Below are 72089 nucleotides of genomic sequence, written 5' to 3'. Positions count from 1 at the left end.
GATGAATACTTTCGCAGCACCAATGATCGAGATCAGATTGTAGTTCATGATGCTACTCCCATACATTAAAAATTAGTTTACGAGAAAATTTATAGGATTCGGTCTAACATATATAGCCCCCATCGAAAATACCTTAAACAAAACTATAAACTACTCAGACATGATTAAAGAAAGCAAAAACATTGTATTGAAAATCTGAATAGAAATCGATATGGTAAAGGAGCAAAAAGAGTTCAAGAGATAGATTTCAATCTCCCTAAAACTAGAACAACTCTAAAGAAAGAAAAGTATCAAAAACCTAAAAAGTATTCTTAAGCATACGACTTAGGGTTCCTAAAACATGTATTTATAGTGTTCAAGTCATTTATGGGCGTCACGTAGGGTTTCTCTAAATGGGGAATCATTTTGGACCTGAAAATGGGCTTCTAGGCCGGACAAACCAATCTCCGCAGTCGGGAAAGAAGGGACCGGTGCGAAATGGCTGTTGAACGCGGGTAGGAATGCTTGTCGGCTGGTCTACGGGACATCTTTCTCTTCGTGTAACCTTTCATTGAACCGTCTGATTGCCATGCGGTAAAGTGTGCTGGAAAGCTGATACTTCCATATTTAAGGTCTCAAAATTGAGCTGGATCAGACGGTGATAAGGTCTTCATTTGAGGGTTAACTTCTGACGGTTTCATTATGAGCTAAAATCTGGTCTTCTATCCATTTTGTTAAGCTTTTACCTAAGTTTCCTGAATGAGTCTTGAAACTACAAGTACTAGAAAAACATAATAAAAACACTTGAAAGCAATAAAAAACATAGAAAAATTATTTCAAAACGATCCATAAAAGTGGGCAAAATACGGTGCTATCAACTCCCCTAGACTTGAACCTTTGTTTGTCCCAGCAAAAATCTAATCTGGTGAAGTGAAAACAAAAACAGGAAATGTATATATCTCAGAGACATGTACTCCTAAACTAGGACCTTAGATCGTAAATCAATCCACAACCTAGTATATAAAATTCTCACCAAGACACAAAAGATACTAGTCTACTTTTTCCGTCATGCAAAACTTAAACAATCTAAATTTTGATTCGAGTCTACTAGTTCTCTACATTCATTAAGTGCAGTAGTGAATTCTCATCAAAGACATCATCCAGGGTAGATGGCGTTTGGCACTTAAGGGTTGTTTAAGTGGTGGAGTTTAAGTGTTTCGGGTTACCTGATGAATCTGGAGAATGCAATATATTATGCAAAACCGCAAGAGAGTGAATGGACCTGTTGATGTCCGCAATTTTCAGTCACTTCTTCTTGCCAAATGTTATTGCATAATCCTTCCTCCTTTTCTTGGGAACAGCTACTTCCCCCAGGCTTAGATCTTTTTCGGGAATCGGTAAGATGATCTCCAAAACTCCATATAATCAGACTCTAGTTTGCCTAAAGGATAGAATTCGATCCTTTTAGACTATCTAAGGCTTTTATTTCCCTTCCTTTCTTATTTTCAGATTTTTTTTTTTAAAGGGGAAATGCCTTTTTCAGAGAAAGAGTCTAAGGGACGAAATTGTACCAAGCTTTTTAAGTTTTTCCAAGGCAACCTGAGTTTTGTTCATGTGTTGAATCCTTCTTGTAAAGTTTCCGGCAAAATTGCAGGTCTTCATCTTTGGTGACTGAAAACTACGTTGTTCCTCTTTCTCTCTGACGTTTTTGCACATATCAGCATATAGGAAAATGAAAAACAAAAAATGCATGTGGTTTGAAAGAGGTTGGGTTAAGGTGGGGAACTAGCTAAAGAGGAATAAAGAAAAAAGGGTTTTACAAGTACCTGATAACACCTGATTTTGGCCACTTTTATGGATCACTTTCAGTATCTTATGCAGGTGTTTTTACTCAGTTTTAAAGGTTTTATAAGTGTTTTCCATGTTTTGGAGACTTTGGAGTGCATTTTGGAGCAAAAGTACATTTTTGGATAAATTCAGACCGTCAGAATTTTGGCAACCAATGAAGACCTTCTCACCGTCTGATCATACCTAAATTTGGAGACATTATAGAGGAGATAAGTAACTTTCCAAAACACTTGGAATCAAAGCAATCCAACGGTTAGACCTCCAGATATCATCAATGCACTGAAGGCCGATCAACACAAGTCCAGTCAAGCACAGGTGCTTTCACCCGCGGCCAGCCTTCTTCCCACCGCGGCCCAAGAGGTTTCACCCCCGGCCCAAGACAGTTCCTGCACCCACTTTACAAGCCCTAGATGCCCGAGAGTTGTAGAAACACTATAAATACTCATTTTTAGGTCTTTTGTAAGGGAGCCTCTTTTTTCTCTTTGAGAGAGAACTCATTTGTAGTTTTAGGTTTTATTTTTATGCATTTGTAGAAGCTCTCCATCGCCACTCTGTCTTCAATAGGAGAAGTTTTTCTGCAACTTTTGTTTCTTAACTTTTCTTCTTCTTAGTTCTAAACCGATGATGATGTCTACCTCGGCCATATATGAGTAGTCGCCTAGTTAGGTGAAAGGGTAATCCAAAGGGACCCCATGTTCGAATGACATCTAGGTTTTTAGGAAAAAGGATTTCGATTTTTAACATGATTCTCCCATTCCTCCAAATCTCAAAGAGGTAATTCTGGATTGATCACTCAGAATCCGATCCTAGGTTAAATCCGAGCCACGAGAGTGATGTATTTGGGTTGCCTGAACTGGATCTTATGGATGTCACCATCGTAGGAGACGAAAGCTACCTACGGAGGATACGTAAGCCGAGATGGATTCCGATCTACAAAGCATGATCTTGTTCTGGCATGGGAGCGAGAGTTAATTCCGATTTTTATTTTAAGCTTTTAAATTCTCTGCATAATTAGATTAGGTGACAAACCAAAACCCCTTTTTATTTGATTAGGTTTACGATTGTTTTTAACATCAGTTAGATGTCCTTAACATACAAATCCCTGTGGATTCGATCCCTAAGTACTATTGCGTTTGCTGTGCACTTGTGGCTTGTCTAGGGTAAAACTTGTGTTGCCCACTGCACTCACATCAAGTTTTTGGTGCCGTTCCTGGGGATTTGTCGCTGTTGATTTGATTTCTTAATCTAATCTCAATCCTAAACCTCAAGATTTTCGAGTTCTTCTGGAGATTTTCTAACTCCTCTTTTTATCTTTGCTTTCTTTGCTCACAGGTGCATGAAAACTAGGAGAAATCCTGACGACATTGTATTGCCCTTATACGAGAATGACGAACACGAAAGAGCACTTAGGAAACTCAGACGAAGAACGCTCAAGATGGCCAATCTGGATGCCCATCGGGAAGATCTTTTAAACCGTGATCAGAATGATAACATTGGAGATGATGACCGTGATTCTATTCATGGATGACCTAGATGCTGCCCATGAAGAAGATGGCCAGCCAAAACTCAATGAAGAGGGAAACCGAGTCCCTCTGAATCCTGCTCAAGCCGCTGATAACCGAAGGAGACAAGACCAGGTTGATCCTGAAGAAAGAAGGAATGATGAAAACATTGTTCCACCTAATGATAGAGAAGCCAATCGACCCATACAGCTTGCCAATCCTGCGAGAAGACAGCCTCGGAATAAACTCATTGTCGATTTCGATGCACCTCACCAACACTTCCAAAATCGATCAGCTATTCAAATTCCTATTCCAAGAGGAGATCATGAGATAAAACTGATGTGGTGTGTGTTGAGGGTTGTCAAGTTTTACCCTAAATGAAACCAATAGCCGCAAGTGCACAGCTGATCGATTGTAGTACTTAGGGATCGAATCCACAGGGAAGGAGGATCTTTCTTGCAAAAGCCTTCGAAAGAAATATAAAGTAAGGAAGTCTAGAACCAGGCGATTTTTGTGAGGGTTTTGGTGGTGTCTTTAAAACGTAAAAACTAATCTTAAAGAGAAAATACGGGAATTAAAATGACCTAATAGCTAAACTTAATGAAAACGACTAAAAAAGAGAAAACGGCTAAACCTAATTGCTTAAGTGAGAATCGATTAAGAGAATGAAAATACTAGACTAAAGCTTGAATAAAAATCGGTGTAAATCTATAGGAAAGAAGGCGCTGGGTTTCAGGGAAGTTTTCTAAGGGGTATGAACGATTTAAAACATTGCTAGAGAGTAAATTTGATAAGATCTTAGCTTAAACTTTTCGAACTAGAGTCACGGACGTATGAATACGCCACTATCGTGATCATAGACAACTATCTCTCTCAACCCTGACGAGTAGGTTTCCACTCTGGCCCTGGAAAAGAAGAGATGCACTATGTTTAAGAATCGTCAGCATTCACAAATCACCCATAGGTAGGTTTCCACTCCTATGTGTGTTTTGCTCTCCCAAACTAGATCTGACACCGGATGAACACTTTCGTGTTACCAAGCATCTGGATCAGATTGTAGTTCATGACGCTACTCTCATGCAGTAAATATAAATTCAGAAGAAAAAGTTCTAAGATTCGGCTTCAATAACTCAGGGATGAAACTACTCAGACATGATAAACGAAATCAAAAACATAGTATTAAAAAGTAGAACAGAAACCAAAATTGAAAAAGAAAGAACAAGGGTTCAAGAGACAGAAACAAGATGGTGTAAAAGGTGATTCTGCGAATTAGGGTTCCTAAGACATGTATTTATAGTGCTTAAGACATCTCTGGGCGTCACTTAGGGTTTCTCCAAATGAGGGAATCATTTTGGGTTTCAGAAATGGGCCTTCGGATTCGTAGTTGGCTGGCTGCGGTCGGGATGTGCGTGACCGCGGGGAATGGATGGCTGGCCGCAGTCAAGATGTGCGTGACCGCGGGGAATGGGCTGTTGGCCACGGGTGGAAACACTTGCCGGCTGGTTTACGGGACATCTTGCTCTTCGCGTATCTTTTAATTGAACCGTTGGATTGCCAAGCTGTAAAATGTGGTGGAAAGCTGATACTTCCATCTTTGAGATCTCCAAATTTGGGCTGGATCGGACGGTGAGAAGGCCTTCAATCGGGGGTGAACTTCTGACGGTTTGACTCTGAGCTAAAAATCTGGTCTTCTATCCATTTTGTTAAGCTTTTGCCTAAGTTTCCTGAAAAGAGTCTTGGAACTACAAATACTGGAAAAACGTAATTAAAGTACTTGAAAGCAATAAAAAACATAAAAAAAAGTATTTTAAAACGATCCACAAATGTGGTCAAAATCCGGGTTTATCAAAAACCTCAGATTGTCTCTTTGGTAAAGCAGAACCAATTCCATGGAATCTCTACTGAGAATTCAATGGACCACATTGATCTTTTTGAAGAAATCTCTGGAATGGTGAGAACAACTCCAGAAACTGTGGACTATGTGAAGTGTAAGCTCTTTCCTTTCTCTCTAAGTGATAAAGCTTTTAGATAGTTAAAATCTATGTCATCTGGTTCTATTACTTCATGGGAAGAATGCAATTCTGCTTTCCTAAACCACTTCTACACCAAGTCAAGATCGAACCAGCTGAGGAACAAGATACAAAGTTTCCAACAAGGCCCAATAGAATCATTCTATGAAGCATGGGAGCGATTCAAAGAGTATGAGAGAGACTGCCCTCGTCATGGTTTCTCTGGAGCAAACCTGCTAAGCACCTTCTACAAAGGACTACAGCAGAATTATCAACTTTCTCTTGACACTGCCAGCAATGGAAATTTCAGTTCGAAAACCATACTACAAGGGAGAGCACTCATCGAAAATCTAGTTGTAGCTAACAGCAACAACAACCCTGAGTATGACATATCAAAGAAGGCTATCACTAGTCATGAATCAAGGGAGATTGCTCAGCTAAAAATCATGGTAAGTCAACTTCTTAAGTCTTAAAATAAGAATATACATGCTTGTGATACTGCTGCAGGAAATGAAGAAGATCGAAGATATGAAGAAGATGGCATGTACCAAGAGGATGATATCAATTTCATGGGAGCTCAAGCATACCATAACCGATTTAGTCCAGCTTTCAACAACAACTTCAGGAATTCTGGTGCCAACTTCAACAATCTCTCATACAAAAATCAAGGAGGAGGAAACTTCCAACAAAGACCACTTTTCAACCCTCAACAAGCACAGACCAGCTCATTAGAAGCAACCCTTTCCCAGCTAACTAACCAGGTAAAATCGCTTGAACAAACTATGATGCAGACGACTCAAGGCAATGAGAAGTCAATCAGGGAAATGGGAGTGAAGATCGATTGTATGTACAATGACTTGATTGGGAAGTTTGAATCTCTTGCGACCCATGTCAAGAAGTTGGAACATCAGATATGTCAGACTATCATCTAAGGTCTTGCTATAAATCAAAATATCATCAAAGTAAACTACAACGAAAACACCTATGAAAGACCTAAGGACATGGTTCATCAAGCGCATGAAAGTACTAGGTGCATTGGTAAGTCCAAAGGGCATAACAACCACTCATAAAGTCCATGCTTAGTTTTGAAATCTGTTTTCCATTCATCACCTTCCTTCATTCATATTTGGTGATATCCACTTTTCAAATCAATCTTAGAAAATATGCAAGATCCATACAGTTCGTCTAACATATCATCTAACCTAGGAATGGGATGGCGATACTTAACCGTAATTTTGTTGATGGCTCTGCAGTCCACGCACATCCTCCAGTTTCCATCTTTCTTTGGCACCAGTAACACGGGTACGGCCCATGGGCTCATACTCTCCCAGATATAACCCTTGGAATTGAGCTTGTCTACTTGCCTTTGCAGCTCCTTAGTCTCCACCGGATTGGTTCGATAAGCAGGACGGTTCGGTAATGAGGCACCAGGCACGAAGTTGATCTGGTGTTCAATCCCTCGGATCGGTGGTAAGCCGCCTGGCTCGTTCTCCGGAAAGACATCGGTGAATTCCTGTAAAACAGAAGAAATTCTGCTCGGGAGTACCGGCTCAGGGTTAGTAATCTAGCCAAAGCTTCCTTAAAAACAAGTAAGACAAAAGGCTGTCTCAAAAGCATAGCATGCTTGATCTCACTCGACCTCACAAATAAAGAAGTGATTGACATCCCTGATTCACTCTCAAAGGCCATTTTCTGGGTTCTCATTTTCCCACTCTCACTTTTAGTGGAAGTAGTGTTTGAGGGGTCACTCATAACGTTTTTACCTTTGCTGTTTTGCTCAAGCTTGAGCTGATCAAGATCGACTTCCCGCAGTGATAAAGGAGCAAGTGTGATCTTCCGGCCTTTATGCTCAAAAGTGTGCTTGTTAGTGTAGCCGTCATGGACCGTCGTGTGGTCAAACTGCCATGGTCTACCAAGCAAAATATAGCCGGCCTCCATAGGCAACACGCCGCATAAGACCTCGTCCTCATAGCGGCCAATGGAAAAAGGAGCCGATACCTGCTTAGTCACCTTTAGTTGTCTTTGGTTATTCAACCACGGCAAACTGTAAGGCTGTGGGTGATTCTTGGTCTCTAGACCCAGATTCACAACCATGGTTTGGCTCGCCACATTGGTACAGCTTCCACCATCGATCACCAAACTACAAACCTTGCCCATGACCATGCATCGGATATGGAACAGGTTCTCCCGCCGCTACTCGTCTCTAACCGGTACCTGAGAAATAAGAACACGCCTGGAAACACGTAACTCACCCTCAGCTGCATGTTCCTCCTTGTCATCATAGACCGGTCATGTGTCCTCTTCATCGTCGGTGATGATCTCTCCGGAATCAAGGAGTAGCATAGCTCGCTGGTTCAGACACTTGTTGGCATAGTGTCCCTTGCCTCTGCACTTGAAGCATTCAATGTCTCTGTTCCTGACCGGTGTAGCCTCGGTCTTGCCTTTGTAATCAGCTGTGGATGAAGCCGGCATAGATTCACTCTTGGGCTTGGCATCGGATCTGGACCGATAGCTCGGTTTGTCATTGGGTCATGAGCTGGATCCATACAGAACAGTGCTCTTCCTCCTTAACTGTTCCACAAGTATGACCTTAAGGTACATGTCGGACAGACTCCGGTAACTCTCCATCTCCATACGATCCTGAACGTCCCTGTTCATACCGCTGAGGAACCACACCATAGTAGCATCTTCCGGCTCTTCTACATCAGCCTTGAGCATCAGCCGCTCCATCTCCTAGTAATAATCCTTGATGTTCTTGGTTCCCTGAGTCAATCGCTGAAGTTTGTTGTGTAGTTCCCGGTTGTAGTAGCTCGGAACAAACCGTCGTCGCATCAGACCCACCATTTTTTCTCTTTTCTCAATGAGTCGATCCCCATTCCATCTCTGGTTCGTAACGATCTGATCCCACCAATCCACAGCACAACCGTGGAACTCTGTAGCTGCTAGGTTGATTTTCTTCCTCTCTGTGAAATTCTGACAGCCAAACACGATCCCGATCTCTTTCTCCCACTCCAGATAAGTATCAGGGTCGTTCTTCCCGTAAAAAGACAATATTCGCAACTTCAGCCCGCCAAGGTTGTTATCAGGTCGGCCTCGGGCTGCATCTGGTTCATGCCACTCTCATCCGTGGTACAGTTCTTGGTATGGGTCAACTGGTTCACGATCTCGGGCCGCATTTTATCGCCCATGGTATTGCTCCTCTCGACCGCGGTCTAACCCATGGTTCAGCCCACGTCGGTCTGCTCGATCACGTCGAACGCCTCGGTTGTATCACTGTCGGTATGGCATCCTCCAGTTGTGTGGCCGTCTGCGTAGAATGGATTGTCTAGTACGTCCTCCTTGTTGCGATTTCTCCTCAGATGGTCTGGTTCTTCTCGGTTCCGGTCGCTACCTCCTTCCCCATCTGATTGCCTTGGCTGTATTTCAAGCCGATCCAACCGCTGACTCATGCGCTTTTCGTTTAGTTGGTCTGATCCTCAGATGGTCTGATCCCCATCATTTCGGTTAGTTGGTTTCGTTTAGCGTCCATCTCCTTAGGACTAACCCACCGAATGTGATTACCGTCACGGAACGTGTAGTATTCCCAGTCGCCTTCAGAAAGGTCACATGACATACAAAGTACCTCGCAAAATTCAGCAAACCTGTTAGTAAAAATTCCTCACTTTAGTGTTTCACTCAGTGTTTCTCTCAGCACTCTTAATATTCTCACACACACAATAGACTCTCCTCGGTTCTAAAGGAATTAAATCGAGACCGATGTAGACCCCAAAACCAAATCGGAAAATCTTCAAGTGTGTGGCTCTGATACCACTTGAAACGATCTCCCAAAGGACGTCACACACTTGGTCATTATCGGATGGATAGATCATTGACTCCAACTGGTTCTCGGAGCAGATACTAAGGCGTGAGAATAAATCCCGAAAATTCTTAGGCCCAAACTCGCGGAGAACAACTTGAAACAAGGGGGTGGAACAAAAAAAAAGAACTCATCGGTAAAAGGATGTTAGGGCGTGAGGAATGAATTCCCGAAGATCCCTAAGCCCCGATTACTACTAACGAAAACTTTAAAATTTGTAAGCGAAGGCTGTGTCAAGTTCGATGGAAAGAACTTGATAAACCGAAAAGAAATTCTGAGGCTAACCACCTAAGAATCGAAAAAGTTCACAAAAGAACAAAGGAGAAAAGTCTCAAAACTATTTGAATAGTGAATGAATGAAAATGAAAGGGGTTCATCGCCTGATATAGGGGTGGATCAGAACAAGAGTCATGCATAGGAAATTACAAAAGAAATAAATAACTTTGACTAAAACTTGGACTGACTCTTCGCCTAGCTTTGACTGACCTTTGAGCTGCTTTAGCGAAAATGACTCTTGAACTGCCGACCCATATACCAAGTCCGTAATGAACCGCAGCTGTGTGGTATAACCCTTAACCTCGTTAAAACCCCACCCGGTAAACCCATTGGGACAAACCCGAATGCAAGGAAAAAGAGTATCAAAAACTACACCAGGCCGAAGTTAGTAAGTACCTTGGTATGTGAGAAGAGTCACGACACTGGATGTAGCTGGTTCTATATTCTGGTTCCTGAGCTCCGTAAGTATTTTCTGAACGGCTCCCGCCAACCTCCTGATGCGTGATCTCGTCATCGGCCCGTACGGAATGACCAAAGCCGTGTCTGGTTCCTGCTCCTCGATCCGATCTTCGACCCGCGGTTCAGCCTCGTATTCCATATAGCATCAATCATCATGTCCTCATTCGCCTCTTTTGCGATGCATTATCAATACTTTCTTTGACTTAATACTCACCTTCTTATTCGTCATTCTTGTATTCAATTTCATAGCCTCTATCTTCGAATTCTTTCTTTCTACAAAGAAAACATATAAATATTTAAAATTTTAAAAAGCTCATAAATATATATTACTGAAATAGATTTACAGATAGATGCATGCAATACATTATGATGTATTCTTTTATTAGTTAGTTAACTGCATTTTTGAAATATACATATTCTTCTTCTTTTATTTTTGGTTGATCCACTTTTGATTTTTAGATACAATTTCATTCCAATTAGGGTTAAGCTATAAGAAACTAATCAGATAAACATGATTAGAAAGAGCAGTTGAGTTAATATTACACCTACCTAAAAATCGGGATGATGGACCTAGTGTTACATGCTCTATAAGTAGAATGGTTACAAATTAACAATAGGCACTAATCCCCAATGATGTTATCTCCACTCTTGCTTGGCAGCTACATGCCTTTTCTCTCCTGGAATGAGTCTACTCAGGGTTTGGGAATCACGAAAGATGATACTTGAGTTAGTTTATAATGTTTTTTTACTCGTATGGCGTTGAACTCATAAAAAAAGACTTAGCCACAAAAATTTGAACATTGAATAACACCTTCTACCATATCAAACAATGAAGTACTAATCTGAAACCTAAATCAAACTTTCAGGACCTATATCAAAAATTGTCTTAAAACCAGAATCCAAACTAAAACCATAAATTAATATATACCTGTCAAATTTTGTGTCAATGTGCATTGATATAATCCATCATGAGATTTTTTTTATCTATGCGCTTAGAGAGTACTGGGTTACTTTCTTCTTCTTATTATTACTCAAATCCTTATTCTCTTTGGTTTTCTTTTCGTTCTTCTCCTTCTTTTGTATGGAATTCTCTAGGGTTCACACGACTCCGCTCCACGCCAATGTAATATAAAGATCTCATTTCCTGACCTAAACCAACAAAAAATCATACTGAAACCCCAAAATGCAAAACAATACAAAACCAAAATGGCTAAATGGAGAGAGACAACAATATGTTACATCGAACAGAACTTATTGAAGGCTTCATTAAGAGGAGTTAAGCAATGCAGAAAAAATTACAGGCGTTTGTTCCTTATCTATTCAAGATAAAGAGTTGTTATAGACATATATGACGAAAATAGTCAAAAAAAAAGGGAGCTCAAGATTCATCCAACCTACAAATTTGATTTCCTCATTAAAAATGAGCACCTTCTTTAGACACCACAAATTTTTCGACCAAAAGATGTAACAGAAGATTTTCCATGATTGTATCTTGTCAACAAAGACCTTTAGGCAAAGGCTTCAACAGTTCCTATAAAATAGGTATACAACAACAAAAAATCTTACAAATCAATCAAAAACATAGTATTAAAAAGTAGAGCAATAATCGAAATTGAAAAAGAAAGAACAAGGGTTCAAGAGATAGATCTCTCTCCCTAAACCTAAAAACAAAAGCTTAAAGTAAAATCTCTTAAAAACGGCCTAAATGATAAGTATTTATAGTCTCCAATGCTCTCTGGTGTCTAGGATTCCGGAATTGAGGCTAGGAAAATAATTTGGGCTTCATAAATGGGCCTTTTAACTCGGAGTTGGCTGGTCGCGGTCGGGAAGTGTGTGGCCGCGAGGAATGGCTGTTGGCCGCGGGTGGAAATGCTTGCTGGCTGGTTTACGGGACATCTTGCTCTTCGCGTATCTTTTGATTGAACCGTTCGATTGCTAAGCTGTAAAGTGTGCTGGAAAGATGATAGTTCCATGTTTGAGATCTCCAAATTTGGGCTGGATCAGACGGTGAGAAGGCCTTTAATCGGGGGTGAACTTCTGACGGGTTGATACTGAGCTGAAAATCTGGTCTTCTATCCATTTTGTTAAGCTTTTCCCTAAGTTTCCTGAAAAGAGTATTGGAACTACAAATACTAGAAAAACGTAATAAAAGTACATGAAAGCAATAAAAAACATAGAAAAAGTATTTCAAAATGATCCATAAAAGTGGTCAAAATACGGTGTTATCAACTCCCCTAGACTTAAACCTTTGTTTGTCCCCAAACAAAGCAAAAGTCTAAACAGGTTAAGTGAAAACAAAAATAAGAAATGCACAAATCTCAGAGACATGAATTCCGAAACTAGGACCGAAGATTGTGCATCAATCCACAACTTAGTCTAGAATATTCTCACCAAGACACAAAAGATACTACTCAACTTTTTCCGTCATGGAAAACTTAAACAATCTAAATCTTGATTCCAGTCAACTAGCTCTCTACATTCATTAAGTGCAATAGTGAATTCTCATTAAAGACATCATCCAGGGTAGACGGCGTTTGGCATTAAAGAGCTGTTTAAAAGGTGGATTTAAAGTGTTTCGGGGTACCTGATGAATCTGGAGGATGCAAGATAATATGCAAAACCGCAAGATAGATATGGACCTGTTGATGACCGCAATTTTCAGTCACTTCTTCTTGTCCAATGTTGTTGCATAATCTTTCTTCATTTGTTGTGAACAGCTATTTGCCCCAGACTTAGATTCTTTCCAGGAATCATAAAATGACCTCCAAAACTCCATAAAATCGAACTCTAGCTTGCCTTGGGACTTAAAATTCGACCTGTCTAGACTCTCTAAGGCTTTTATTTCATTTCCTTTCCAATTTTTGGATTTTTTTTTTTTTAAGAGAGGGGAAATTCCTTTTAAAAAGAGAGAGATTAGAGGACGAGATTGTACCAAAATTTGAGATTTTTCAAAGGCAAACTGAGCTTCCTCATGTGTTGAATCCTTCCGGGAAGTTTTCTGGCAAAATCTCAGGTCTCTGTCTTTGGTGACTGAAAACTGCGTTGTTCCTCTTTCTCTCCAACGTTTTTACACATATCTGCATATAAGACAATAGAAAACAAGAGTGCATGTGGTTTGAAAGAGGCTTGGTTAAGGTGGAGAACTAGCTATGGATGAACTAGCCATTCAGGATCAACAGAGAGTGGTAAAAAGGTAAAAGAGTCCTTAATGTATGATTTGTTTCCCTGGTCTAATGATTTAATGAGAGAATTAAGTCCAAGTTAAGTCCAAATAAAACAGAGCTAGTATATTCCGTCATCTAAATCGAAATCATTCAAATTCCTCTGGGGTACTTCGTTTCAAATGTTCTTAGCTACTGCCTAGTCTAGTCTTAAATCATGAATGAGCATGTCACTACGAACAGTCTAAAAGCACACAGTCAACTATCACTGATTCATGTTCACCACTCCCTTTAAAACGTATGTCGTTTTGAAAACCGATTTTGAAAAACTTTAAGGTAAATGCAAAAAAGTGTAGATAATGCAAGAATCATGAAAGAAAAGTGTTTAGAAAGGGATGAAATCCTCCCCAGACTTAAATCACATTGTCCTCAGTGTGAAACAAGTCGAGATTGGATGTGAAAAATGCATAGATAATCGAATTTGGTAAGGCCAAAGAGAACTTACCTGGATCCGGGATGCTGGTGGAGATGGACCAGATTCATTCGTAAAGGTTTGGGAAGGTGATAGGTGGTGATGGAAGGTGGTGGGAGGTGATGAATGAGGTGGAATGAGGTGAAGTGGGTAGTTTGGGGTCGGGTATCATCTGAACGACCATTTACCACGGTCAGGGGTCACGCGACCGCGGTAAACTGGTGTTCGGCCGTGGTCAGAAAGACGCGGCTGCGGTCGAAGTTGTGTTTGCCGCGGTCCGAGCTCTCGTGACCGCGGGGGCTTAACTACGGCATGTTTCCTACTTCTCCTTGGTTCCTGCTAGGCCGAGCAGTCAGGGACCATCCTTCTTTTTGGTTTTTTCGTTTTTTTTTTATTTTTTTTGCATTTTTGATTTATGAGAAACACCTGAAACTAAGAAAAAGAAAAAGATCAATAGAAAAAGAAAGAAAAATCCTAAAGAAAACAATACCTAAATGGGTTGCCTCCCATTAAGCGCTTCTGTTTAAAGTCGTTTATCTCGACTTTGGTGTAGGACGTGTCTTTGTCCAATGAAGAAGATCTTGTCCTAAGACAAGTCTTTTTCGACATCTCCTTGCTTTGCCTAGCAGGTTCTTCGTCACTCCAAAGTTCTTCTTTAAACTCTTCTGTTGCATAATGTTTTCATGCTTTGCTGTTGTATGGGACAGCTTCTGTGAAGACATCTTTGTCGATATTAGCAAATGAAATCCTCCGGTTTGGCCAGTCCATTATAGCTCCAGAAGTTGCTAAAAAAATACCATCCAAGAATCACTGGGTGTGCTGCATCTCTTGTTTTGACAATGTAGAAGTCGACAGGCACAATGCAATCTCCTATTCTCAAAGGAATGTCATGAGCTATTCATTTAGGTGTTGCATTGGAATCATCAGCTAGACTAATCTTCGCTCTAGTCCTGCGCATGTGTTTAATACCAAGTCTCAAAGCAATTGCTTTGGACATCATGTTCAGACAAGCTCCAGAATCATAAAGTATGTCTTTAAACATTTCACCTCTAATAGAACAAGAGTTAAGAATCTGACCTGCACCTTCGATTTTGTGAAGTGTTCGAACAGTTTTACCTCTTCTGGCATGATTGAACAAGTATTCTATTTCAGGAATTGATTCCTTGCTCTCACAGAAGTAGTGGTCTAACATGAAGTCCTTGCAAGCTCTGGCAAAGGAGATTCCTTCAGGCAAATTTCGAACTACATCGTTGAACTCATCAAGCTTTTCTTTGCTGATATTGTTGGTGTAGTGGCTGCACTCTTCAGGTTTTTGAAGATGAATTGCATAGACAGATGCTTCTGGTGATGTTAGGTATCGAGCTCGCATAAAGTACTTATGGATGTCTTCTTTAAACTCCTTGCAGTACCTGAAAAAGACTTGTAGGCAACCAAATTTCCAAATATCATCAAAGCTGAGGTGAGCAGGGAATGTCTTGACCAGATTGTTAAACTCTATCAGCTTCTCTCTACTGATGTTGTTAGTGATCCATTGACTTTCCCCCGTACTTTTTTCTGAGGAATATCCTACGTCTGGATCCTTTACGAACAATCCATACTCTTTGTCTTCAGAGTATTGTTCTTCGTACTTATCTTCACAAGACAAGGCCGTGTTGCAGGGCAGTGGCTTTTCTTCGTCTTCAGATTCTTAGGTGCTGATGGAGAAAATTAGTTGTTGATGGACGGGTTTAGCCATTCCAGAAGGTGCATCAGTCGAGCAACTGCTTGTATGAACCGAACGGGGCTGTTTTGGAACGTTTTTTCGGCTGGCCTTGACTGCAAGAGACGTGACCGCGGGAAAACGGGTATGGGCCACGGGTAGGCCGAGCTCGACTGCGGGAAAGTGCTTCTTTGCCGCGGTCCCAGGTGATGCGACTGCGGGAGAATGTCTCAGAGTTGAGTGTCTAGAATTGCTTGCTCCTTTGCTTCCTGAATGATCTCCTGGGTTTTCTAGCTTGGTGTACTCCCTCTCTCGACTTAAGTCTTTAGTTTTGGCTGCTGGAATCTGCTTTCCAAGTCCTTGCATGATCTTCTCAACCTTTTCTTCAACTTCATCAAGAGCATAGACTACTTTGTCCATGGTTGAATCAAGCTCTTCGGTTTTGTCAATGACTTTGTATACCTTCTCCGAAACTTCGACTGTGAAATCGTAAGACTCGTTCTTAGCTTCGTTGAGGGCTTTGTCCACATCATCGAGTTTGAAATCTAGGTCCATGACCTTGTTCTTAGTGTTGCGAAGCTCGTAGGTGTGCTTTGCTTGCTCTTCCTCCATGCTGTCAAACTTATTAGCGATCATGGCTGCGTGTTTTGTTGCTTGTTCCTCTATTGATTTGACTTGTGAAGCTAGGTTCTCGATCTTCTCGTTGAAAAGTTTCGATATTCCGTCAATCCTTTCATTTATAGCAGCTGTAGTGACTGCTTGAGCTTCTATGAACTGCTTGATTACGGCTTCGAGCTGACTCAATCGGTTACTTAGCTGGACGTTCTCATCTTGCTGGAGGATCTGGTGAGGTAGGCGATGCATAGGTGATCTAGGGTTTACCATTGGAGGCGTGTAGGGCTCCTTCAGGAATGTTCGGTAGTTTGAGGTTCAAACTTCGTCGTAGAGATCGCGTATGTATTGCTCTTCTCTGCGTCTGGTGGCTTGAGGAGTGTTTTAAAAACCTCCCTCGTAGTAGGAATTTTGATTTATAGGTTCCATTGCTTCGGGAATGGAAACAAAATAACAAAAAATGAAAATATGCAGAAAAAGGGTTCTAGAGTCGATTTACCAACCTTTCTTAGGGTTTTGCGGAAAAGAGTATGCGTGCTTTCCTCGGCAACGGCGCTAAAAACTTGATATGTTGTGTGGTGAGGGTGTCAAGTTTTACCCTAAATGAAATCAATAGCCACAAGTGCACAGCTAATCGATTATAGTACTTAGGGATCGAATCCACAGGGAAGGAGGATCTTTCCTGCAAAAGCCTTCGAAAGAAATATAAAGTAAGGAAGTCTAGAACCAGGAGATTTTTGTGAGGGTTATGGTGGTGTCTTTAAAACGTAAAAACTAATCTTAACGGGAAAATACGAGAATTAAAATGACCTAATAACTAAACTTAATGAAATCGACTAAAAACGAGAAAACGGCTAAACCTAATTGCTTAAATGAAAATCGATTAAGAGAATGAAAATGATGAACTAAAGCTTGAAATAAAATCGATGTAAATCTATAGAAAAGAAGGTGCTTGGGTTTCAGAGAAGTTTTCTCCAGGGTGTGAACGATTCAAAACATTGCTAAAGAGTAAATTTGATAAGATCTTAGCTAAAACTTTTCGAACTAGTGTCATGGACGTATGAATATGCCACTGTCAAGATCATAGACAACTATCTCTCTCAACCCTGACCAGTGGTTTCCACTCTGGCCCTGGAAGAGAAAAGATGCATTATGTTTAAGACTCGTCAGCATTCACAAATCTCCCATAGGTAGGTTTTCACTCCTATGTTTGTTTTGCTCTCCCAAAATAGATTTCACACCGGATGAACACTTTCATGTCACCAAGCATCTGGATCAGATTGTAGTTCATGACGCTATTCTCATGCAGTAAAAGTAAATTCAGAAGAAAAAGTTCTAAGATTCGGCTTCAATAGCTAATGGAATCTTCATCGAACATATATATCCCCATTAAAAATCCCCTTGACCCAACAATAAAACTACTCAGACATGATGAACGAAATCAAAAGCATAGTATTAAAAAGTAAAGCAATAATCGAAATTGAAAAAGAAAGAACAAGGGTTCAAGAGATAGATCTCTCTCTCCCTAAACCTAAAAACAAAAGCTTAAAGTAAAATTTCTTCTAAAGTATTTCGTCTCTCTTAAAAACAACTTAAATGATAAGTATTTATAGTCTCCAATACTCTCTGGTGTCTAGGGTTCCAGAATTGAGGCTGAGAAAATGATTTGGGCTTCAGAAATGGGCATTCTAACTCGGAGTTGGCTGGCCGCGGTTGGGAAGTGTGTGGCCAAGGGGAATGGATGCTTGGCCGCGGTCGGGTAGCCTCTGACCGTAGTGAAATGGCTGTTGGCGCGGGTGGAAATGTTTGTTGGCTGGTTTACGGGACATCTTGCTCTTTGCATATCTTTTGATTGAACCGTTGGATTGCCAAGCTGTAAAGTGTGCTGGAAAGCTGATAGTTCTATCTTTGAGATCTCCAAATTTGAGCTGGATCAGACAGTGAGAAGGCCTTCAATCGGGGGTGAACTTCTAACGGTTTGACTCTGAGCTGAAAATCTGGTCTTCTATCTATTTTGTTAAGCTTTTCCCTAAGTTTCTTGAAAAAAGTCTTGGAACTACAAATACTAAAAAATGTAATAAAAGTACTTAAAAGCAATAAAAAACGTAGAAAAAGTATTTCAAATCGATCCATAAAAGTGGTCAAAATACGGTGTTATCAAAGAGTCATATTATTCGAATCTGCTATCAGTAGATAAGAAATTTAGGTCACAAACCAACGGAGACAATGTTTTTTTGGGCAAACAATGAGCTCTTAAGTATATCTTATATTATCAATAAAAAAACAGGTTTGGGCCAACTATATCCAGTTCCTCATCGTACTATAACTATAACTAAATCCAAACTTGGTGATAATTAAGAAAATGTATAAAATCAATTTATGGGATTCAAACTTAGGGGTTGCTTGGCGTAGAATGTGGGAATTGTGGAACCCATTTTACAATTTTAAAAAGTTTTTTCTTTTGCCAAAGAAACTTTTTAAATTTTTCTAATTTTAAAGTCTTAAAAGCCAGATTTTTTCTTTTAGTCACGGATTCTAAAAGCTAAATAAGAGGAGCTTTTACACAAAAACAAATTAATAAAAATAAATACATTTAATTTCTTTTTCTATTTCTTCTTTCCTCACAATCATTTGAAAGATTTTGTACATTTATATATAATTAATTACGAACTAAATTTAATTGATTAAATTTTATTTTTTCAGCTTTTTGTTAGACCCATTTATCTAAAAAAACAATTATGTTGTATTTTTATTTTTTATGTATTGATTACATATGTGAATATAAGTATTTTAAATTTTATTAATGTTATCAACAAGATTTAAATCTAGCGTAAATTATATGTTTGACTAATAAAAAATTATTTGTAATTTAAAACATAACAGTTAATTTCAACAGCTTTTATAGTAAAAGTTTTTAAAGCCAAAAATCTACAAACTAGAGTAAAAGCTAAAACTAAAAGAATTACCAAGCAAGCCCATAGTAGGGATTGCTTGGCGTAAACTATGGGTACTGTGGAACCCATTTTGCTGTTTTAAAAGTCTTTTTTTTTTGCCAAACAGACTTTTTTAATTTTTTAAATTTTAAAGTCATAAAAGCCAAACATTCTTTTTTTAGTCATGGATTCTAAAAGCTACGTAATAGGAGATTTTACACAAAAAATAAATAAAAATGAATACATTTAATTTCTTTTTCTATTTCTTCTTTTCTCATAATCATTTAAAAGATTTTGTACATTTATATATAAGTAATTACAAACTAAATTTAATGAATTAAATTTTATTTTTTTCAGCTTTTTTAGATTTTTTTTTTCTAAAAACAATTTCAATTATGTTGTATCTTTTTGTATTGATTACATATGTGAATATAAGTATTTTAATAATTTATTAATGTTATTAAGAAGATTTAAATCTGGCTTAAGTTTGACTAGTAAAAAAATTATTTGTAATTTGAAACATAACAGTTAATTTCTACAGTTTTTACAGTAAAATTTTTTAAAGCCAAAAGTTTACGGTAAAAGCTAAAAGTAAAAGTGATTACCAATCAAACTCTATAATAGGGTTGTTTGGCGAAGACAGTGGGGACTGTGGAACGTATTTCATAGTTTGAAAAGTCTTTTTTTGCCAAACAGACTTTTTGAATTTTTTAATTTTAAAGTTATAAAAGCCACACTTTTCTTTTTAGTCATGAATTCTAAAAACTACATAAGAAAGGCTTTTACACAAAAAATTGATAAAAATAAATACATTTAATTTCTTTTTCTATTTCTTCTTTCCTCAATATCATTTAAAAGACTTTGTACATTTGTATAAGTAATTACGAATTAAATTTATTTTGTTCAGCTTTTTTTGAGATCCATTTTCTAAAAAATATTTCAATTATGTTGTATTTTTATTTTTTTGTATTGATTACATGTGTGAATATAAGTATTTTAATAATTTTTTAATGTTATCAACAAGATTTAAATCTGGCATAAACTATAAAAAATTATTTTTAATTTAAAAGATAACAATTAATTTCTACTGTAAAATTTTTTTAAGCCAAATGTCTACAGTAAAAGCTTAAAATAAAAGTGATTACCAAGCAAGCCCTTAATACCTCTGAGATAATGATTTGGGTCACTAACCAATTGATGCGAGCTAGGGTTGCTGTCGTAAAATAGTTTTAAATTTATAAACCCTAGTGTCTGCAAGTGCACAACCGTGCGTTGTAGTACTTAGGGTGCCGATCCACAGGAAGAGTTGTCTTTTCTGCAGAAACTTCAAATTGGATTAGTAATCGAAGTCAAAGACCAATGGGATTTTTTGTGGGGTTTTGGTGTCACCGTTTTACTAAGCTAAACAAGAAAAAAAATAGATCAAAACAAATATGAAAAAAGTGCTGGGCATTAGGGTTCATCTCTAGGGTTCATGATCTATGACACAAGGAATCTAGGTAAGGATTTTCTATGACTCTGAAATTAGGATAGACACTTGTAAGATTAGCCAACTCTAGTCACCCTAATCATCTAATCACTTATCCTTGGCAATTAACTCTCGCTCTTATGCCAGAATAAGATCAAGCATTTTAGCTCGGAATCCATCTCGGCTTACGTATCCTCCGTAGGTAGCTTTCGTCTCCTACTACGGTGACATCCATAAGATCCAGTTCAGGCAATCCAGATACAATACTCTCATGGCTCAGATTTAACCTAGGATCGGACACTGGTTAACTACTTCAGCGTTACCGCATTGAGATTTGGATGAATGGGATAATCATTTAAAATCTAAATCCTTTAACCTACAAAAGTTGGGTGCCTCCCTATCAAGGGAAAGGAGAACACACGAAATTAGGTCTTCTAAAATACATATTTATAGGTCTCCAAGTGTTTCTGGTCGTCCTTAGGGCTTCTTTTGCAGAGAGAATGAGTTGGGCTTGAAAACAGGCCATTGGGCCGTTTATGGGCTTGTCGCAGAATTGGGCTCTCCAAGGCTGTAAATATGGGTCCACCATGGCTGCAGGCTCTGAGGCGTAGCCAGGATGTTCTTCACCGCGGTCGCGAGCGCCTGGACCGCGGTGGTTGGCCTATGATCTCCAAACTTCATTCCTTTTCTTGCTTCTTTCGCGAGACTACAGAACATGTCTTCAGTAAATTGGAAATAACCTATGATCCAACCGTTAGATTGCTTTGATTCAACTTTCATTGGAACGCTGGTTGTATCCTCTATTTGGTTACCAAAGTTGAGCTTGATCAGACGGTGAGAAAATCTTCATCTGAAGTGAAACTTCTGACAGTCTGAAATTTTCCAAAAGTGGATTTTTCTCCAGTTTACATTGCTTTTGCCTAAATAACCTGAAAAGTCTTTTAAAACTCCAAAACATGGAAAATACTTATAAAACTTTCAAAACCGATTGAAAACACCTGCATAAGATACTGAAAGTGATCCATAAATATGGTCAAAATCAGTTGTTATCACCAATGCAGTTGATCCGTCATGCAAAAATGATCCATAAATATGGTCAAAATCAGTTGTCTAGAAAATTCTCTCCAAAATACAGGCATAACTAGTCCGTTGATCCGTCATGCAAAAGTCTAGACACTTAAACCTATCTTCCAGTCAACTAGCTCTTAACATTCATTCAAAATTCAAGTGGTTCTCATCAAAAGGACTTTAGTAAAGCAATAAAGGCTAGGTATTCAAAATGGCTGTTTAAGGGGTGAGGTTCTCAGTGTTTAGGGTTACTTTTTTCTGGAGACACAAGACATTATGCAAAACAGCAAGAGAGGATGGAACTGTTGATGCCCCCACAGTTTCCAGTCACATTCTTCTTGCTTTAAGATTCTTCATCTGCTTTCTTCAGGTTCTCCTCATGATTCCCCCATACTTAGATTTTTATCCAGGTTTTAAAACCAATGATTAGAAATGAATACTTGTAGCCTTATCCATATAATTTCGGCTATCCTATACTTTTAGGCTTTTGGTTTCCTTTCCTTTCTTTCTCTTTTTTTTTTCTTTCTCTTTTTTTCGATTTTTTTTTTGTTGAAGGGGAAACCGCCTTTTGACATAGAGTCTTAGGGAGCATGAAATTTACCTTTGAGTTCAAGCTTTTTGAGGCACCATTAAGCTTTGATAGATTCTTGATGCTCCACTTTCCCAAATTTCTTCAGTCATTCTCTTGAGTGACTGAAAACTATGTTATTCCTCCGTCTCTGGCGTTTTTGCACATATCTGTCGATATAAACTAAAGAGAGAATGCATGAGGTTTGAACATAAAGGATTGGTAAAGGGTGTGGTACCAGCTAAAGATGAACTGGCATCCTAGGACAACAAAGAGTGGTAACAATAAGGTGAAGATGTCCTAGATGTATATCATGATGCCTGCTAAAACCAATGATGAGAAAATTATGTCAAGATTATGTCAAGATTATGTTCAAGTAGAATGAGCTAGTATATCCTGGCGGAAAAGATCTTCATGAATAGAAATCCTCTGGTGGGAGTTCGTAGTGCAAGTACTCTAGCTACCGCCTAGTCTAGTACTAACCACAAAAAGAAACTATCATTAGAAGCACATGGGTCTTATTCATCACAGTTTTGTTTTTGGTGTTCCTGTTTTGAAATCAGTGTTCCTGTTTTTTAAAAACTTTTGAAAACCTTTTGAAAACCTTTTATGAAAGACCTTTTATGAAAAACAAAATCGAAACAAACCAAATTTTATTAGTAAAGGATGAACATCCTCCCCCAGACTTAAATCACACTGTCCCCAGTGTGAAAAAAGTTGGTGAGAAGAAGGTAAATAAAAACAAAAGAGTCTAAAGGAAAGAAAAGAAAATGATGTAGAACCGTGGGTATGATGAGGTGATGTTTGGGTGCCTATGTCTCATGGCTGCTGTCTGTCTCTGTGGCAGAGAAATCATCATCACACCTGTGGTTCTTTGCATGAGTTTCTTCAACATAGTGCTCATGCGAAGTGCTCAGGTAAGTTCCATGACCTGCAAAACAGAATTCTCGAGACCAAGAGTGAATGAGGCTGTATTTTGAATCAATTTTATGAGCAAAGATGTTCATACAGATATCACAAACACATTCAAATGACAAACAAACTGGTATTGTATCAAACATTGCAAAATCTGAGAATTTATGGACAAGTTCGATAAATTGATGTCCAACACATGAGATTTCTGAATTAAGATGATGTTAATGCTCACTCATATGTAATCTAATCTGGTTTTCTATCAACAAGGACCAAACAATCCAGATTTGCAAGGCTGAATTAAACAGTTCTTCAAATTTCGATTTGCTCAAAGTCTCAAATCTCAGATTTTCGAAAATTTCAAATCTACATGGTCTAGGTGTTTAAGCATGCAATTAAACTACCCAGAAGTCTAGTCTTGAGTTCAAAGACAATTTCCAATCATCTTAAGGTAAATTTCTACTTATTCTAAGAAAACCTTAAATTTGAGTTCATAAGATAAAGTGAAAAATTTGGATCCATACCTTGATGAAAGTGTGATGTGATGATAGATTTGGAATCTTCTTTGAAAAAGAGTGAGAAAGGTGCGAAAATTTGAAAGAGATTTTTCAAGTTTGAAATCTGATATTTTCTCAAAATCTCCAAGCTTGTTGGAGAAGATGATGAAAAAGACATTTTTGATCTTTGAAATCCTCTTTTTCTTTTAAAAAGTTGTTTTTCCTAAGAAAAATGTATTTGAAAAGTTTTTAAGGACTTACCTGGATGCATATGGATTGTAGAATTGTTATGGAGTTGTTATGATGGAAAAAATTCTTGACAAGAAGAGATGCCATTGTTGGTTTTTGTGGATCTCCTTGAAGAGATACCAGTACAAACCACTTGCACCAAAACTTGCATAACTTCTTGCTGAGTGGTCCAATACCTGATTTCCAACTCCATGAGGTTGGTGACTAAAGCAGCTTCAACTTTGATGAAGAGTCCGACTGCATCCGGGAAGAGAAAGGCTTCCGTCTCGCCGGTTCTTTGATGTGCATCTGATTGGTCTAGCTGCGAGACAAGTCCATCTTCAAACGGTCATACCTTTCAGCTCACGGCTCTAAATCTTATGATTAATTTCTCCTCTATAAACTTTGTGAAGATGGCAAAGTCTGTATCGAAGTGTAAGACCTCCATCTCAGGCAATCTTTGAAACGTGTCGTCAGGTGAAGGTTAGGCTGGCCACGGGTGGGAAGATGGGTCGGCTGCGGGTCAAGAGGTCGTGGCCGCGGTACAGGTGAGGCTGGCCGCGGGTCAGGTCCTCCAGGCCGCGGTAAAACACTCTTTTTTGTTTTAGTTTTTGTGTTTTTGTGTTTTTTGAAAACCTGAAACTAAGAAACAGAAAACATTATTGGAAAAAGAAAGAAAAACTAAAAGAAAACATACCTAGAAAGGAATTGTCTCCTCCAGGATCAAAGACTAGTCTTGGAACTTCTATGGGATATGAATCTTCAATACTTTCCCCTTGTGACAAGTCTTGAGGAAAGAGTCTTGAGGGCCATCTATGCTTCACTTTGGCTCCATTTGAGTCTTGATCACGTCCCATATGAGCAAAGATCAAGTGTGCACCAAAAGAAATCTTGTTGCACATTGAACTTCTTTGGTTGATGTTTTGATGAAGTGAAGGGTGGACCTTCTTCTAGGACATTTTCAGGGATCTTTGTCGCTTCTCCAGGATCAAAAACTGGTCTTTCTCCACTGCTTATGGCCAGGCAAAGAGAGTTCGTTGAATCCTTTCTCATCTCCATAGCATGGAAATCATTAGGAACAAGAAAATCTTCCACTTGAAGAGGAAAACTGGGTGTGAAACCTAATAGAGCTGCAGAAGAAAGATACCCAACGTGAATACAAATCCCAGATGAATCAGTTTTCGAAATACCTGTTCCCTCTGTAGTAGGCTTTGGTATTTGAATCACATCAGATTTGATATCACAAAGAGAATTATGAACTTCTATTCCTTGCTCTTCTTCAAGAGCTTCAGTTCTTTCTTCTAGAATTGCAAAAGTCTTAAGATGTTGCTATTCTACAGACTTCACACGCTCAGAAAGATCATTAAACTTCTGGTTGAGTTCAATGTAGGTGGAATCAAGCTTCATACCAATGGCAGCAATAGTGTTAGCATGAGATCTATGCATCTGATTCATCATAGCATCAACTCGGTTAAGCTGGAGACTTAATTGACTAAGTTGATTACTTAATCGATGAGTCTCATCATCCTGGTCCAGAATTTGATGAGGAGAAATGTGAGATGGTCAGTGGTTCACCAAAGGAGGCGGATACACTTCATCTCGACAGTTTGATCCGCCAAAGGTGTGAGAGTTCTGAGCAACACGCAGATTATAGGGGTTACGGTGGTTGTTATCTCCTTGACTCACGCCCTTCTTGAGTTTGTTAGACAAATTACATCAACGTTACAGGAAAGTGTTCTAACAAAACACTTAACTTTGTCTAGTAACTCAGACTTTGATTTCTCGCAGAAACTGGGCCAAAGAGGGTTGATAATGAGCAGCACACGGGTTGTGATACCCTCGCCCAATCATATCCTCTGCTCCATGGGTGAATGCATGTCCCAGAAACCTGAAACAAAGAAAAACAAAAAGAAAATTTAAAAGAAAAAGGGTGTCTAAGAGTCGGATTAACTAACCTATGAAGTTTGGCAGAAGCAAGAACGATGCTCTCCCCGGCAACGGCACCAAAAACTTGATGCGAGCTAGGGTTGCTGTTCATAAAATAGTTTTAAATTTATAAACTCTAGTGTCTGCAAGTGCACAGCCGTGCGTTATAGTACTTAGGGTGTCGATCCACAGGGAGAGTTGTCTTTCCTGCAGAAACTTCAAACTGGATTAGTAATCAAAGTCAAAGACTAATGGGTTTTTTTGTGGGGTTTTGGTGTCACGATTTTACTAAGCTAAACAAGAAATAAAAATAGATCAAAACAAAGATGAAAAACGTGTTGGGCATTAGGGTTCATGATCTATGACACAAGGAATCTAGGTAAAGATTTTCTATGACTCTGAAACTAGGATAGACACTTGTTAGATTAGCCAACTCTCATCACCTTAATCATCTAATTACTTATCCTTGGCAATTAACTCTCGCTCTCATGCCAGAATAAGATCATGCATTTTAGCTCGGAATCCATCTCGGCTTATGTATCCTCCGTAGGTAGCTTTCGTCTCCTACGACGGTGACGTCCATAAGATCCAGTTCAGGCAATCAAGATACAACACTCTCGTTGCTCGGATTTAACCTAGGATCGGACACTGGTTAGCTACTCCAGCATTACCGCATTGAGATTTGGATGAATGGGAGAATCATTTAAAATCGAAATCCTTTAACCAAAAAAACCTAGATGTCATCGGTCATGGGGTCCCTTTCGATGGCCCTCTTCACCCAGCAAGGTGACTACTCATACATGGCTGAGCTTGACAACATCATCATTGGTTTTGAAATAGAAAAACAGTAAAGTAAAAGGGATTGCATAAACTGAATAGATATATGAAAAGAAATAACAAAGGTTCAAGAGAAAAATCTCTATCTCCCTAATCTAAACCTAAGAAACAAAAGTTGGGTGTCTCCCTATCAAGGGGAAAGGAGCACACACGAAATTAGGTATTATAGGTCTCCAAGTGTTTCTTGTCGTCCTTAGGACTTCTTTTGCAGAGAGAAAGAGTTGGGCTTGAAAACAGGTCATTAGGCCGTTTATGGGCTTGTCGCAGAATTGGACTCTCCAAGGCTGGTAAATATGGGTCCACCATGGCTGAAGGCTCTGAGGCGTGGCCAGGATGTTGTTCACCACGGTCACGAGCTCCTGGACCGCGGTGGTTGGCCTATGATCTCCAAACTTCATTCCTTCTCTTGGTTCTTTCGCGAGACTGCAGAACATGTCTTCAATAAATTGGAAATAACTTATGATCCAACCGTTAGATTACTTTGATTCTACTTGCATTGGAAAACTGGTTGTGAACTCTATCTGGTGTCTAAATGTGAGCATGATCGGACAGTAAGAAAGTCTTCATCAGGTGAAATTTCTGACGGTCCGAAATTGCCCAAAAGTGAATTTTTCTCTAATTTACATTGATTTTGCCTAAATAACCTGAAAAGTCTTTTAAAACTCTAAAAAATGGAAAACACTTATAAAACCTTCAAAACTGATTGAAAACACATGCATAAGATACTGAAAGTGATCCATAAATATGGTCAAAATCAGGTGTTATCACCAATGCAGTTTGTGTAATTTTGTTGTTTACCAATAAGTAGCTATGTAGATATTTCATTGTTGACCAAAAAATCTGTATTGTGCCGTTTTTCAATTATGAGCTCTGATCTACATTTTGTTGGGTTTTATTTACAAAATAATTTTTTTAATCACAAATTTATTAAATAAAATAGACCAATCAGAAAAGGTTATTTTATTAATGGCATAAGTGTAATTTAACACCGTATATCAAAACGACATCAAAAAGTGATATTTGAACTACAACTCAAATCAACTGGAAAATAATATAATGATCAAGAGAGAGAAATAATGATTGTTAAATATCTAATTAATGATAAGTATTACTCCCTCTGTATTTTATTACCTGACGTTTTAAGATTTTTTTTGTACCAAAATAATTGACGTTCTCGTCAATCTAGAGAGTTACTAGTAGAAAATGACTTTATATACCCTTTTTTAATAAGCTGTGTAATAATTCGTATTAGGTGACTTTAATAATAAATAAGGTCATAATAGGTATTTTAAAACTTATCTTAATCTGCGCGAGTTTTCTACATGTATAAAAAAACGGAGGGAGTATTTAATATTTGATCAATTAAACAGAATATGCTTCTATCATTGTACTTTCTTTTCAAGGTATATCTTTATTTTATCAGAATTTGTTTTTCCTAAATTTATGAATTATATATTTTTATGGATAATTTATTTTTTTAATTTTTTACAGAATAAATTCCAAACCCGCATATATGTGGATACTTATCTAATATATATATATATATATATATATATATATATATTATAAATGAGAATGATTCAAAGTTGCTAACTTACCTGATTATGACATGCGTCAAGTTTATTGATCAAATTTTGACATATGTAAGAAATATATAATTAAATTTTGACATATAATACTAAGGATAAAAAAACAAAATTGATATATATTTTTATTTTTATAAGGTAAAGTTATTGAACAAAAAAAGAAAAAACAAAACATGTTAATCGTTCTTTAAGCAAATATTAATTCGAAATATATATAAACCTAAATTTAAAATCAATTTATCATATAAATATGTAATGTTATTAAACAAAATAAAAATATAAATATAAATTTATCATAAAAATCACAGTTAATGAAAATACAAAAAAAAAAATATTAATAATGAAAATAAAAAGAATTTTAAAACTGATTAGTATACGAAAGAAAAAATAAAAGTTGGAAAACAAAGAAAAAAAAATAAAATTTTAGAAAAATTAATAACCAGATCTTAATCATAAAATTTAAAATTACTAAATAAAAAAATTACAGAATTTAATTTTATAATTTATCATAAATTTTATTTTTACGGATATTTTTCATTCATCATAAAAATAAAAAATGTAATTTATCATAATAGCAGAACTAATAAAATAAAATAATAATAAATATCATAAAAAAAGAAATAAAAGACGTAAGACAAAATTTAATTGAAAACTATATAATAGAAAAAAATGATTTAAAATAAATAAATAGTGATTCCTGTTTTAGAGTTCTATATCGTAGGATGATTTCGTGTTGTTGTTCTCAGTTTTATTTCATTTACTTCCACATTTCATTTTACTTATTTGTTATAGATATTTTTTACACAAGTTATAAATTTTAAATTATAAAAGCAGAACCTTATCTAGTATATACATAAAACAAAAGAAATAAATTATTTTTATATATAAAGAAAAATAAATAAAAATTACCCAATCCACTACTTATATATAAAGAAAAATAATTTTAATTTCATTGTGAACAGATAATCAATCAAACCACATTATTTATAATCATTTTTTTTATTGAATCCCATTATATATAATCGGTCCATTTATTGTAAGAAAGTTATCTACATTTTTTTTATTTAGAGAGATTAAATATAGAAATCAATCTTGAATTGTATTTTCAGAATTTGCTTACATCTTATAATATTAAAGGAGAAGTACATTCAGAATTTAACCTCAGTGTTACATGATATATTACAATGAATGCTATTGTATAAAAATGTATTTTACGAACAAAAAAAAAACAAAACCAAAGAGGATCATCATCTTTTTAAAATGACCCGTTTAGAAGGACGCGGATCCTAAATCTTAGCCCGTTTTGCATTTTCGGCAATTTTTAATTTTTATATGTATAACGTAAATGAAACAAAATATCCTTCAGTGTTCAGCTCCTCTAAGAGCTCATCAGCAAGCTCATCCATAGTTTCCACATAGAAGACTTGTCCTTTTATGGTGGACTTTTTCATCATCTCTTTCACATCAAAGTTGAGTCTCTCTGATCCAAGCTGAAGTTCAATCATGCCGCCCCTTACATCTATGATGGCACCAGCAGTGGTAAGGAAGGGTCTGCTTAAGATAAGATGGTCAGTGGGTTCCTCATCCATTTCCAAGACCACAAAGTCTGTTGGAATTCAAAGCCGCCTATCTTGACTGGTAGATCTTCAAGCATTCCAACTGGTAGTCTAACAGACCTATCAGCCAAAACTAGAGAGATCCTTACTGGCTTGAACACTCGGTATCCCAGCTTCTTTGCTACTGAAAACGGCATCAAGCTTACTGATGCTCCTAAGTCACATAAACAACCAGCAAACATCAAAGGACCAATGGCACAACGAAGTGTGAAGCTCCCTGGATCTGATAGCTTTCTAGGGATTGCCCTTCTTTGTATGATTGCACTACACTCATGACTCAACACAACCATCCCCTGTTAGCTCATTTGTCTTGTTGAGGATGGCATCTTTTAAAAAATTTCCAAGATTTGGCATCATGAGGAAAGCTTCTATGAGAGGCATGGTGAATGGGGTCTCATTAAGCTGCTTTTCAGAAACTTCTCTAGCCTTTTCTAAGAGTTGCTTCTTAAACCTTCCAGGGAATGGAAGTTTCAGCTGATAAGGAGGTGGTGAAACATAAGGCTTCTCAGGTTCTGATTCCTTCTCCACCTCTTTAGCTTTTCCTTTCTTTGAAGCTTCATCCTCTTGCTCATCCCTTGGGGCTGTCTCCCCACCAACTTGCTCATTGTCCTCAAGGAGCACTCTGTTTTTTTCTAGACCTGGTAGCTCTTTGCCACTTCTCATGGTGATGGCATTAGCATACTCCTTTGGATTGGGATCTGGTTTACCAGGTAGAACTCCTTGGTTTCTTGAAGTAGAGGCTTGATTCTGCTTAAGCTCCCTTATCTCTTGTTGCATGGATGCATACTTTGAACCCAGATCAGAAAACCCACTCTCAACCCTTTGCTGTCCTTGTAACAACTGCTGTAGCACTCCACACAGGTCCGGATCCATCTGCTGCTGTTGTTGAACCGCTTGAGTTTGCTGAAACTGCTGCTGACTGAACCCTGGTGGTGCTTTGCTTTGTTGCAGCTGAGAACTGAAGTTTGTACCCTGATGCTGCTGCTGTTGCTGACCAAACTGCTGTTGTGGCTGCACAAACTGTTGCTTTAATTGAAAAGAACTTTGAAACTGAGGCCTAAGGGCAAAGCTTTGCTGGTTCTGCTAAGAAGGATACACTTGATCTTGTGGGTTTGCCACATTAGTGCTCCTATAAGACAAGTTGTTGTTGGCATTGAAGTTGTTGAACCTTTGGTATCGGTTCTAGTTCCCAATGTAGTTCAACTCTTCTTGGGTTAACCCTTCTTCATTGATGTTCTCAAAGCTTGGAGACTCATCAAATTCACCAATATAATGGATTGGTTTTTGAGAAACCATCTTCAGCTTGTCAAGTTCATTTCTCATCTCTTTAACTTCTCTAGTAAGCTTTTGCTATAAGCTTGAACCATCAGATCTGTTTGTTCTGTCATAATCCTCACCATATGTGTGATTAGACATTGCCAGGTTCTCTACAAGTTCCTTAGCAGCTGTAATCTCTTTTGCCAAGAAGTTACCATTGGAAGCTGTATCCAATTGGTTTCTGATTTGAGGTAGTGCCCCTCTATAGAGTGTGGAGAGTAGAGAAGCTTCAGAAAACCCATGGTGTAGACACTGATTGATGTATGTCCTGAACCGCTCCCATGCTTCTCCAAAAGTTTCATTTGAGTGCTGTGTAAAATTAGAGATCTGGTTTCTAAGCTTGGCTGTCCGGCTTGTGTAGAAGAACTTGGTGAGGAAAGCTTTTTTACATTGTTCCCAAGTCTGAATGCTCCCAACTGGTAGATTCCTCTCCCAATGTCTTGCTTTGTCTCCCAAGCTGAAGGGAAACAACCACAGCTTAAAACCATCTTCTAAGACTCCATTTATCTTGGTCAAGTTGCAGACCCTATCAAACTGATCAATATGGTCCAATGGGTCTTCCATTGGCATGAAACTTAGAGTTTTGGACCATATTAATCAGTGATGCTTTGACTTCGAAGTTATTGTTTTCCACTGGTGGACAAACAATACCAGCTCTGTTCTGGTGAGCATTGGATGTATCATTGGCTACCACATAGATTGGTTGGTGTCCTTGGCATCTTTGAGCCCTTTGGTATTGCTGCGCATTGGCCTGGTGCCTTTTCTGGTTCTGCGGATGCTGTGCCTGATTCTGATGGCCCTGAACTTGTCCCTGGTGGACATTGGCTTGCTGATTCGGCACATGAACCTGCTGAAATCCTATACCAGCTCCCTGGCCGTGTGCTTGAGCGTGTTGCTCTTTCTGAACCGGCTGTTCAATATCAACGACGTGATGCTCCATATCAACAGCTTGTTCTTCTTCCCTTCGCTGTTTATTCCTTCTTCGGACCAAGAGGTTTATGTTGTCGTTGAGGGGAAATGGTGGACCACAACTTCTAGAATTTGATCTGGTGTTCATACACCTGGAAACAAAGACAGAACTTGCAAAGTATTTAGTAAAACAAAAGGAAAAGGCTTGATCTCAAGAAAGTATCAAAAACTAATGCTAAACCACACTTTGGCAACGGCACCAATTGATAACTAGAGGATTTTAGGCTTTAGATGGGGTTATCAATCCCTTGTCAATGTGATACAAAGGGTTATCAATCCAAATATGTGGGTAGACACTAGTTCATGATGATAGTTTCTTAATCCAAGCAAAATGATGAGTTTGGTTTGTGACAAGTGCTTAAAATGAAACTAAAACAAGTATTAAACAAGTGATCAATGGAAATGAAACAAACAAGACAAGCAATGACAAATACGCAAGATGATAATGATATGATATGATGAAGGAAAGGCTTTAGACAAGATAGATGGTAAGGGTTCTTTGATGATAAACTAGTGAGCTAAATGAGCAAACAATCAAGAAAAACCATTTAACATAAACTCTTGAGCAAGCTAATCCTCTCATGAAGGAATTAAACTTCTATGCTAATCCTCTTTCATACCAAATTTCCATTTGAGAAGCATTAATCAACAAGCATTAAGAATCAGTATAATAAGTCATTTAAGTATTAAACAATCACTCTCAAGATGAAAAATACTTAAACCTGTAACAAGCTTGGTTCAGGCATTTTCACAAACACCTTTTGGGTGAGGAAAAGCCTAAGATCTAGACCAGAATGATGTGCAAAGATCTAGCTTTGAGAACAGCTTGTTAGAGAATGGATGATGCAAGATCTAACTCCTAAACTCTCTAATCTAATATCTTAGCATCCTAACCTACTCATCTAAGACCTTAAGATGGATCTACTCATTAATCATAGTTAACACACTTGATCTTTTGCAAGGAGTGATGTTAAGCATGATTAGAAGCTTTGAATGAGAAGGAGAAATGATTTGATGCAAAGAAATACTCTTAAATCGATTAAGAAAGGAGAGATATCTCTTAGAATCAAAGTCTTTACACTAAAGAGGCAAAAGAAACGAAAATGGCATAAAAGATACTTAGGGTTTTTGCGAAAATGGTATTTATAGTTTTTAAAAGGGAACCGGGTCAGCCCGAAACAAACCGGGCACTGAACCGGTCTTGCTGGGTATTTGGATCACACCCTCGGCTTGGAAAAGTCTTGTGTCGAGGTCTTTATGGCGAGGGTGTCTTGCATCTGGGCTGAAAATGCATGAACATTTCAACAACATGCACGGGTCCTTGTCTTTGATCTTCACGTGAAAAGATTGTGACGAGAGAGATGTTTGTGAGCTGAACCATGTATGACAAAGCCTCGGTATGAGCTGTGCCGAGGTCTTTGATCGAGTTTTGGCCAAGTTCATTCGTAAGTACCCTCGGCTTAACCTTGTACTGAGGGTCTTGAGCCAAGGTGTTTTATACTTAGTCAAATTCGTGCTCTTGAACTTCCTTCCATGCATTTCCTCAGTACAGCTTTAGGCGAGGTAAATGACCGAGGTTTGACCAAAATTTTTTTGTAAAAATAGCCTCGGTATAGCCATACCGAGGCTCTTTGGTCGGGGGTGTTTTTCAACACTTAGCAGAATTTCTTGACTTTGAAGATCACAGCCTTGATACTTAGTCGTTTCAGGAGAAGCTTGTGACGATAAAATGCCTCGACTTGGGTTATGGCGAGGCTTATGGTCGAGGTAGAGACCAAACCTTTTGTGAATATGACCATCAGTATAGGTTTCCCGAGGTGTCCAAGCCAAGGTTCTTGTGAAACACTTAGCACAGATTTGCTCCTTGAAACCAGAACTGATATGCGTGTCTTCTGCTTCTTGTAACTTCCAGCTCACAAATTTAAATGATATGAAACCACCTACACGTGAAAGATCATTCCAGTAGCTCAAACTTTAGTGAAGAACTTATTTGCATCCGAGGAATTGAGGGTCTCCCGGACAGCCGATCTTTACAGTACATCAGAACGACTAGAAAGAGACTTCTAGACCCACGTCGATTACAGAAGCGTTATCTTCCAGTTCAGAGCTCCAAATTGTGTGATCTTAAGTGTTCTGGAAAAAAGACTCCATACTCTTGAGTTTTAATGAAGGCCCCGGAAACTAAATCGGAGAGGAAAGGCATCGTCCAGCGTAACATTTGAAGCACATCGGATTGGTCTAAAATGGAAGCGAAACCGGCTCGTCTTCTGATGGCTGTAACTCTCATTTCACTGATCCGAATCAACTGATTCCAACTGCTATGGAACTAAAACTCAATCTTCTCCAACTTTCATGAAGACCCTGGAAGCTTAATCGGACGTTAAGACTCCCCAAACCGTTGATCTTTGATGTGTGTTGGGAACTGGAGATTTATGCCGAGTCTTTTGGCTTTTTGGCCGAGAATCTATTCTGCGGTAAGCGTTTTATCCGAGAAAATTCAACCCGTCTCGGCATAAAACTCAGCCGATGCAGCACTTGATCCGACACAGCCTTTATCCGACTAAAACTCCACCCCGTAAGCAATTTGGTTGATACTTCTACGAACCAGGCACATACATCATCCGATAAAACCTCCTCCACCGGTACATGTTTTGATCGATGGGAACCTTCCCGGTAAGCAATTTTAGCCAGTAAAATGCTTCTTTTGGTACATGCCTTAGCCGATAAACTCCAAAATCTTGATTTCACCATTTTTGAACCTCCAAACTCTATTTAAACACCTGGTCTCAACTCTTCTGCTCCAAACAGACTCCAAAGTACCTGTTTAAGACTCCAAACCATGCAAAGACTCCTTTGGACCTAATGCAACTCTTAAGTCCTAAAACAATGCCTAAAGACCTAAAATGCATGAAATAAGACATGATTTGCAATGAAATATGTAAGCTAAATGATGCAATTTATGAACATATCAGTAAAGTTGAACCTGTTTGGAATGTTTAATCGATTTCTACCAATAAGAGACGATTATCTGTTGAATCCATCTCCGAAACACAAGGTTAGTGCATTGGCATTATTTGTATTTACCAAGATGATATTGACATGTTGAATATTTATAATTGTGTGCAGAAATGTTGTCATTAAGTGTGTTGTGTTTAACAACATGACAACTAGCTTTGTGAAAAAATAGAATGTTAGAACAACTGATCTGGTCTTTTGTATTCTTAGTGAATGGAGAATCGATAATTATAAAGGTTAGTATAGTTGCAATTAAGTCAAATAGTTATACATAGTTACAGTTTTATATCTATAGATTACATATTTTATACATATAGTTTTCGCATTTGATAGGAGAGATCGTTGTTAGAGACTGTGGTGATATATCGTGATTCGTTTTCAACCCGGATATAACTGAGGTTGAGAATTCTATGTTCATGTAAGTTTCCAATCGTTTTTATATTTTCGTTCGCAATATAATGTATTAGTTATATTAACATGACATGCATTTATATAATTATTTAGGTTTGGACTTACCGATGTGTACTCGAAGATCAAAGCTGCTAAGGGTAACTGTAACATCCCCGATCCGCAATACGATCGTCAGGACGGACCATGGTCGTGAAGTGGGGAAGAATGGTCGAGAGCCTAAGGGAAAAACTCGGTTCATGGTCCAAAGTAATCGGCTAAGTTCGTTGGTCTAAGACTTAGCCAGGAAAAAGGAAGGAAAGACCGGAAAGATGGACGGAAGAAGCTCAATAAGCTGTGCGAAGCTAAAACGAGCTGGACAGCTGAGCTAAGCTAGCTGGATCATGTGCCGGGAAGCTCAGTTCAGCTAGGCTAAGTGATTGGTAGCTGGGTTCAGTTGAGTGGGAGTTGGACTAACTGAGCTGGGCGGTTACTGGCGGTTACGGTGGTTATGGCCGAAGGGTTGCAAAGCCTATGCACCCAATCAACACACCCGTTCGGCCAACAACATGCACCAGTTGCCTATGGCGGTTACAAGGGGGAGAAATCTATAAATAGATCCCATTGTCTCAATTTTTACACACGCACAAACAGGGAGAGAAACTCTGCCCAAATTTCTAATAAGCTAAGAGCGAGATAATTGAACGGTGGAAGACAAATCGACTGGAGCGGGTTGTGCGGGTTGTGCGGGTCGCGGAAGGGTAGTCCGGGAAGAGCAAGTGTCGCGGCAAGGGTAACACGACCGCAAACAACCAAGGTGCGCGCTGTAGTTAGGGCGTACGGTTAAATTATTCCTTCGCAGGGAAAATCTGATGACCGGCCCAAGTATGAGCTAGGCCGATCGGACGGTAAGACTCGGCGGGGGGTGATAAAGAGTTTTGCCGGGCGTACATGACGATCGATCCAAGTATAGGCTAGGCCGATCCGACAGTGTGTCTCGTTTGAAACCACAAAGGATCGCCGGCCATAGAATTGAGATTAGGCCGTCGATGGTGCACGATAAATCGAATTAGATGTTTGACCGGATCCGGTTGGCGCGACAGTTGAGCGGCTTGGGAGACAGAATGGATCTCACCAAGACTCGGCCTGTCCAAGGCCGACCCATGATCTGGGATGGGAATAGTACCGTGGATTATAAAACAAAGATCGGGAATCATAGGCATAAAACGCATACATATGCATGATTAATACTTAGCCAAAAATAGCATATACTTATAATGTTGGTTTACAGGTAAAGATGGTGATTCCGGAAGGGATTTGGCTTACGCGCGCAGACCGTCTAGCCGGGGAAGATGGATGGTGTATCAGAACGGATAGATAGGATCATGTACTCATATAATAGCTTATATGCAGACTCATAAGTTGTAATGAATCCTTTTAGTTATCAATAAAATATCCGTTTCTGTTTTCTAGTAATGCATATTGACTCTAACTTAGGAATCTCAGAATACACATATCGAATATGAGTTAAAGGACTTGATCCTAAAAATGGACTGATGGAGTCGGAGCCATATAGTGGTCCGACCGGGAACAACCTCCACGGTCTTAGAGTCCGTGATTATTTCAGTAACAATGCTTAACAGTTATTAATGTGTATTTCAGGACAATCTAATCGGTATGGAAGTGATATCCTTCCTTTACGTTTGTAATACCGACTTTATGTTTAAGTATCCTAAACCTTTCTATATTATTTATGTGATATTATACTAAACATATTTTATATTTCGTATTTCTAATTATTGTGTGTTTATTGCTTTTTAATTATGTTGGATTTTATTAAGTGTAATATACTAATTCGAATTTTGCATTTGTTTGGCCAGTTTAGCTTTTATATGTAATAAATCTTTGATTTGGTTTTTCTATTAAGGTGGATTTCAATTATGTGGGCTCATATTAGTGGGCTTTTAACAAATCAGCTTTTATTATCGTGTTTGATTTGTTATAATAGGAGAATTTAGTATGTGCCTGAATTGTTAATTGAATTTGATTTGAATTAATTTAACAATATGTGAATTTAAAGTAAATATTGGATTGAATTATATATAACGAAAAAATATCGCTCATAACAATGTGGTCAAACGTAACTTAATTGGTTTTAATTACATAAGACGTAGGGAATACGAAAACAGTCAATTATAATTTGATATTGAACAGTCTCAAATTATTCTATAAATTAAAAAATCGAAGAGAAGTTTTTCCAACTGAATAGAAAACAAACACATCCTCTAAACTATTCTTCTGTTCTGGTCTTCTAATAGACGCACAAAAATCATATGTACATCACAGAATCTATTTAGCTTTGATTCTAATAGAGTAGATAAATTATGTATTTCGTATTTATCATTTGGGATTTTTTTTTGTGCGTCTATTTAGAATCATATCAGAAGCAAGAGTTTATTTGTTTGTTTTAGTGTTTAATGTGTGAGTGAAAATAAAATTACTTGTCAGTGCTCATTTTGATAGGAAATATACAGTGAGTATTTTCTACCAAATTAAATAGAGAATATTCACTATATATTTCTTACAGAGTGAGATACAAGTAATATGTAAGTTTTTTAAACTAAATTGTCTATCAAATAAAATTATATTAGGTGGAAGTCGATTTGTGTTTCTATAATATTTTCCTATTTAATCGCTAATTTAGATAATGCAATTTCATTTTGTTTTAATTGAAAGCATTTATTTGAAAATATAATATATATATTTGTCAGTTGTACTTCCAGAGCCTGCCAGGTAAAACTCTTGCTTCAGGCTGCCAAAAATATATATAAATTAAGGACATCAATTATGGAAAAAATGTGTTGTTGTGTAGTGGTTTATCGCTCCAAACATGAGGTTACTCGTACAAGCTTCAAATTCCAGGGACAGCATTTTGTGAAAAATTTTAAACTTATCGGGCCGGCCTTGTGTACTTCAAATGTCAATTTTATCATTTTCTATTTAAATTATAATTTTTGGGAGATATTGGTTTTTATCAAATTAATCATTTTATTAGAATACAAATTGTATATTTATTAAAATTAGATATATTTTTGTTATATTTTTCAATATAAATTGGTATATAAGAATATGTTTTTTACCTAAATTTTACACACACGAATCTTTGTATGTGTGTACAACCTTAATAGGTCTGTCATCTCATATTGTATTCTCATACAAACCCCAAACTTAATATACATCCATATATTTCAGAATTTTTGTTTTGCTTTTATACATAATCAAAATCGTTTTTAATAGTATAGATTTAATTTACTTACTCTATTAATTAAATATATATAAAAAAATCACGCAGTGGATTAGAATGTAGTTTTGAATTGTATGTATCTCAGTAGACAGACGAAGAAGCCAGTTCACCTACTAAAATCACGTTTTTAAAACAGCGCAACTTCTGTCACCCGTCAAAACAAAACAAAATAACCCAACCAACCAACCAAACAAAAAATTAAAACCATTATTTTAAAAATAACGACTCTGTAAAGTAAGCGACGACTTAGCCTTTCTATTTAATCACACCATCAGTTGCATTCGTAAAAATATCCGAAAACAACAAGTAGTCAAAAATGGATCTCTTCTTGATTATTGCCGCCCTGATAGCGGCTGCAGCCTTCTTCCTCCTCCAGAGCTCCACCAAGAAATCTCTCCGGTTGCCTCCGGGGCCAAAAGGTCTTCCTATTATTGGAAACCTCCACCAGATGGAGAAATTTAATCCACAACACTTCCTTTTCCGTCTCTCCAAGCTCTACGGTCCAATTTTCACAATGAAAATCGGAGGCCGTCGCCTGGCGGTGATCTCCTCGGCTAAGCTAGCGAAGGAGCTCCTCAAAACACAAGACCTTAATTTCACCTCTCGTCCTCTCCTGAAAGGGCAACAAACTATGTCGTATCAAGGCCGTGAGCTGGGTTTCGGACAGTACACAGCGTACTACCGTGAGATGAGGAAGATGTGTATGGTGAACCTATTCAGCCCAAACCGAGTCGCAAGTTTCCGACCCGTTAGAGAAGAAGAGTGCCAACGAATGATGGACAAGATCTACACAGCCGCTGACCAATCAGGGACCGTTGATCTAAGTGAGCTTCTCTTGTCCTTCACCAACTGTGTCGTCTGTAGACAAGCTTTTGGGAAGCGCTATAACGAGTACGGAACAGAGATGAAGAGATTCATAAACATCTTGTACGAGACTCAAGCCCTTTTGGGCACTCTGTTTTTCTCCGACCTTTTCCCTTATTTCGGATTCCTTGACACACTCACTGGTCTCAGTTCGCGTCTCAAGAGAGCTTTCAAGGAACTCGACACTTACCTTCAAGAACTCCTTGACGAAACTCTTGACCCTAACCGCCCTAAACCCGAGACAGAGAGTTTCATTGATCTTTTGATGCAGATCTACAAAGATCAACCTTTCTCCATCAAATTCACTCACGAAAATGTCAAGGCCATGATATTGGTTCGTTACTCACTCTCTTAAAAACCATAAATGCAATTTTGTTTTTTTTTACAATTCTATGTTAAACTCATATTAATTCCTACAGGTCTACTTATATTTTCTGTAACTTCAGCATTTTGTTGGTTCGAATAGGTCTATTTTGGGATAAAGATATAAGTTTAAATAACTCTGTTGTCATTCATCAGGATATTGTTGTACCGGGAACTGACACGGCAGCTGCGGTGGTGGTATGGGCCATGACGTACCTTATAAAGTACCCTGAAGCAATGAAGAAAGCTCAAGATGAAGTGAGAAATGTGGTAGGCAGGAACGGTTATGTCTCGGAAGAAGACATACCTAATCTCCCTTATCTGAAGGCCGTCATAAAGGAGGCTCTCCGTCTCGAACCAGTCATCCCCATTCTTCTACATAGAGAAACCATTGCAGACGCAAAGATCGGTGGCTATGATATTCCAGCGAAGACCATCATTCAGGTGAATGCGTGGGCAGTTTCTCGTGACACAGCCGCCTGGGGAGACAACCCTGATGAGTTCATTCCAGAGAGGTTCATGAACGAGCACAAAGGAGTAGACTTCAAGGGGCAAGATTTTGAGCTCCTACCTTTCGGGTCGGGACGGAGAATGTGCCCCGCAATGCATCTTGGAGTCGCCATGGTTGAGATACCTTTTGCTAACCTCCTCTACAGATTTGACTGGAGCCTACCAAAAGGAATCAAACCAGAGGACATAAAGATGGACGTCATGACGGGACTTGCTATGCATAAGAAAGACCACCTCATCCTTGCACCAAGGACGCACATTTGATCAGGCGCAATGGGTGTGCAGAGTTTTATATTAGGAGAATTCTGCTAGTAGATATGGCGATCAATGGTTGCTTTTCCTTGTACGGCTTCGTTTTTCTGTGCCATAACTCTGTTTCGGCTCTATTTTCAATTTCACAAATAATGTATTAGTACTTGGACTAGAAAGAATGTACCCTATACGTATTTGATTTTTATTTTTTTTTTGGAATTCTTAAACATATAATTTCGATAACTGTTACTTTTTATCGTTACTTTGATCTTAAGATATATAAATGACATACACTATTATCCACACCATGAAGGCATGTACATCACAATAACTATGAACCCGTAAGGCCATGCTATTTGAATTTGTTAAAAAATTAAGGTTACAATCTCTTTTATCTCAACTAATTTCGAGTACATAAAGTTTTTACAAAAACAATATGATGAAACAAAAATAATAGTTATAAATCAATCTTAGTAAACTTGAAGAAGTATATGTTAGTAATTTTATAAAGGAAATTGAAGTCGATATCCATATTGCATATCTTATAAATGGAGGAGCATTTTAGCTGAACTGTCATCACGAAAGCGCTTCTCAGTGAAACAAACAGACATGTTGATCTCACTGCGATTGTGTCAACGTTACAGTGTAAAATTAATGATTAATCAATATGTTTGCGTATGTAAATAAAGTACTAACAATATCTTATACCTTTTTTTAATAACATTCATCACATATTTCATATATTTTAAGCATATGATTAATCCATATTTACTATAATCATCACACAATTTATATATATTTGATCATATTACTTTCATCATAATTTTATAAAGTTAATTTTATTCTTATTGTTATTCATGTTAGTCTGATAGTTAAATATAGCCGTTTGCAAGTTCGTAATTACGTTTTATTTTCAATTTCTTTAGTTTATTTCTGCTTGTTCATATTTTAAAATCAAGCAATAAGTATTATCAAACAGTAGATTTTCGGTTTGCTAATTTCATTCTTAACTTTAGTAAGGTAATTACAAGCAGTTAATAATTGTTATTCTTTTGAAACTAATTAATCATAGGCTTTTGACATTTCGGGAGAGATGTCGGTCTCGGATCAGGATGCTCCTCCTCCGCTGATGCAGATCAGAGCAGTCGGCAATAGAAACATCCATTGTGGGTTAATGTGGTGACAAATAGGCCTACACTTTCAAATCACGTTGTTCATGTTGAAGTGGTGATACTGTCATAATTTACATCATTTTAGCATGCATTTTAACCATTGTTTTGTGTCTCATGCATGCATTCTTATAAGTTCCTTAGTGTTTTTGCTTTGTTTTAGTTTAATTAGGATTTGCATTACGTCCATAATGAGTCTTGCATCTTTTGGAGTCTTTTCTAGGTATTTTGGATGCACTTAGAGGCTATGGAGTGGAGAACACTTGAGAAAAGGCTGAAAAAGGTGAAAGTGAGAAGAAGGATTGGTGAAAAAATGGCTCTTGGCCAAAATGCACAATCCAGACAGTGTCTCTTGGCTAAAATGCACATCAGTACATACCGCATGAGTCATTTCTCGGCTAAAAACCTTATCGTGGTACATGATCTCTCGGCCAAAGCAAGATCCTGCCAATGCATCTCAAGATCGACGAAGGATTTATACTCCGCAATGGCCTTTGCGCTATTCATACAAGTTGTAGGCAGTGTAGCTACCTTTCCGTTGTAGTTGGAAGCAAGTCATTCTGAGCTGTGGTCAGGAAGTTACACCCGATTGAACATAAGCATGTCTCTGATAATACAGTATTTTGATTAGTTTTATGGATCGTTTTTAAATGTTTTTCTAATGTTTCTTTTTCCTTTAATTATTTTTATTATGATTTCGAGTACTTGTTTTCGTAAGACTCTTTTCAAAAAACGTAGACAAAAGTTTTGCAAAATGGATGGAAAACCAGATTTTCAGCTCAGAGACAAATCGTCAGAAGTTCACCCTCAAATGAAGACTTTCTCATCGTCTGATCCAGCTCAAATTTGGAGTCCTTAAAGATGTATCAGCTAGCTTTCCAGCACACTTGACATGAAAACAATCCAATGGTTCAATCAAAAGTTATGCGAAGATCAAGAAGTCCATTCAAGCAGCCGACCAGCCATCCTGAGTACAGCCAACACATTATTCACCATGGCCAGAGAGATCCTGACCGCGGCCAATCACTGTCCGACCCCAAAGCCCAATTTCAAGCCCGTTTGATTCCTGTCTTCAAAGAAACCTTAAATGGTGACGAAGCATGCATTGAAGACCTATAAATACATGTTTCAAGAACCCTAAAGCGTTTTCTTAGATTACATCTCTTAGTACCTCAAAATTTGTCTTAGGTTTTTCATACTTAGTAGTTTTTAGGTTTAAGGAGATAGAGATCGATCTCTTGAACCCTTTTATTTCTCTTAAATATTGATTTCTTCAAAGCTTTCTTCAACAATGTTTTTGTTTTCTTTAATTATGTCTGAGTAATTTACTTGTTGGGTTTAAGGATTAATTGATAGGGATCTATATGTTCAATGAGGATTGCATGAGAAGCCAAATCCTAGAGTACTTAGTGTTAAGAGAGTAAACTTATATTTAATGCTTGAGAGTAACATCATGAACTATCATCTGATTTAGGTACTTAGTGTTTCGAGAGTTTTCATTATCTGCCTAATCTAGTTTAAGACGAGCAATTCTTCCATAGGAGACGAAAGCTACCTATGAGTGATTTGTGAATGTAGATGAGTCTTGTTCAAACTATTGTGTGCACCTATTAACGGGGCCAGAGACGAAAGCTACTGGTCAGGGTCGTGGGTGGCAGTTGGTTATGATCATGAGAATGACTTAGTCATACAACCGTGCTTGAGCTCTAAGAGTTTCAGCTAGGATCTTTTTATTTGCTTATTAGCTTTTTTTGAATCGATCATACCCCAGAGATATCCTTAACAACCCAGCACCGTTTTCTATAGTCTTTTCACCAATTTTCTTTCAATCAATCTTACTTTTATTTTCTTAGTTTCTGAATCTATTTTGTTAAGCTATTTCTTTTTTTCCGTTGAGTTTAGGATTTTCTTTTTCGTGACACTGAAACCCTTTTAAATATAATTAGTTCTGGACTTACTTACTCAATCTCTTTCAAAAGGTTTTGCACAAAAGAACTTACTTCCTTGTGGATTCGATACCTAAGTACTACAGTTGATCAGCTGTTCACTTGCGGCTTCAGCTGTACAATCTATGCACACATCAGTCTCTCAGCCACAAATCAGATTAGGCCAATACGACTACAAGATCGAGCTGAACGAAAGCTTACACACCGATCCAACCCTGGAATCCTTCATGAGAGTTGCTGAAATCTGAGCTTCCTTTGCAATGGAGGTGGTCTCGAGTCATTTCGACTAGTGGGTCGAAAGTTAGGTCTAAATGAGCATGAACATATCCGCCTTTTGGTAGTTTGTCACGGCTTGTTGCCACACCTTCATCACCTGATGACAGCTTGCCATGGTCTATTTCCACGACTTCATCACCTAGGTGCAGCAGGGAAGAACACCTTTGCAGCTTGCCACGGTCACCTGCCTCAACCTGGAATGCACCGTGGCAAAATCTCCACATGTGCCTCAACCACTACCACAGGATGAAGAACAAGCCATGGTCACTTGCGAATGCACCAAGATTCCGCCACGACATGGTGCCACATGATGAGAAGAGGCCATGGCAGACCATCCCAGACCAAGGTTGACCATCCATGTTAAATATACTTTTCCAAGCTTGGATCTTATTTTGGTTGAGGACAAACAAAGTTTAAGTCTGGGAGAGTTGATAACACTGTATTTGTACCCATTTTCATTAGTGTTTTCTTATGCAATTTCAAAGGTTTTAACTAGTTTCAAGTGCTTTTATCATGCTTTTCCCATATTTATAGTTTCAAGACTCTTTTCAGGTTATTTAGGCAAAAACTATTTGAGAAAAATATACTTTTGGCCAATTTCGGACCGTCAGAGGTTTCACATCCGATGAAAACCTTCTCACTCTATGATCAAGCTAAACCCTGGACACACGATAGAGGAGACAATCAGGTTTTTAATGGAATTGGATTGCATGCAATCCAACGGTTGGATCATAAGTTACCCCCATTTTACTGAAGACATGTTTTGCTGCTAAAAAGCAAGAGAAGGAATGAAGTTTGGATATCATAAGCCAACCACTGCGGTGCAAGAGCTCGTGACAGCGGTGAACCATCATTTACAGCCCTGGAGAGACTTCATTATGCGACAAGTACATTTTCGGTCCAACTCATTCTCTCTTCAAAGAAAGCCCTAACGACGACCAAAAGACTTGGAAACCTATAAATATGTATTTTAGAAGACCTAATTCATGTGTGCTCCTTTCTCCTTGATAGGGAGGCATCCAACTTTTGTTTCTTAAGTTTAGATTAGGGAGATAGAGATTTTTTTCTTCAACCTTTGTTTTTTCTTTTCATCTATCTATTTAGTTTATGTAATCTCTTTTACTTTACTGCTTTTCTGTTTTAAAACCAATGATTATGTTGTCAAGCTCAGCCATGTCTGAGTAGTTACCTTGTTAGGTAAGAGGGCCATCGAAAGGGACTCCATGATCGATGACATCTAGGTTTTTAGGTTAAAGGATTTCGATTTTAAATGGTTCTTCCATTCATCCTGTACTCAAAGCGGTATGCTAGAGTAGCTAACCAGTGTCCGATCCAAGGTTAAATCCGAGCCACGAGAGTGTTGTATCTGGGTTATCTGAACTGGATTATGGACGTCACCGTTGTAGGAGACGAAACCTACTTACGGAGGATACGTAAGCCGAGATGGATTCCGATCTGAAATGCATGATCTTAATACGGCATGAGAGCGAGAGTTAATTTCCGAGATTAACTGATTAGATGATTAGGGTGACGAGAGTTGGCTAATGTTATAAGTGTCTATCCTAGTTTCAGAGTCACAGAAAATCCTTACCTAGATTCATTATGTCATAGATCATGAACCCTAGAGAGAAAATGCTTACCTAGTATTGGAATGTTTAGGGATAAACCCTATCCTAGTTTCAGAGTCATAGAAAATCCTTACCTATATTTTGATTTTTTTCGTTGCGAATCTCTGCTTAATTCTATAGAACTCTTTCTAATTTTATTTTTCTTTGTTTTTTTTACTTTCTCGATGAGGGGTCGAGAACATATCCCTGATCCTCTTGCTGGAGAGCACCCTTTTCTAGATGGTGATCCATCTGATGACGAGCTTAATGACCTAAAAGATGATGGCAATGAAGCGATTGCAGAACAGAAACATACCAGAAAGGGAGAACAGCTGATTAGAGAATGCGACTGATGGGCTTGCGGGCCTAGGGTTATTTTTTAACAAGCCCGTTGGTCCTCCAAAAATTTTAAATTTATAAAATCCTAGTGTCTGCAAGTGCACAGATGTACGTTGTAAGACTTAGGGTGTCGATCCACATGGAGGATGTCTAATCTGCGAGAAACAACAAACTGGGAAGTAAGCAAACTCATAAACCAATACAAGTTTTGGGGTTTTTGGTTAAGATCTTAAACTAAACCTAATCTAATATTCACAAGAAATGCAATGCATGATGAATTGTTAAAAGAACATCTAAAGCATATCGACTCAAACTAAAGACTCTTAAACTCATAGGTGGCGATTTAGACTTCTTCGGGTTACTCAAATCAATGTATGATGGCATTTCCAATTAGTTTCCGGGCGATTTATCTTTATCTGTTTCTAGGAATCTGCATTGAAGTAGAATAGACATATGTATGATTAACCAACTGTCGTCACCTTAATCAACTAATCTCTTAGATCTAGCAATTAACTTTCGCTCTCATGCTAAACTTAAGATCATGCATTGGACATTGAATTCGTATGCTCACATCTTCTCTATAGGTAGCTCTCGACTCCTATAGCGACTATGTTCTTCTGAAGCTAGGTATGGATGATCTGATACAGCACTCTCGTGGCTCTAATCGATCCTAAGGCTCAGAGAATAGGTCATGAATCTACTCTCATGCTTTATGAACAACTTAGAAGAGATGAGATCCAGAATATGGCTAAGAACAATAGAAATCCTAATCGATATATATATGCTTGTCGATATCTTCAAACAACTTGACTCTCTGGGACTAATCTACATAATGCAATGAATGATGAAAGACATAGAAGAATGCAAAAGAATGAAACAGTAAAGTTAACAAGATAAAAAGGAGAAAGAACAATGGATCTGGGGAAGAATCCCCATCTCCATCGCCTAACCCTAGAAAAACAAAGTTTGGTGGCTCAAAATCTCATTACAAAAGCACACACCCGTTTAGGACTGCTAAACAATGTATTTATAGGTCCTAAAGTCTTCCAGGTCTCATTTAGGGCTTCTCGGAAGAGAAATGGCAAAGTGGGCTATGATGTTGGGCCTTGTGGCTCGTCCTAAGCTCCACCGGGGGTGAGAGTCTTCCAGGGCAGGTAAAACATGTGTTTCCCGCGGGTGAGAGTCTTCCGGGACTGGTGAACAAGGTCAACTTGTTCTCCATGTATCGTTTGATTGCACCGTTGGATCTTTGTGATGTAAAGTGCTATGGAAAGCTGGTTGTCTCCTCTTGATTGTCTCTAAATTTGAGCTGGATCAAACGGTGAGAAAGTATTCATTTGAGGCTGAACTTCTGACGGTCTAACTCTGAGCTAAATATGTGGATTTCTTCCATTTTGCCATCATATTCCCTAAGTTTCCTAAAAAGACCCTTGAAACTACAAATACATGGAAATCATAATAAAAGTTCCTAAAAATAATTAAAACCTTTGAAAAAGCATTTGAAATCAATGGTGAAAAATGGTCAAAATCAGGTGTTATCAACTCCCCCAGACTTAAGACTTTGTTTGTCCTCAAACAAAACAAGATCAAATCTGGAAAAATATCATTCAACAAAAATGAGAGGGAACTCAAAAATCGCAACCATACTTCTAGACCTTAATTATGGACAATGCATCAATCAGATCAAGTCTAGAAAATTCTCATCAAAATACAAACATAACTAGTCTGTTAAACCGTCATGCGAAAATCCACACACTTAGAACTAACTTCCAGTCAACTAGCTCTTAACATTCATTAAAGGTTTCAGTGGTTCTCATCAAAAGGATATTAAACAAGGCATTCAAGGTTAGGTATCAAAAGGCTTTTTAATGGTAAAGCTTGATGTGTTTAGGGTTACTTTTTCTGGAGAGACAGGACATTATGCAAAACAGCAAGAGAGGATGGAACTGTAAATGCCCCCACAGTTTCAGTCACATTCTTCTTGCTTCAAGATTTCCGATCACATTTCTTCAGGTTCTCCTTATAGTTCCCCCAGACTTGGATTTTTGTCCAGGTTGTGAATCCATAACTCCTTAAATTGATATATATTGCCTTGGCTCAAGTAATTTCGGCTTCTAAGACTCTTTAGGCTCTTAGTTTCCTTTCCTTTCTTTCTTTTTCTCCTTTTTCGTTTTTTTTTTTAGAAAGGGAAAACTGCCTTTTGACTTCGAGTCTTAGGGAGCACGAAAATTACCTTTAAGAATGAGCTTTTCTGAGGCATCATACGATTTCTGGCACATTCCCTTGTGGTCTCTTTCAGTCTTTCTCTTGAGTGACTGAAAACTATGTTGTTCCTCCCTCTCCGGCGTTTTTGCACATATCTGTCGATATAAACTTAAGAGAGAATGCATGAGGTTTGAACATGAAGGTTTGGGTTAAGAGTATGGTACCAGCTAAAGGTGAAATGGCCATCTAGGACAACAAAGAGTGGTAACAACAAGGTAAAGATGTCCTAGATGTATATCATGCTGCCTTTTTTTTAAAACCATTGATGAGAAAATTAGATGTCCTGATTGAGTCCAAGTAAAATGAGCTAATATATCCTGTCAGAAAAGATCTTCATGAATAGAAGTCCTCTGGTGGGATTTCGTAGTGTAAGTACTCTAGCTACCGCCTAGTCTAGTACTAAACCTTGAAAGAGCTTTTATGAGTGATTGGTGTAGAAGCAAACAGGTTGGTTATCATCATCGATTTTATCATTATTCCCTCAAAATGTAATTGACCTTTGAAAACACTTTTTGAAACTCAAAAGACTTTTGAAAAGTTTTAAGAAAATCGAAAAAATTGAAAATTTTTAAAGTGAATGTAGAATGCAAAGGTTCTTGCATGAGCCTTTGTAAGAAAAGGTGGTTAGAAAGGGATGAAATCCTCCCCTAGACTTAAATCACACTGCCCCCAGTGTGAAATAAATTAGGCAAAGATGAGAAATAGAGTATGTGAAAAATTAAAAAGATTAAGGAAAAAGAAAACTTACCTGGTGTTGGTGATGGATTGTGAGGTGTTTGTGGTAGTGATGCTTGATCAAACTTGGATGCTAGGGATCTAAAACAGATTTGGTCAAGGTGGTGGTGGAAGTGGTAGGTGAAATGGAGGTGGCCAAGGTGAAATGGAGGTGGCCAAGGTGGAGTTGAGGTGGCCAAGGTGGAGTTGAGGTGGCCAAGGTGGAGTTGAGGTCGCCAAGGTGGCAGACTGTGCTGGCCGCGGGTCGGAGCATCGCGGCTGCGGTGGGACGTGTGCTGGCCACGGTGGGATGTGTGCCGGCCGCGGGCCAGACCTTCTTGGCCGTGGTAAAACGCCTTCATGCCGCGGCTGAACCTCCTTTGGCCGCGGCCAGCTCCTTTTCTTCTCTTCTTTTTTTTTATGGCATACTAAGGCCTGTCTAAATGAAAGAAACAAAACTTTAATAGAAAAAGAAAGCTAAACAAAAACAAAGAAATACCTAAAATGGGTTGCCTCCCATCAGGCGCTTTGGTTTATAGTCCTTAGCTAGACTTTGCAAAGAGAAAGACTTAGTTCAAATATGATCTTGTCCTAAGAAAAGTCCTTCTCGAAATCCTCCTGTTCTGTCTTGAAGGTTCTTCATCACTCCAGAGTTCTTTTGGTTCAATGCCTAGGCTATATGCTCTCCTCTTTTTCTCTTAAGTGGTGTAGCTTCATAGAAGATGTCCTTGTCGATACTGGCAAAGGAAACTCTCCTGTTGGGCCAATCCATGATGGCTTCAGCAGTTGCTAAGAAAGGCCATCCAAGAATAACTGGATAAGAGTCATCTTTGGTCTTTACTATGTATAGATCGACAGGTGCAATGCAATCTCCAATCCTTAGAGGAATGTCTCAGGCTATCCCTCTGGGCGTTGCACTTGAATCATCTGCTAAGCTAATCTTTGTCCTGGTACTTGAGATGTGCTTAATGCCAAGTCTCAAAGCAGTTGCTTTGGACATCATGTTAATGCAAGCTCCAGAATCACAAAGAATATTGAGGAATCTTTCACCTCTAATGTCACAAGAGATAAGAAATTGACCTTTGTTTTAAAATTTTTGCAGTTCGAACTGGTCTACCTTCTTGGGCGTGTGTGAACAAGTCTTTCATCTCTTGGATTGATTCTTTGCTGTCACAAAAGAAGTGGCCTATCATGTAGTCTCTACATGCTTTGGCAAACGAAATTCCTTCTGGCAGGGTCTGAACTACTTGGTTGAACTCTTCAAGTGCTTCTTTGCTGATCTTGTTTATGTAATCACTGGCTTCTTGGGGATCTTTGAGATGGATCCTGTAAACAGCTGCATCAGGTGATGATCTAGGAAAAGATAGATACCTGGCTTTTCTGAAATATGTAGAGATGTTCTCCATAGTCTCCTTGCTGTATCTGAAGAAGACTTGAAGGCAGCCTTGTTTCCAGACGTCGTCGAACCCGAGATAGAGAGGAATGGACTTCACAAACTTGTTGAATTCGATCAGTCTCTCTCTAGATATGATCTTGGTTATTGGTTCTGTGTTGTCATCAGATGAATCGTCCCCAGGGTTTTGATCTTTTAAAAACAAACCATACTCTTCATCTTTTGATAATTACTCTTGAAGCTCATTGTCACAAGTGTAAACCATGTTGCAAGATGCATAAGTGTTGGATTATGCCTTTTCCTTTGATGCTTGTGCAGTGATTGAAAAGACAGCTTGATCAAACAACCTAGGTCTGGTCACATGAGGTCGGTTTTCTGATGAACAGGCTTCTGAAAGAGGTTGAAAGCACTCCCAGTCCGAGAAATTGTGCTCCACCGTGGGTGAGGAGCTCGGAGCCGCGGTGGAAGTGACTCTGGCCGCGGGTGAGGTGCTCGCAGCCGCGGTCAGCTTCCTCCGGCTCTTTATGCTTGCTTTTTCAATACCTTCTTCTCCATTGTTGTTCTCTTGCTTCCAGTGGTTGTCAGGCATGTCTTGAGTATCCAAATCATTGATTCCAGAGTTCAGATCATACTCCTTATGATCTTTAAAAAGTTTTTCAACTTTCTCTTCTACTTCATCTAAAGCATAGACAACTTTGTCTAAAGTAGCATCAAGCTCTTCTGTCTTGTTTTCTACCTTTGCTACGCCTTGCCACAGCTCCAATGTGTAGTCGTAGTGATAACTAAGAGTTTTTTGATCTCTTTGTAGAGGTTATCAATCCCCTGTCTTGTAGTACAAGGGGTTATCAATCCAAACTTGTGAGGGAGACACTAATCTATGTTACTTGTGATCTTAAGTCAAGATGAAAGGGGAAAGGTTTTAGCTAAACTATTTAACAAGTAAACAAACATGAAAATGAAGCAAAAGATAAGATTTAGACTAAGTAAAGATGCAAATGACAAGCAAATGATTCGGAATATGATAATATATGATAAAGGCAGAAGCTTTAGACAGGATACTTGACTCGGGTGCTTCCAAGCTAAACGAATGGGTTAATGAATCATATTTATCAAGCGGTTTCATTTAATTGAACTCAAAGTATGTTAATCTTCTCATGAAAGTATTGAACATCTAAACTGATCCTCTTTCATACCAAAATCTCTTTTGAGAAGCACAAATCAGTCAGCAATAAGATTCAGTTCAATATGTCATTTAAGAGAACAAACTATCACTCTCGCGATGAAAGAGTCTTAAACCCTTAACCGAGTGGTTCAGACATTTCTACAAACACTTTTGATGCGAGATATGTCTCAGATCTGAACCTCAAGTGATGTGCTTGGATCCAGCTTAGAGATCTCGTCGGTTAAGGAATGAAACATGCAAGACTAGACACCTAAACACATTAATCTATCTTGAAAGCACCCTAATCTACCTATCTAAAGCCGCTTAAACGACTACTCACTGATCATAACGAGCTCACTAAGTCCTTTGCAAGACGTGTAGCTAGTCATGATAAGGAGTTTTGATGCTGGATGATAAAAGAAATAAAGAAAGAACAAGATTCTGATGCAAAAACGAGATATCGGATTAGATTAATCAAGTTTCACAAAAGAGGCAAGTTCTTAAAGCTAAAAGATGATAAAAGATAAGATGATTAGGTTTTTGGTCCTAAAATGTATTTATAGCAAAGGGAAAGTGTCGCGGGTCAGCCCGGAACAAACCGGGTACTGAGCCGTCTTCTTGGGTTGATGGGTGAGTGCCACGGTGTGTCGGAGAGTGAAGCCGAGGCTTTTGATGTCGAGGAGTGCACGTGAGTAAAGATCAAGATGGAGATCTCGTGAAGAACACGTCAAGAACCTGCATGAACCCTAGTCTATGATCCATCTTCACGTGTGTGTTCATGAGCCATTTTGTTCTTGATTCTGGAGTTGTGACAAGGGACCTTGCCATGAAATGTCGCGGGGCTTGGTAGTCGAGGGGTTGAGGAGAACAGAGTCCGGCATGCACGCCGAGGCCATTACACCGAGGTGCACGTTCAATTACTTAGTCGTCTCCGGCTTCATCTCTTACGTGTGCATGCCTTGATCTCAACATGCCAAGGTGTTAGCACGAGGTCTAGCTCAAAATACTCTCAAGAGATGAGCCTTGACTTGAGCATTATCGAGGTAACGATGTCGAGGCTTGAGAAAATACTTAGCGCATATCGCAACTCATTTAGGCTCATATCGACCAACTTGCCTTCCGGAAGCAGTAACTTTCAACACACGACTCCAGTTGCTTTGAGACCAGTTCCATAGTCAAGATGACTCAATAAGCTCGAACTTTGGTGAAGAAACCATCGGAGCTTGGGAAGTGGAAGGCTTCCTGGATTGCACATCTTTGCACTGCATTGGAATCATCGGAAAATAAGTTTTTGGACCGATGTAAACTCCGGAGACCGTATCTTTTAAATGATCGATCCGAATTGAGCGATCCCAAGCGTTCTGAGAAGGTCTTTCACAGATCTCAAACTTTGATGAAGACCGGGCAGGCTGGTCCGGACTGTAAAGGCTCCGTCCCTCGTGATATTTGAAGTTCGCTGTTCGGTTCTCGGGTGCGCGTAATACTGGCGTGTCCTCCGGAGACCATATCTTTCTCTTCACTGGTCCGAATTGGATGATTCCAACTGTTCTGGGATCTTTGCTTGATTATCTCCAACTTTGATGAAGACCCCGCCAACTGATTCTGATATATTCATAAATTGCATCATTTAATGTACATATTCTAGTCCAAATCATGTCTCATTTGCATGCATTTTAGGTCTTTAGGCATTGTTTTAGGACTTAGGAGATTACATTAGGTCCAAGAGCGTTTTGCATGTTTTGGAGTGTTAAACATGTGCTTTTGGAGCCAATTTGGAGTGGAGGATGTGATTCAGATGAAGAAATGGAGTTGGAATGATCAAAAATGGTGAAAAGGAGCAATTTTGGGTTTCTCGGCAAAATGTTGTACTGAAGGTCGAAGATCCTCGGCCAAAATCCTTCCCGCGGGTAGCTTTCTCGGCCAAAAACACGTGCCGCGGTTAAGTTTCTCGGCCAAAAATCTCGAGTGCAGATACATCTTGGAAATCACGTTACCGGAAGGTTTTGCCGGCCGATTCAGCTGTCGGAGTCTTCATAACAGTTGGAGATAATTGAGTCAAGAGTTCAGAACAGTTAGAGTCAAAGAGTTTGGACCACGGAGCTGAAAGATATGATAATCGGAAGACAGACCTCTCTCGCATCCATTCCGGAGCAATCCGATACTCCTGAATGATCGCCTGTCCGGGGAACCTTCCGGTCCGATTCAGTTGTCGGGGGCTTCATCAAAGATGGAGACAATTGGATCATGGTTCTATAGCAAGTGGAATAATGGAATTCGGATGCGTGAGTAGAAAGTTGAGCTCGTCGGAAGAAACCCCTGTCTCGCTGCCGTCTTGGACCGACCCGATGAGCTCCGAAGAATGCGAAGGACGGCGCACTTCCAGGCCGATTCGGTTTACGAGGCCTTCATAAGAAGCAGAGATATTTGAGTCCTCGTTCCAGAACGTCCAAGATCATTCAATTCGGATCTATGAGAAAGAAGTTAACGTTTCCGGAATGGACACATGTCTAGACGCCTCTCTCTGATCGTGTAAATTCACTGCAAAGATGAGCCCTCCAGGAAGCCTTCCACTTCCCAAGCGCCGATAGTTTCTTCACCAAAGATTGAGCTGAATGAGTTATCTTTCTCATGGAACTGGTTTTAGGACATTTGGAGTTATGAGCTAAAAGTTACACTAAACAGAAGAGAAGCTGGTCAATTCAGGTTTTAAGAGATGCGACTGTAAGCTAAGTGTTGTGTCCTACCTCGGCGTGAATACCTCGGCATGTATGCCGAGGATGCATGTTTACGAAGCCTTGGGACTATACCTCGAGGTAGGACTTCGGTCTTTCAACACCAAGGCTCCCTTGATCACCAAAATGATCCCAAAACGACTAAGTGTTGAAGCAGACCTTGGTGTGAACCCTTCAGCATGCTATGCCGAGCTCCTATGTTACACAAACCTCGGGTACCAGGCCCCTCGGCATGTATGCCGAGGTCCTCATCTCTCCAACCCAGATTACAAACAAATCCTCTTCACGTTTCAAAGCTTTAACCGGATCAAAGGCCAAGTCTCATGCATGTTCTTCAAGTGTTCATCAAAGTTTCAACCCAGCACATGACCCCCTGGTGTATGGCCCTCGGTGTGAGACTTCTTCAGATGGCGAGGGGTGGCTCCAGCAACCCATAAAGGGCGGGTCAGTACCCAGTTTTTCCTGGGCTGACCCGGCCCACACCCTTTTATATAAATAGTTTTTAGAGACTAAAACCCTAGTTATCCATTATCTTATCCTTTATCTTAGTTTCTCTTTGGTTTCTCTTTCCTTATCTGTGTAAAACCGACGTGATTAAGAGATATCTAAGAGATTTCATTATCTTAAAGCTGTTTCTTATCATTTCATCATCTGATCTCAACTTCTAATCATGATTAACATCACCTCTTGCAAAGGAAATGGTGTGTTAATCATGATTAGTGACTAGTTATCTTTTAAGCTTCTAGGTGTGTAGATTAGGGTGCTTAGATGATCGGTTTATGATGTTTAGGTTCTAGATCTTCATTTCCTTTCCTTAGTTAGCTGCTCTTAATGCTAGATCTTTGCACATCACTCTGATCTAGACCTTAGTCATTTCTCCACCCACAAGGTGTTTGATGAAATGTCTGAATGAGCTAAGCTAAGGGTTTATGCCTTTTTCATCATGGGAATGATTTGTTAAATGCATGAATGACATATTAGAACTGTTTCTTAATGCTCACTGATTCATATTTCACAAATGGTGATTTGGTTTGAAAGTGGATTAGTGTAGAGATTAGTGCCTTCATGAGAGGATTAGTCTAGATTTGAGTTCTAAGTTAATTGGTTTTGAGATCTTATGATTGCTTGTTGCTGCTTTCTGTGTAAGATTCGGTCTCTTTGAAATAGAAACCGTTTGGTCATTATTAGACTTGATAGTTTATGCTTGTTGATTGCTTGATCTTGCTTAAGGTGAATTAATCTTGATTAAGTGATTTACAAAGAGATTATTGTCATGGGAATGAATTAATCTGCTTTTGAAGTCTAGACTAAAGAGTAACTTGCATTGCATTATTGTTCTTAGCATCGTGAATAAATCTCTAAAGCACCCTAATCAATGATCACATCTAGAGGTTTAGCTTTCTCTTTATTTTGAATTTGAGTCTTGATTTGTTGTCTTGTTGCTTGTTCTTAAATTACTGTTTGTTTTTGTTTGTTTTATGTTTTAGATCACCTTGTTACCAACTCATTTGCTTGTTAGACTTGAATTAAGATAGCTCCTCATAGTTCTAGTGTCTAGAATCTCTCCATTTGGATTGATACCTCAAGTGCTACAATGACATGAGTAGTTGAGGAATTGATCAAGGATTGAAAAATTCCTGCTATCAGATTCGGACCGGAAGGTTCCCCGGATTGCTGATCTTTGAAACGCGCGGGTAAAGATAAATTTTAACTGAGAAAAGCTTCCCGCGGTAAGGAAAATGGCCGAGGGCTGTATACCGCGGTAAGCTTTTTAGCCGTAAAATCCTTCTCGCCTCGGCCTAAAATTTCACCCGAGGGAATTTTCACCCGATACTCGATTTGAACCGATTTTGGCCGTTCGATAAGGGTTTTTGACCGAGGTTCCAGTCCAGCCGGTACCAGTTTTGGCCGAGAAATTTCTCCAAGCAGTTTTCACCATTTTTGACCCTTTTTTTCACCGTTTTCTTTTCTGCTCCTCTTCTTGAACTCCAAATGGCTTCCAAAGCACCTGATAAAGACTTCAAAACATGCAAAACTCTTTGGGACCTAATGCAAGCCCTAAATCCTATTTTTATGCCTAGAGACTCAGTTTACATGGAAAAACACATGATGAGGACTCTAAAATGCAGCCTAAATAATGTGAAATATAGACATATCAACTCCCCCACACTTGTACTTTGCTTGTCCTCAAGCGAAAAGACCAAATGAGAGAAAGAGGTTGTAGTGCAAATGGAGCTCATATTTCCTTTTTAGAGAGAAGTGATCACAATGAGAAATTAGATTCATGCTCAAATATGCCATGCAAAGTTATACTCAGATATTTACCAACTAAAGCACGGAATCTCCACAAGTTCTCATCAAATTCAACTCTTTCACATTCATTAAGTTTGTAACCAGTGAATCAAATGATGCAATGTTCAAACAAGCTGGCTTGGCTAGGGAGAGGGTATGAGATTAAAATGATCTCATTACTGTCCAAGCGGGTGTAATGCAGCAAAGGGATCTCTCTATGAACGACCAAACTTTGGCAGAATGCTAAAGGTAAAAAGCAACCTACGCATACAAGGGCAAAACTCATCACACCCCACACTCCACTCAGAGTTTTCTCACTTGCTCACCCTCTCAAGATCCTCACTTTTCACATTGTTTTCTTTTAACTAGGGGACTTGCCTTTCATTTTCATCCTCGCGTCTTGGAGTTCATTTATTTACACAGCTCTCATCTTTCGTAGCTTCTAGCCTCTTTTCATTTCCTTTTTGAACACTTGAGCCGTTTGGCTTCTTTACTCTTCTTTAGAGGCTGAACTTTTCTTTTTAGTACACTAGAGCTCACTTTCTTTAATTCAACACTCCAAGACTCATTCTTTTTCTTTCATTCCCCTAGCTATTTCCACTTTCTTTCCCACTCATCTCACCTTTTTCCACTCACCAACAAGTCTTTTCCCCCACACTTATTCCTCGCCAGAACTCTCGGTTCCTTGATGTTGGAACACAGCACTCAATGAGGCTTGCCCTTGTCGCTCTAAACCTAACACTTTCTGCTAAGTTTGATCCAAGGTGGCCTTTCAATTCACACACAAACATTGGCTCGAAAGAAGGATGGGTTCAAGGCGAGGGAACTGATCCATGATGCGGGTTCAGCTACTTGAGCTAAGGAAAGAGGGTGGTAAAAACAATGGTTCTAGCTCAAGTATGTATGTCGGTATCCACAAGAATATTCAAGCAATGCATCAAAAGATATTTTCAATTCAAGTTCAGGGTTATCACTTAGAGAGAGTTGAGTGTAATTCAAACTTGCTTCTCAGATTCAAATCGTTTCAAGCTTTACAAGCACAGAATGAGTTTCACAAGCATATTTAGTTCAAGTTCTTAAGTGATTTACTCTCTAGGAAAAAAAATCTATCATTGCTCCTTGCACTGATGCAATCCTACATGATGCAACTAGACTCGATCTTAAAATGCGAGATGCCACTAGAATGATGCATTTTTGTGAAAATTTTCAGGTTTATCATATGTACTAAGCTAGATGAGACTCAAGAATGCAAAATTCAAATAAGAACAAAGAAAACAAGATCAGAAGACACAAAGCTCCTCCCCCACACTTAAATAACACAGTCCCTTGTGTTATAAAAGCGTGTGAGAGAAGTAAAAAGATAAACTCGACAAATGCAATATGGTATATACAAGATGCATATTTACAAGTGTTTGAAGTCGATACCTCATTCGGAGAGGTCTGATCCCAAGTAGTACGAGGGATTTGACGTTGAGCAAGAGGGTGTGGACTGGCGTGGTGGGCTGCTCTCCGAGGGTTCAGGTAGAAACGCCTTGGCAGGATCGATCCAGTCCTCTTTGCCTGGTGGAAACTCTTGGTTCCTCGCGTTTGAGCTTTCTCCAACCTCTTCTTGTGTAATCGGTGCTGTTGAGGTCGCCGAGTTCTTGTCCGGTGAGGATGGCCTGGTGAGTTGCTTGACTTTCCTCTTCAGGTGCCTTACACAGTCCACCAATGCGTGAATGGTCTTCTCTTGCCACTTACACCACTTTTGGAGGGTGTTCACTCTCGAATACAGCTTCTTGGTGTTGTATTCAGGCTCACCCCACACGTATGGATCAAAATGATATCGGCCCGCTCCTATCCTTCTCTCAGGGTGTCTCTGTTCCTCATTCTCACATCCGGCCGGGCCATTCTCGTTCTGAGGCTTGCTAGTTGCGGCCTTATTGCACTTACGCATTGGTGGGTCGAGGGATGGGTTGTACAACTGATCCTTGAGGACATAGAAAGAGACGTTACACTGCTTATCAAGCATGGTGAGGCCTCGGTTAGGCAGTAGAACCTGTGTTCCGTCTCTGTGCATCAGTGTGAAGTTGTAAACCCATCTGTCCCCTGACTTGCCTCCGAAGAAACCACTTTTACTTAAGTATTGCTCATCAATGAGATTCGGCTTTGACGGTGAATCCGGGAATACAAACCCTTGAGCTCTCAAGATCTTAGTGACAATCCAACCGTTCTGAAGCATCCTTGCTCCTTTCTTCTTTCGGTCGCTCCACACGTTGTGACGGTAAGTGAGCATTTGAATCGCAAAGAACGCGCCTAAAGAGGGTACATGCATTGGCCCTTGGAACTCCTTCTTGTTCTTATGAGCGGCTTCAATCCAAGTCCCAACAGTTCAAGCTCGGCCGTATGAATAACCCCAGGGTTATAAGTCGAGAAGAATGTAGAGGCTAGGACTCGGTTTGTATATCTGATCGCGGGGTTTCTGATGCAACTTGTCTTGCTCTTGCCTCCTAAGTAAGGTCCGAAGGCAATTGTTTCCCACAAGGCAGCTAACTCTTCTTTTGGGTACACAAACTTGTCAAGCGAGCTTCCATTTCTTTCGAAACCAAATATCTCATCAAGCTCCTTGAAACTGGCCTTGTAGTGCACGCCATCCATATCAAACTCTATGTGGCCAAAACCTTTTCCGTGTAAGCGCTTGGGATCTCTCTTGGGGTATATGATGACCTCCAAAGTGGCAAGAAACTGTTGTGTGATCCCCTCATAAGCAACATCGCTTATCTCAAAGAACTCAGCCAAGCCCATGTTTTGAAAAATGAGAGTAACATCATCGAGTATCTCAAGATTCCTCAACAACTCCATATCAGGAAACCGACCTTGAGCCACTCGTATAGAGTTAAAATGGTCCAAATACTCCTCAGTGGTTGGGAAATGCTCGTCCTCTGGTTCGGCCTTTGGTTCCTTCTTTGGCTTCTTGCCACAGTTGGCTTCTTGAGGAACCAGGGCTCTGAGCTCATCTCCAATGGCTTCCTGCTTCTCATTCCTTCCTGATTCAGGCGCCAATACCGGAGTAGGCTCGGCTTTCCTTGCTCTTTTCGCGGCTGGCTCGCCATCGGGTCTTGTTGAGGGTTTCTTACTTGTTCCTCCATTACGTGCCAAGGCAACGGCTTTTCCTTTTGTACCCTTCCTCTGGACCTCGCTTTTGTTGGTCTCATGAGCAGGAATGGTTCGTCCGTCGGTCATTTGTGAAGGAGAGTCTCAAGGAAACCGTTAGATTCAAGTGTATCGCTAAGCACATGTATCTCAAGATAACAAGAACAGAGCTTCTTTCTTTAACAAGACCGGTTCAATAGCTTTCAAACATCAAAGAGATTGACAAAAAAAGCTAGAACAACTGGTGAGAGACAAGATATCTAGACAGTTCAGCTCAATAGCTCAGTTTACCATTTAAGCCGATTCCAAGCGCATTTTCTCAAGAATTTTAAAAACTCAAGAACAAATTATTTTCAGTGCAGAGACTAGTTTTTCATGTGTTGTCTATCCTGATGGAATTTTTAAAATTGTTCCCAAAGGCCGAGATGTTCTAAAAGAATCAATTTCACATTTTACAAACATTAAAGCTTGCAAATAATGAAGGAAAAAGATGAGTTCTTTAAGATGCAAATACCTTTGGGAATCCAAGATTCAAGGTTATTGAGATACTTATGCAGAATAGACAACACCCTAACGAGTCTAGAGCACTTGGAATCGCGTGAAATGAATGAGAAACGAGAGAGTTGTGTTCGCGAAATGCAGAGAAAAGAGTGAAGAAGGCAAACTCTGCGTTTTAGCTTGGTATGGAGGCTAGTATGGGCTGGAGCGTGCTTTCCATCTGGCATTTGGACTGTTGTGGGACTGGTCCCCCCTTCAGCTCCAGCTCCAGCCGTTGACCGCGCCAAAAATCGCCTTGACCAAGCGTTTAAATTCGAAATGCCGCGCAAAGCCTCCAAACAAACGCGGTATGGGAATGACGTGGGCCGTACGGTCTAAACTGATTTTTCTCGTGTTAGCATGAGCGGCCTCGACTTGTTCCACCACGAGGGTACCAAGCCGAGTGGTTTGAGCCGATGCTAACGAGTAAGTCTCCGCGGCCTCCAAGTCTTTTCCATAGACCGCGCAAAGCCTCTTCTTCGATCTAAGTGTTCCAAGTGTTCTTGTTTTCGATCGTTCTTGAAACCTGACACCTCGGCACGCTCCACCACGAGGGTATCATGCCGAGTCCACTTGTTTAAAAAAAGAACACTTAGTGCTCGGGGGTTTTGACGGGCTGGCCTTGGTGTAAACTGGTCGCGGCCTTGGATCGAGGTTTTTAACCGTTTAAAGTAAACATTGCTCCTCGGTGTAATTATACAGAGGTGTTTACACCGTGGGCCTCCCCCACACTTAGTCATTTCACCACTTCACTCCTCCTACACGGCCATGATGAAAATAAGTCGAGTAGTTTAGCTGAGGTTCTCAAGCTTTAACTCGGTAAAAGGTGACCGCGGTATGAATATACCGAGGGTCGATACCGAGGCTGTAAATATTCTACGACTCAAATCATCAGGCCGTGTATTTTTCAAAATTTTCTTTCTTTTAACCTTAAGGCTCACTGTCTAACTCCTGAAACACTTAACAAACCCTTCAAAAAGCTTTGAATAAAAAGAAAAAGAAGATGAAAAACGGAATATGTACAAGGATAAGCTTGGGGTGTCTCCCAAGAGCACTTGTTTAACGTCTCTAAGTTTGACTTTTCATACCTTTTCATGCTGATTCCGGTTCAAGAAGAGGAACTGAGGTAGCTCCCTCTCTTGTTTCCGATGCCAAGTAATGTTTTACCCTCTGACCGTTTACCACATAGCCTTGCCCATCTTTTCCTTTTAGAACGACGGCTCCATAGGGCCTTACTTCAAGGATTGTGAACGGACCGGACCACCTAGACCTTAGCTTCCCAGGGAATAGCTTAAGTCTTGAGTTAAACAACAGAACTTGGTCTCCTTCTTTGAACTCTTTCTTGTGTATCTTCTTGTCATGGAGCGCCTTGGTCCTTTCCTTGTAAAGTTTAGAGCTCTCAAAAGCGTCTAACCGGATCTCCTCAAGCTCGTGAAGCTGTAAAACTCTCTTCTCTTGTGCAGTCTTGATGTCAAAGTTCAGAAGTTTCACTGCCCACAAGGCTTTGTAATCCAACTCAACCGGTAAATGGCAGCTTTTCCCATAGAGCAAGTTAAACGGTGAGGTTCCAATGGGGGTCTTGTACGCGGTTCTGTAGGCCCACAAAGCATCATCAAGTTTCTTGCTCCAATCCTTCCTAGATGAGCTCAGGGTTCTCTCCAAAATAGCCTTTATCTGATGGTTAGAGACCTCCACTTGGCCACTGGTTTGCGGATGATAAGGGCTGGCCACCTTGTGTTTTACTCCATGCTTCTTCAAAAGACTCTCGAGAGTCTTGTTGATGAAATGGCTTCCCCCATCACTTATTACTACTCTTGGAACTCTGAACCGTGGGAAAATGATGCTCTTAAAGAGATTTACCACCACTTTCGAATCGTTGGTCGGAGATGCGACCGCTTCAACCCATTTACTCACATAGTCCACCACAACGAGTATGTACTGGTTCCCATACGAGCTTATGAAGGGGCCCATGAAGTCAATGCCCCAACAGTCGAAGACTTCTACTTCAAAGATCGGGTTCTGAGGCATTTCATTCCTCTTGGATATGTTACCATGCCTTTGACAAGCTTCACACCTTGAGACCACATCTTGAGCGTCTTTGAACATAGTCGGCCACCAGAAACCGCTTTGTAGAACCTTGGCGACCGTCTTGAATGCACCTAAGTGACCACCATACGATGAACCGTGGCATTCTTGTAGCACCGGATAGATCTCTTCTTCGGCCAAGCACCGTCTATAGAGATGGTCCTTGTTAAGCACGTAAAGATACGGCTCATCCCAATGGTATCTCATCACATCTCTAAAGAACTTTTTCCCCTGATAAGTATCAAGATCAGGTGGCTCTAAACCGCAAGACAAGTAGTTCACTAGATCCGCGAACCATGGGAGGCTTCTTTCCTTGATCGTATTGGCTTCCTCCACTTCTAAGTAAGACCGGACTAGCATGAGATGTTCCTCGGGTAAAGCATCATCTATGGGGACTTGTTCTTCAATCCTCAGCCTTGAGAGATGGTCTGCGGCCCCGTTCTCAATACCCTTTTTATCAAGTATTTCCATATCGAATTCTTGGAGCAACAAAAACCCATCTTAGAAGCCTCGGCTTAGCGTCCTTCTTAGACATCAGATACCTCAAAGCCGCGTGATCTGTGTAGACTGTGACCTTTGATCCCACTAGATAACTCCTGAATTTGTCAAATGCAAACACAATGGCAAGCATTTCCTTCTCGGTGGTGGCATACTTTTCTTGAGCCGAGTCCAAGGTGTGGCTTGCGCAGTAGATCACATGAAGCTTCTTATCTTTCTTCTGCCCCAAGACAGCTCCCACAGCATAGTCAGATGCATCAGTGATCACTTCGAATGGTAAAGACCAATCGGGAGCTTGTACTATAGGTGCACTGATCAAAGCTTCCTTGATTCTCTTAAACACTTCTTCACATTCATCATCAAAGATAAACTCCACTTCTTTACACAATAGCCTCGTCAAGGGTCTAGCTATCTAGGAGAAATCTTTAATAAACCGCCTATAGAACCCTGCGTGGCCAAGGAAGCTTCTTATTCCTTTTACCGAGTTCGGAGCTTGTAGGTTCACCATCACCTTGATCTTAGCCTTGTCTACCTCAATGCCCTTCTCTGATACCTTGTGTCCCAAGACAATGCCTTATTGGACCCTGAAATGGCATTTCTCCCAGTTCAAGACAAGCCTATGCTCCTCACATCGCTTTAGAACCTGAGATAGATTAGCAAGACAATAGGATAAAGAGGAGTCGTATACGGAGAAATCATCCATAAACACCTCCACCTTCTCTTCAATTAGATCATAGAAAATGTGCATCATACATCTTTGAAAAGTGGCCGGTGCATTACATAGACCGAAAGGCATTCTCCGATAAGCATAAGTGCCATAAGGGCAAGTGAATGTCGTTTTCTCTTGATCTCGGGGGTCTATAGGTATTTGAAAGAACCCCGAGTACCCATCAAGAAAACAAAAATAAGGATGGTTAGCTAGCCTTTCAAGCATTTGATCAATGAATGGTAAAGGAAAATGATATTTTCTAGAAGCAGAATTCAATTTCCTATAGTCAATGCACATGCGATGGCCGGTTATAGTTCTTTGGGCTATGAGTTCATCCTTATCGTTTTTCACCACCGTGATCCCACCTTTCTTGGGCACAACTTGTACAGGAGATACCCACCGAGAGTCAGAGATTGAGTAAATTATCCCTGCCTCAAGGAGCTTTAGTATCTCCTTCTTAACCACCTCTTTAAGGTCCGGGTTAAGGCGACGTTGGTGCTCAATAGAGGACATAGCTTGGTCCTCTAGGTGGATCCTGTGGGTGCATATGTCAGGAGAGATCCCTCTAATATCAGCCATAGAATACCCTATGGCTCTCCTGAACTTTCGTATTTCACTAAGCAATGCACGCTCTTCATGTTTAAGCAAGCTATCGTTAATGATCACAGGAAAGGTGGAGTTTAGACCCAAGAAATCATACCTGAGCCCTGTTGGTAGAGGCTTGAGCTCAACAGGGGGTGCATCAGCCTCATTCCAATGGGCATCAAAGCTGCATTGGCCCGGTACAGCTTCCTCGGCCTTTTCTTTGTTCTCGCACGGCTTACCATCGGCCCCGGCACAAGTTGTCACGGCCATGATATCCCGAGGCGTCTCCTCTATTCCCTTGGACCCCTCGCTGTCTAAAATATCGAGGCCTCTCTCCTTGAGCTCTAGAAACCTCGCCTCAGCTCCAAGCTCCTTCGGTTGGTCCAAAAGACGCTTGTATACCTCGCTTTCCTTGTTCAAGTAGCCGTGCTCGCTTTGTTCCCGTGTTAAGACCACTTGTAACGGATCTTCTGAGTTCAATTCCTCTAGGAGCTCATCAGCTAGCTCCTCCATAACCTCCACATAGAAAACCTGACCTTTAATGGTCGGTTTCTTCATCATATCCTTCACATTGAACTTCATAGTCTCGGAACCGATATGTAATTCAATCATCCCCCCTCTTACATCGATTATGGCTCCTGCGGCCGCTAAGAACAGTCGGCCCAAGATAATGGGGTCTAGTGGTTCCTCGTCCATCTCAAGAACTATGAAGTCCATGGGGATTTCTATTTCACCGATTCTCAAAGGTAAATCCTCAAGCAAACCCACCGGTAGTCTAACTGATCTATCAGCTAATACAAGAGAGATCTTGGCCGGCTTGTAGCTTTTGAATCCCAGTCTCTTGGCCACCGTGTAAGGCATTAAGCTCACAGAAGCTCCTAGATCACATAAGCAGTTTGAGAACTTAAAGTGACCTAAGGCACACGGCAAAGTAAAGCTGCCCGGATCGGATAGCTTTCTTGGTATAGATCTCCTTTGTATTATAGCACTGCACTCATGGCTCAATATTACCATACCCTGGAGCTCCTTTGTCTTGTTGAGAATCGCATCCTTTAGAAACTTTCCAAGCTGTGTGATGTCGTGTCAACTGCGTGAGGGAACAAGTTTTACCCTTAACAAAACAAAGGAAAGCCGCAAGTGCACAGCTATCAGTTGAAGTATTCAGGGATCAAATCCACAGAGATTTGTGTGCCTGGTATTCTTCAACGGTTTTTAACTTTATGTCTAGACTAGATTGGTTTTAGAGGTTGGTTGTTTGTCACGAATTAAACTAAAATAAGAGAAAGCAATTAAATCTATCCTAGAAAGCAAGTAAAGAAATCGAATGAAAGGCTAATAAAGCAAGTAGAATATCGAATGAAAGACTAATAAAGCAAGTAAATTATCGAACTAAGGAAATTGAAATGCAGGTTTAAGTAAACAAATAAAAATCGATGGAATTGTAAACTATGGCTAAAAACGCTGAGCTATTGGGAACTCTAAGGGATCATAATCGGTTTTAACACTAGGGTAGATAGATTGGGATTGACAGATATCGATATATAGGTGGTTCTAGAGCTAGAGTACGGCAGTATGACTACGTCACTGTCGTGATCATAACCAACTGTTTCTCGCAACCCTGACCAGTAGGTTTCCACTCTGGCCCTGGAAGGGAGAGAACGCAAGAGCTGCACAAGACTCGTCAATACTCACGATCTCGCCGCAGGTAGGTTTCCACTCTTACGGAAAAATCACCTGTTTCATTCTAGGGCTGATACTTAATGAAAACTTTCGCAACACTAACTATCTAGATCAGATACTAGGTGATCAATCAAGCATACATGCAATAAGAACAACAATAAACAGAGAACAGGTCGAAATCCCAGATCTATAAACCTAGATGTCTTAATCGATTATGAGAGCCCCTTTCGGGAACCCTAAGCCCAACTCGGGATCTACTCAGACATAGCTGAGGTCGACATCATCATCGGTTTTAATAAAAGTAATGAAAAACAGTAAAGAAAAGAGATAAAGAAAGCTTCTCTATTGAAGAACTCGGGCTAGAACAATCTTCTACAAAAATCTCATAAAAACGGCTAAAGGAAAAGGGTTTCTGTAAAGTATGAATGGCTCTCCCTAAAAATATGACATGTATTTATAGTCTCCAATACTCCATGGTCTCTAGGGTTACGGAATTGAGGCTGAGAATGACTTTGGGCTTCAGATACATGGGCTTTAATTCGGAGATTGATTGCCGCGGTCGGGAGTGTTGTGGCTGCGGGGATTGGCTGGTTGGCCGCGGTCGGGAAGCTTCTGACCGCGGGAAATAGGCTGATCACCGTGGTCGCGTGACTTGCTGGCCGATTTTGAGTGGCTCCGGGGCTAATGGAATATCTTGAGATCCAACCGTTGGAATGTCTCCAAACCAAGTGCATTTGAAAGCTGGTTGATTCTTCTATAAGTTTTCCAATTTTGAGGGTGATCAGACGGTGAGAAGGTCTTCGTCTCTCCATGAGAGTTCTGACGGTCTGCATTTATTCAAAAGAGTCTTTTTGTTCCATTTTGTGCCTCTTTATCCCAAATTACCTGAAAAGTCTTTTAAAATCCGGAAACATAGAAATCCTTTGAAAACCTTTGAAAATGGAGTAAAAACACCTGTAAAAGATATTAAAGTGATCCATAAAAATGGTCAAAATCCGGTGTTATCACTGTGGTATAGCTAAGAAAGCGTATATGATGGGTAAAGTCAGTTGCGTGTTCTCCAAGTGTTTCTCAAAGACCGTCTTGGCTTTGTCTAAGATTTTCTTTTTGAAACGCCCTGGGAATGGTATCTTGGGCTGGTAAGATGGTGGTGGAACGTATGGCTTTTCAAGCTCAGGTATCTTTTCCACCTTGTTGCCTTTGTCTTTAACCGGTTCCATCTTCAAAACTTCATCGTTATGCGCATCATCTGAGGCTGCCTCCCCCTCTAATTGCTCATTGGCCTCAATGAGCTTTGTCTTAGGCGTTGGAGCTTGTAGTTATTTACCACTCGTCAATGTGATGGCGTTCACATACTCCTTGGGGTTTGTCTCCGGCTTACCTGGTAAAGCGGGGCCTCTTGATGATGTAGAGGCTTGGTTTTGCTTAAGCTCTCTGATATCTTGCGTTGGATTGAACCCTGGTGGAAACTTGTGTTGCTGCGGTTGGCTGTTGAAGTTGTTACCCTTAGCTGCTTGATTCTGTTGAGTGTAGCTTTGCTGTTGCCCACTGAACTGTTGCTTGGGTTGAAAGGTATTCGGAAAAGGAGCTTTTTGAGCATAGCTTTGTTGTTGTTGTTGAGAAGGGTACACTTGGTCTTGAGGGTTAGCTACATTTGGGTTTCGGTAAGAGAGGTTTGGGTTATTGCTGTAGTTGTTAAACCGTTGATACCTCTGTTGATTCCCTATGTAGTTCAGTTCCTCCTGAGTTAGACCGTCTTCATTAACATTGTCAAAACTTGGCCCTTGCTCATCAAACTCGCCCACGAAGTGTATTGGCTTTTGAGTCGCCATTAAAACCTTGTCAAGCTTGCTCTGAAGCTCTCTTTTGTCTTTCTTCATGCGTTGTTCATCACTAGATCCCTCTGAACGGTTTGCTCTATCAAAGTCTTCTCCATACGTGTCATTAGACATGGCTAGGTTCTCTACTAGTTCCATTGCCGCATTGATCTCTTTCCCAAGAAAATTTCCATTTGAAGCTGTATCGAGTTGGTTTCTGATCTTGGGGAGTGCACCTCGGTATAAAGTACTCAAGAGGGATGCCTCTGAGAAGCCGTGGTGTGGGCATTGGTTTGTATAGCTTCGAAACCGTTCCCAAGCTTCATTAAAGCTCTCATTATTGTGTTGCGTGAAACTTGAGATCTGATTCCTGAGCTTAGCCGTGCGTGATGTGGAAAAGAACTTTGATAAGAACGCCAGTTTACACTGCTCCCATGTTTGTATTGAACCCCTCGGGAGGTTCTTTTCCCACTGGTGAGTTTTATCACCGATGCTGAATGGGAACAAGTGTAGCTTGAAGCTATCTTCTGAGACGCCATTAATCTTTGTTAAGTCGCAAACCCGATCAAACTGATCTAGATGCTCAAGAGGATCTTCTCCGGCTAGACCGTGAAACTTGGAGTTCTGCACCATATTGAGCAGGGAAGCTTTAACTTCAAAGTTGTTATTTTGAACCGGTGGTGCTTGAATCCCGGCTCTATATTGGTGCGCATTGGCTCGGTCGTTTTCTCCAACAAAGACCGGAGGAGGTTGTCTTTGAGCTGGTGGCGGTGGCGGTTGAACGTGATGGGCTTGTTGCTCATTTCTATTAGCTTGTTGTTGGTTTTGTTGAGCAAGCCTTTCATTTCTTTGAGCCTGTTGCTGGTTAACAAAGGCTTGTTGTTCATTTCTTCCTGCCTGCGCCTGATTAGCATGAGCCTGGTGCTCGGCATCCTGAGCCTGTTGCTCGATCCTTTGCTGTTCTGCCATTCCAAGCCTTTCAAAGTGCCGTTCTCTCTCGCGAGCTCGCCTCTCAATCCTGTTGATGTTATTGTCATATGGTAAAGGCGGTTCTGTGCTGCGAGACCTGGTTTTCATGCACCTGAAAGCAAAACAAGAACTTGCAAAAGAGTCAGTAAAACAAAAGAAAGTAAAGTCTTGATCTTAAGAAAAAATAAGAGATTAATGCTCCCACAAGTTGGCAACAGCGCCAATTGATAACTAAGAGTTTTTTGAGCTCTTTGTAGAGGTTATCAATCCCCTGTCTTGTAGTACAAGGGGTTATCAATCCAAACTTGTGAGGGAGACACTAATCTATGTTACTTGTGATCTTAAGTCAAGATGAAAGGGGAAAGGTTTTAGCTAAACTATTTAACAAGTAAACAAACATGAAAATGAAGCAAAAGATAAGATTTAGACTAAGTAAAGATGCAAATGACAAGCAAATGATTCGGAATATGATAATATATGATAAAGGCAGAAGCGTTAGACAGGATACTTGAATCGGGTGCTTCCAAGCTAAACTAATGGGTTAATGAATCATATTTATCAAGCGGTTTCATTTAACTTGAACTCAAAGTATGTTAATCTTCTCATGAAAGTATTGAACATCTAAACTGATCCTCTTTCATACCAAAATCTCTTTTGAGAAGCACGAATCAGTCAGCAATAAGATTCAGTTCAATATGTCATTTAAGAGAACAAACTATCACTCTCGCGATGAAAGACTCTTAAACCCTTAACCGAGTGGTCAGACATTTCTACAAACACTTTTGATGCGAGATATGTCTCAGATCTGAACCTTAAGTGATGTGCTTGGATCCAGCTTAGAGATCTCGTCGGTTAAGGAATGAAACATGCAAGACTAGACACCCTAATCTACCTATCTAAAGCCGCTTAAACGACTACTCACTGATCATAACAAGCTCACTAAGTCCTTTGCAAGACGTGTAGCTAGTCATGATAAGGAATTTTGATGCTGGATGATAAAAGAAATAAAGAAAGAACAAGATTCTGATGCAAAAACGAGATATCGGATTAGATTAATCAAGTTTCACAAAAGAGGCAAGTTCTTAAAGCTAAAAGATGATAAAAGATAAGATGATTAGGTTTTTGGTCCTAAAATGTATTTATAGCAAAGGGAAAGTGTCGCGGGTCAGCCCGGAACAAACCGGGTACTGAGCCGTCTTCTTGGGTTGATGGGTGAGTGCCACGGTGTGTCGGAGAGTGAAGCCGAGGCTTTTGATGTCGAGGAGTGCACGTGAGTAAAGATCAAGATGGAGATCTCGTGAAGAACACGTCAAGAACATGCATGAACCCTAGTCTTTGATCCATCTTCACGTGTGTGTTCATGAGCCGTTTTGTTCTTGATTCTGGAGTTGTGACAACGGACCTCGCCATGAAATGTCGCGGGGCTTGGTAGTTGAGGGGTTCAGGAGAACAGAGTCCGGCATGCACGCCGAGGCCATTACACCAAGGTGCACGTTCAATTACTTAGTCGTCTCCGGCTTCATCTCTTACGTGTGCATGCCTTGATCTCAACATGCCAAGGTGTTAGCACGAGGTCTAGCTCAAAATACTCTCAAGAGATGAGCCTTGACTTGAGCATTATCGAGGTAACGATGTCGAGGCTTGAGAAAATACTTAGCGCATATCGCAACTCATTTAGGCTCATATCGACCAACTTGCCTTCCGGAAGCAGTAACATTCAACACACGACTCCAGTTGCTTTGAGACCAGTTCCATAGTCAAGATGACTCAATAAGATCGAACTTTGGTGAAGAAACCATCGGAGCTTGGGAAGTGGAAGGCTTCCTGGATTGCACATCTTTGCACCGCATTGGAATCACTGGAAAATAAGCTTTTGGACCGATGTGAACTCCGGAGACCGTATCTTTTAAATGATCCCTCCGAATTGAGCGATCCCAAGCGTTCTGAGAAGGTCTTTCACAGATCTCAAACTTTGATGAAGACCGGGCAGGCTGGTCCGGACCGTAAAGGCTCCGTCCCTCGTGATCTTTGAAGTCCGCTGTTCGGTTCTCGGGTGCGCGTAATACTGGCGTGTCCTCCGGAGACCATATCTTTCTCTTCACTGGTCCGAATTGGATGATTCCAACTGTTCTGGGATCTTTGCTTGAGTATCTCCAACTTTGATGAAGACCCCGCCAACTGATTCGGACCTGAAGGTTCCCCGGATTGCTGATCTTTGAAACGCGCGGGTGAAGATAAATTTTAACCGAGAAAAGCTTCCTGCGGTAAGGAAAATGGCCGAGGGCTGTTTACTGCGGTAAGCTTTTTAGCCGTAAAATCCTTCTCACCTCGGCCTAAAATTTCACCCGAGGGAATTTTCACCCGATACTCGATTTTAACCGATTTTGGCCGTTCGGTAAGGGTTTTTGACCGAGGTTCTAGTCCAGCCGGTACGAGTTTTGTCCGAGAAATATCTCCAAGCGGTTTTCACCATTTTTGACCCTTTTCTTCACCGTTTTCTTTTCTGCTCCTCTTCTTGAACTCCAAATGGCTTCCAAAGCACCTGATAAAGACTTCAAAACATGCAAAACTCTTTGGGACCTAATGCAAGCCCTAAATCCTATTTTTATGCCTAAAGACTCAGTTTACATGGAAAAACACATGATGAGGACTCTAAAATGCAGCCTAAATGATGTAAAATATAGACATATCACGTAGGTCTGGTTTTTGCTCTCATTCAGCTCCTCATCCAAGTCATCGATCTTGAAGGTTAGGGTTTGCAGCTCCCTTTCGTTTTGCCGAATGCTGAACTTGTTTTTGTCTTGTTCTTCCCTGACAAACTCTATTCTCTGATCTAACACGTCATTAGCTTTGGTTCTCTGATCTTCCTGTGTCTTCACATGCTCAGAGAGTTCATGAAACCTTTTTTGAGGCCGATGGTCACGTCATCTATCTTTGTTCGCAGGACAGCATTGATGAGGGCTTGGGAGGCAAGGAACTGATTCTACTTGGCTTCCAATCGATTAATCAGGATGTTAAGTCGATTGTTCTCATAGTTCTGGTGGAGAATCTGATGAGGAAGAGGATGAGATGGTCGACGGTTCACCTGGTACGCCGAATAGGGCTCATCTTGGTGGTGCAGAGGTCGCGAGTCTCCATGGTGGTGGTTTGCGGAGGTCACGAGTCTCGGTGGTACGGAGGTCGCGAGTCTCCATGAAGATGATGATCAAAATCATGCCTGGAGGGTGATTCACATGTGCAGGGAGCTTCACAGAGGTCACAGAACCTTCGCTCGGGGTTAGGGTGTTTCTCCTTGGATGATCCATGCTTCAAAGGTTTCTGAAACTAGGGCAAACAGAAGAAAAAATGAGCAGAAAAAGAAAAAAAGTTAGGGTGTTTATGAATTTGGTTTACTTCATATGTTGCTTTGGCAGAAACTCGACATATATATATAGTCTTCTGCGGCTTCAACCTCCCAGGTTTAGACCTCCAGCGACTTCATGCCTCCCCGGCGACGGCGCCAAAAACTTGATGGGCTTCGGGCCTAGGGTTGTTTTTTAACAAGCCCGTTGGTCCTCCAAAAGTTTTAAATTTATAAAACCCTAGAGTCTGCAAGTGCACAGATGTACGTTGTAGGACTTAGGGTGTCGATCCACAGGGAGGATGTCTAATCTGCGAGAAACAACAAACTGGGAAGTAAGCAAACTCAT

At 39.9% G+C, this 72089-nt stretch overlaps 1 protein-coding gene and 3 non-coding genes across 4 annotated transcripts; 3 read left to right on the top strand and 1 right to left on the bottom strand.

Moving 5' to 3' along the window:
* Nucleotides 1-5452: 5452 nt before the first annotated feature.
* LOC112083691 lies at nucleotides 5453-5558 on the bottom strand. Its single transcript, XR_002897827.1, has one exon. It is a non-coding gene; the product is annotated as a small nucleolar RNA R71 (small nucleolar RNA).
* Nucleotides 5559-31064: 25506 nt separating this feature from the next.
* On the top strand, nucleotides 31065-31171 carry LOC112083596. Its single transcript, XR_002897732.1, has one exon. It is a non-coding gene; the product is annotated as a small nucleolar RNA R71 (small nucleolar RNA).
* A 7649-nt stretch (nucleotides 31172-38820) lies between these two features.
* Nucleotides 38821-40755, top strand: LOC18011561 (cytochrome P450 83B1). Its single transcript, XM_006395944.2, has 2 exons — nucleotides 38821-39702; nucleotides 39888-40755. The coding sequence occupies exons 1-2, from the start codon at nucleotides 38821-38823 to the stop codon at nucleotides 40503-40505; spliced, it is 1500 nt and encodes a 499-aa protein (XP_006396006.1). The 3' UTR covers nucleotides 40506-40755.
* Nucleotides 40756-67702: 26947 nt separating this feature from the next.
* Nucleotides 67703-67809, top strand: LOC112083705. The gene has a single exon (XR_002897841.1). It is a non-coding gene; the product is annotated as a small nucleolar RNA R71 (small nucleolar RNA).
* Nucleotides 67810-72089: the final 4280 nt, after the last annotated feature.

This window comes from Eutrema salsugineum, unplaced genomic scaffold (genome assembly GCF_000478725.1).
Source record: "Eutrema salsugineum unplaced genomic scaffold, Eutsalg1_0 scaffold_6, whole genome shotgun sequence".
Lineage (NCBI taxonomy): Eukaryota > Viridiplantae > Streptophyta > Magnoliopsida > Brassicales > Brassicaceae > Eutrema > Eutrema salsugineum.
Note: the sequence above shows the minus strand (reverse complement) of the source record. Positions and strands in the feature narration are given on the sequence as shown.

Bases quoted from the DNA above. Each gene is read 5' to 3' on its own strand.
- LOC18011561 (XM_006395944.2), top strand. From the start codon at position 38,821: ATGGATCTCTTCTTGATTATTGCCGCCCTGATAGCGGCTGCAGCCTTC. The intron at 39,703-39,887 runs GTTCGTTACTCA...GTCATTCATCAG, and splicing joins ATGTCAAGGCCATGATATTG to GATATTGTTGTACCGGGAAC.